The following is a 72,089-nucleotide window of genomic DNA, read 5'->3' as shown; positions in this document are numbered from 1 at the left end:
AATAAAGGGAACACCTGATAGACATTCTATCCAAACATTCATCCATAAGACTCTCAGAGTCCATCATACGTTCATAAAAAGACATAATTGTTCTAGTTAGGAAGAGACTCCGTCCCAACATAAAAACATCTATACATATAACCCATCATCCATGCAAGGTCAAACCAACAGGGAAGACACTAAACATCTACCTCTCTCTCTCTACAGTAATGCCTTGCTCCCCAGCCTTTTTGTCATTACCTAGACATTTAAAACATAAATACAAAATGAGTCGGATACTTAGTAAGCAATACACCATTATTAACCACATAATATTTTCTTTTGAAAACATACATATATAAACATTTGCTAATCATGACAATACTTTCATGCATAAACAGTTTAAGGAATAAGTCATACTTTCATGCATAAACATTATAGGAAATAACTATGCTTTCATGTATAACATTTAAGAAATAACCATGATTTTCATGTCTCACTTTCTTTGGCCTATAGACACTATTATGCCCTGTGTGTTAGGGTTAGCGGTCTTCCTTTGGACCTGGATTCTGCCCATGGCCACAAGTTGGGAATCCCTTACGTAGGGGGCAACACTGGGTGCACTACCAGTACTACTTACCCGACATTACAATTTGCCCATTCCTTTGGTACCATTTTCATTCATATGGCCATTACGTATTTTCATACAATAAGAAGTTCATTCATTCAATCATTTCTTTCATTTATTCATTTTAGTCCTTTCTTTTCAGTCCTTTTCATTTAACAGTGCATTCATGGAAAAAAATCATTTAAAAGCATGAGCTTAAACATCATTTTCCATGTCATCCATAACGCATCAGTTCATATAGATAATTTAACATCAGTTCATATGGACATTTTAAAATATTTTCTTCACAGCATTTAAAGCGTCACTTAAAGCATAAGGCATGAGACGTTCCTTTCTTTTCATTTGCAATCAAAACATTTTCATCATCTTTCTTAATCCGATGCATATGCATTTTTATGAACAAGATAAATTTTCATGCTATACTACATATAGGAATAATCAATAAGTTTCTTGAGAGAGTATGTTAATTTAAAAGCTTACATGAAAAATAGTTAAGAAAGTCTTAGGCTTCAAGCAAGGTCTCTTTGGTTCAAACTCACTTTGGGTTGTGGACATTAGGAGATAAAATCTGGAACTTCTCAACAATTGGCTTTAAAATAGATTTAGTCATCTCATGTAGGCTAAACAAGCTTAAGAAACATGCCCTTTAAATCAACTTGTAGTCCCTCATTATAAAAATGTTAGCTTATCAATATTTTGGACTCTTGGGTTAGGTAGAATTTAACGAAACAAGTGACAATATAAATTGGCTATTTTTACATCAAGACATGGCATGACATGAGCTTAGGGGGACTTGGACAGCTTTACATATCATAATATACCATGCACAATTAATCTCTTATACCTAAACCAACTATGTTATAATCTAACCACACAAACAATATTTTAAATAGTTTAGATAGCATATCTCATTAAACTTAAAATAGCATAAGGTATACCAAAGTTACTCATTAAGCAAACTTTTAAACTTTTAAACACTCAAGCTTATGCTTTACTCACTTAATACCTTTTAAAAGCAAGATATAAAATTACAAAAGCCAAGCAAAACCTCTAAACCGAACCTCTAGCATCCTAAAAATAGATTACTGACCAAACCTCAACACAAAGCACATAATACCAACATATATAATTTAAAATCACTTTAATCATCACCTATGATTAAACCAAGTGTAATAACAACATAGCATTTTCAAAATATAGGAAAATACATAGCAAAACAGCTATAATACTATTCGGTTTAGGCCAAAAATAGGGCATGCATATTTATTTTCAACATAGGAAATTAAACACATCAAAACACAAGCTAAAACAACTTAGTGAGCTTAGAAAATCACATTAAAACAAATTAGTCAAATTAGGATTTTTACTTTAAGCTCTTTGCTACTTTGAAAACACAAGTGGAAGACCAAATAGTGAAATAGTCGTGTGGATGAAGAGCAAAATGATAGCACTGTGTCACCCGCAAAACTGAAACAGCAATGGGTAAGGTAAATGATGAAAATCGAAACCCATATGGAAATCATGCTAGGAAGTGAAAAAAAAGTTTATTACCTTCAACATTTCACCCTTTTGAAGATAAAAACAAACTTTGGTTCCAAGTTTTGAGGCAAAACCGAAAATGGGCATGGAGATGAGGTACACACGGCTTGGAGATGGAGGAAGGTGTTTTCTTCCCTTGCTATGGAGTGGCACGGCTTGAAGGAGAGGAGATGAACTTGCATTCTTAAAGATGAAACGAAAAGAGGAAGGAAATGGATGAAGATGGCTTCGGCCATGGCTTGCTTGGAGAGGAAGATGAAGTTTCTTTCTTTCTTGGGTGAGAGGCCGACAGGTAGGAGAAGAAATGCCTTAGGATAGTTTTTCTTTTTCTTTTCTCTTTGGTTGCCTTAACCAATGGTTGCAAAGAAAAGAAAAGGAATTTGATTGCTTGCTTTGGAAGCCTACAGGTGCAAGGAAAAGAACTCAATGGCTTGCCTTAGAAGCCTACGGGTGCAAGGGAGAAAAGGGCTCAATTGCTTTAGTCAAACCTTATCACATAAGCTAGAGAGGTGGATGGTGGAGATTGAATGTGGGAAAATATTTCTCTTACCTACCCATCCAATGGTGGAGAGAGCTTGGCCCATTTCTTGAATAGATAAAAATTAGAGGGCTTGAGAGAAAATATTTGAAAGTCTTAAAAATCATACCCTTGATTTATTTTAATAAATCATATTTTAAAATAAAGCATACTCATTTTAAAATAAAATAATAAAAAATAATAAAAATATTTATATTAAAATATTTAACTTAAAGAATTAATAAAATAATGGAAGGACCCATGTATTAGGACTCGGGTATTACAACTCTCTCCTCCTTAAAAATAATCTTGTCCTCAAGATTGAACGTACCTCAAAGAAAAAGCGTGGGATACTTTTCCCTCATACCGTCCTCATGCTCCCATGTCGCCTCTTGTTCGGTGTGGTGGTTCCACTGCACTTTGACCATCGGAATTGTTTTGCTGCTAAGCATTTGTACCTTCTGATCCAGGATCCTAACGTGTGGTTCTTCATAGGAGAAATCCTCGTGTACCTGAAGGGGTGCGTACTCGATCACATGGGAGGGATCATGCACATACTTTTGAAGCATTGAGATGTGAAATACATTGTGCATGGCTGAGAATTGTGGAGGGAGTGCAAGTTTGTAAGCCGTTGCTCCTACTCTTTCCAGATCTCAAACGGGCCAATAAATCAGGGAGTTATCTTGCCCTTCTTTCCAAACCTCATCACCCCTTTCATGGAAGCTACCCTTAGAAATATTCTATCCCCAGATTCTTTTGCACACTCCTCCAGAACGTTGACATGAACTGTGAATCCCGATCTGGCACGATCTTGGATGGAATCCCATGTAGTCTAACTATCTTCCGGACATACAATGTAACACCCCGTATTTTAGTGTATTTTTATTGAAGAATTATTTTTATTAATTCAAAAATTTATTCTCTTGTTTTAAAATTGTTGGATATTTTTAAATGGTTTATTTTATGATCTTTAAATTGTGAAAATTAATTTGAGATGTTTCCTTAATATTTGTTATTGTTATGCATTTAAATTGTTTTTTTTAAATTAATTGATTGTTGGATTTAATTATTTTATTTTCATTGTATCATTACGTTTAAATTATTTTAATTGACTTGTGGTTTTAAAATATTTTCCGTTGGATCATTTTGTAACCCAAGATATGAGGATTGTACCTCATTTCTTTTCCTCACTTTTCTTTTTCTTTTTCTTTTTCTCCTCTTTTTCTTTCCCTTCTTTCTTTTTCTCCTTATTTCTCCCCTGTTTCTCTTCCCGAGCGCGACAGTCTTATCTCTCTTCTCGTGCATTTTTCTCCTCCACCCAGCCCGCCACCGTGAGCCGCCCGTGACCAACACCTCCCACCGGCACAAGTTTCCCTCCCGCTGGCCATCATCCCCCACCAAGCTCTGCCCCTATCTCGCCGGCGTTCTCCTCCACGCACGGCTTGAAGCCGCGGCATTCCTTGAGCCCGCGCGCCGCCGTCGCGCCACCACCGGCCACCATTTCTTCACCACTTCATCCTCAACCTCCTAACAACCCAATGGACCCAACCCCAGCTCCAATCCGTCACCAGTGAAGCACATCCAACCCCATTTCCGATTTGGATATTTTTGGTCTTCAACCACCCTTTGCACCGCCACCCACGGCAAACCACCACCACCACTAGCTTCACCGACGTCCCTAAGCTCTACCCTATCAATTTCGGGTCTTGGTTTGTCCCCGGTCAAAAGTGGGTTTTCGAGACCCACGACCACATTGTATTTTACACTGTTTTGTTGCTGAGCCGCCACTTCTTGCAGCTTCGTGATCCTTCAGAAATTATAATATAGCATTGTAAGTATTTTTCCAATGAACTATCGTGATTTAAATATATTTTTGCACTAACTCATATTATTGTGATCTGGTTGGACATGCCGAACTGAGTCTGAGGAGTTCAGGGGTCGGATTGATTGTGGATGGAGTTGTGTGTTTGGTTGGTATTGTGAAATGTTGGTTGTTGGTATGGTGTTGTTCATGTACATGGCATATTGCAAGCATGATCATGTTTGTAAAGGAAACTGGGTTTTCGTGTACATGCATTCATGTTCATGTGTTTCATGAAAACTGGATTTTCATGTGTTAAAAGATTTTGGGTGCGTGTGTATCACGACACCAAGCCGAGATGGGGTATTATCTTGGTGGAGCTCCTCTAGTCACTTGGGAGCAGAATATACTGAGTGACATCCCCTGGGTTATCGCTGGGCGACAACGGGATTGGACGAGATTGTCTCGTGCCGACTCCATGGCCCCTCTGCTGGTGGAGCCTAGAGGATGCTTGGCCACGAATTCGCTGGGCGCGGAACTGGGCATTGCTCGTTGGGTAGTGGGTGCTTAGCCATGAACGCGCTGGGCGGGGAACTGAGCATCGCTACGAAGCCAGGACGTGCGGATGATCCCTAGGGGAGATCATGGTGCATTGGTTAATGGATTAATAGGTTGTTTTCTAGGAAAATAGTGTGTGTTGAATAAAAGGATTTTATGTGATTCATTTTCTGGGAAAATGATGTTTTATTGACTTTGGTCATTTTCTGGAAAAATGACGGATTATTGTTTTTGGGCCAAAATGGGATTTTTGGCGTGTGTTGGAAATAAATCATTTTCAGGAAAAATGAGTTTTTGGAATATGCTTGTTGGTTGCATTAATGCATTTTTATCCCGATAGTTGTTTGGTTTATACTTACCTGTGGTACCATTTTATGGTATCGCAACTTTTGATGCAGATGAGGATGACGAGCCTTAGCTTGGCTTCGTTGGCGGAGTGATCTGGGATTGCTCCTGTTTATCGAGATTCATTTTATCAATTATTTATGTATTGCCTTTGTAATATATATTTGGGATAACTGTATAACTTTTTAAGGATAATTTGTTTTGAATATTTGTATTTAAAATTCTAGTACTTAGTTGACTATTATAATATCTACTGCGACTTTTATTGTGCACCTTTGCATGTTGCACACACACTTAAGCACATTTCGTAAGCTAGGTAGCTCATTCGGAAGGACGGTGGGGAACTCTCTCACTACCTTGATGTCTAGAAGTTGAGGCTCATTTGGTTGAGACAACCAAATTAGCCAAGAATCCCATAGAACCCTTCTTCAGCATCTTGGTGACCCGCAGAAACCATCTTGGGCTTAGGGCGCTTACCCATTGCACAGAAGTGGAATTGTCTCACCCGATGGTCTAAAGACCACTCTCTTCTCGAAGTACTCCATGTAGGCATGGTGCTTAGACAGCCAGTCCATGCCCAAAATGGCATCGAACTCTTCCATATTGAGTAAGATTAGATCGGCAAGGAGGTGCCGAGCTTACATCTCTATCACGCATTCCTTCGCTATAGAACTACAATTTACGAAGTCTCCAAGTGGAGTAAAAATAGACATCACACAATCTAAGGACTCGGGGGTCCTCTCACTTAAACATGCAAAATTATGAGATATAAAAGAGTGTGTAGCAATAGAATTGCCTAATAGTAATGCACGATGGGGAAATATGGGGAAGAACCGATCAGTGAAAGCTTCTTTAAATATTGCCTACGAAATTGGAGTTGCCACGCTTAACTCTTGCAGAATAAGCCCATGAGTAGACTTCCAACACCCGTTTGTCGCGTCAGATAAGTTGTAAGTAGCGAATTCCATCTTCTCTTGTTTCGGGCAAAAGACTACGCTGAAGATCTTCTCTAGGCGCTCGATCCAGTTGTCAGCATCTACTTCGCTACACTTGCTATCAAACACTGGAGGGTGCTGTCTACTGAATAGTTCGAAGGTTGTTGAATGTTCGGTTTGCCTTTGCGTCTCAGTTTGTCCATCAATGACGATCTCTATCAAGCATGCAACTACATTCGTGAGGTCCCTCGTATCTCTAGGAACCTCATGCTGATTCTCTACACTATGGGAATGGGGTTGCCCCCCCCCCCCCCCCCAAACACCTGTCTTTCTTAGTATTGCCTATCGATGCCATACTAAAACACGTATAACAGTAGCAATAGCAATGGCCACATATGAAATAAGTATGCATGACTTGCAATCATTCTAACGTAATTCATGATACTCAATAAGAAAATACCTTTTAAACTTGCTGCGGAGCTTGGCAAACTTTAGAGAAAGGACTTCAGCTTAGTTCATCCATAAAGTCTACAGGACCTTATAACCTTTTGCTATGATACCAAGATTTGTCATAGCGAAAGGGCGGAGTCGCAACGTACATACTTGTCCTTTTCCTTTTCTTCTCTTTTTTTTTTTCTTTCTTTTCTAATAACATGCGATTAACATGAACATGACACACGTGTACTCTAATTTTTTATTTAATAAAGGGAACACCTAATAGACATTTTATTCGAACATTCATCCATAAGAATCTCAAAGTCCATCATACGTTCATAAAAAAAACATAACTGTTCTAGTTAAGAAGAGCCTCCGTCCCAACATAAAAACATCTATACAGATAACACATCATCCATGCAAGTTCGAACTTGTGTGATTAAACCAACAAACCTCAACACAAGGCACATAATACTAACATATATAATTTAAAATCACTTTAATTATCACCTATGATTAAACCAAGTTTAATAACAACATAGTATTTTCGAAATATAGGAAAATACATAGCAAAACAACTATAATACCATTTGGTTTGGGCGAAAAACAGGGCATGCATATTTATTTTCAACATAGGAAATTAAAAACATCAAAACACAAGCTAAAACAACTTAGTGAGCTTCCAAAATCACATTAAAACAAATGAGTCAAATTAGGATTTTTACTTTAAGCTATTGGCTCCTTTCAAAACACAAGTGGAAGACCAAATAGTGAAATAGCCCTGTGGATGAAGAGCAAAATAGCATTGTGTTACCCCTAAAATCGAAACATCATTGGGTAAGATAAACAATGAAAATCGAAACCCATATAGAAATCATGCTACAAAGTGTGAACTAAAAGTTTATCACCTTCAAGATTTCACCCTTTTGTAGATGAAAATAAGCTTTGGTTCCAAGCTATGAGGTAAAACCGAAAATGGGCATGGAGATGAGGTACACACAGCTGGAGATGGAGGAAGATAATTTCTTCCCTTGCTATGGAGTGGCACGGCTCGAAGGAGATAAGAGGAACTTGCTTTCTTGAAGATGAGAAGAAAAGAGGAAGGAAAGGGATGAAGGTGGTGTCAGTCATGGCTTGCTTGGAGAGAAAGATAAAGTTTCTTTCTTTCTTGGGTGAGAGGCCTACAGGTAGGAGAAGAAATGCCTTAGGATAGTTTTTCTTTTTCTTTTCTCTTTTGTTGCCGTAACTGACGGGTGCAAAGAAAAGAAAAGGAATTTGATTGCTTACTTTGGAAGCCTACGGGTGCAAGGAAAAGAACTCAATGGCTTGCCTTAGGAGCCTACGAGTGCAAGGGAGAAGAGGGCTCAATTGCTTTAGTCAAAGCATATCCCATAAGCTAGGGAGATGGATAGTGGAGACTGAATGTGGGGAGATATTTCCCTTACCTACCCATCCAATGGTGGAGAGAGCTTGGGCCATTTCTTAAATAGAAAAAAATTAGAGGACTTGAGTGAAAATATTTGAAAGTCTTAAAAATCATACCCTTGATTTATTTTAATAAATCATATTTTAAAATAAAGCATACTCATCTTAAAATAAAATATTTAAAAATAATAAAAATCTTTATCTCAAAATATTTAACTTAAAGAATTAATAAAATGATGTAAAGACCCACATAGTAGGACTAGGGTATTACATGAACAGCTTCAGGTCATTTCACATGTTCGAAATAAACATAATCAAAACATCTTCATTTATTCACAGCAAAAACTTTTAGATTCTCGTATTCTCTCTTTTTACATAGTTCAGAAATTGAATGCAAAAAATTAGCTCATGTCTACACCGGTCATAACAGAAAATACTTTCTCTTATATAGAATTTATGCATATGTAGAACAAACATCAGAGGTCGTTTTCAGATTTCTTTTCAAAAATAAACATTCATATTTTCAAAGTCAACCTACTTTCATTTGTTTTGTGTAAAACTAGTATATGAACCCCGCTTACCTGGACTTTTTAATCTTTCAGAATTTTTCCACAACAATGTTGAACGAAAATCAATCGTCACCTATAATATTGCCACAAAATTTCCATAAATATCTAAAATCAATACCTTGTTCAATACTTAAACCGGAAACACTTGGTAACTTATTTTCCTAAAAATCTAAATTTCTCAAAACCCAAAATATCATAAATTCTCAAATACCTCGATATTCACTTAATAAATCTTTGAGTAATTAAGCTCTAATTTATTTATTACTAGAATCTAACTATAAAAACTAATACTAAATAATATTATTATAAACCGTTAGTATTTTTTATTAATCCACTTTTAAGGCTAATTTAAAAATGAGCCGGAGTACATTTAAAAAAATACAGAGTTTTTCTACAATGAGATGATCAATAGTAAAATCAAAACTACTGAAATATATTCATAAAAGCACTAGGTAGTTTTATAACTTGAAGGGCAAAGAAAATGTAAAAACACTTAAAGGGTATGAGCTGCTTTACGTATAAATAATAACCAAAGGCTTGATGGCATTTTCGTAATTACAAAGGAAATCATGACTAGAGTGGAATGCATACACGTTGTTTCTGGAGAAACAAGAAAACAAAACAAAAATGAAGAGCAGCAACCGAAAGAGATCCTTGTGCGATGGAGGCTCACCGTGAGGGAAGGAGGTCGCGGCGGAGTTGGGTTGTTGTGGAAGGTGGTTTTCCCGACGTCGGCGCACTAAGAGAGAGAGAAAGAGAGAGAGAGAGAGATGGGGAAAGAGAGAGAGTAACCGAGAGAAGGAGAAACAGAGAGGGTGCTAGTGGCTTAGTATGAGGAAAATGGTGGACCTGGGGTGGCAAGACCTGCATTTTCTGGGCCGATACTGATTGACGCTGTTGTATTTCCTTGTCGTGACTACTGGCTCCAAAAAAAGATTGAGGACTAGGCTTGTTGTTGCTTTGTTTCAAGTGGCTAAAACAAGGGGTGGTTTTGGTGTGGGTTGGGCACGGTGGTGATCTCAGGAGGAAGTAGCGACGTGTTTTGCTTGACTTCAGGGTGGCGAGGCTGCTGGACATATCGGAGGCTATGGGCTGTGGGAGGTCGTGAGGGGTGATCTCGGCACATCTGTTTCCATTCGGAGTTGTTGTACTGAAAGATAGGGGCGGCGTTGATGTTTATGGCAGGGAACAAGGTGGTAGCAATTTCTCAAGGGACTGGGCAGTGGGGTACTTGTTTCTCACCATGGTGCATGGCTGTGACGTGAAGGGGTTGGAAGGGTGGTTGTGTGCATGGTTTGGTTTACGGTGCTTTGTGGACTGGAAAGGCTACGTTACACGGTTTGCATGGGACGAAAAATAATTATGTGTTTCATGGCAATGAGACCAACAGAGAAGGGCTTGAGCAGTTACTGGATGGTGGAGTGGCGAGAACTTAAGGAGAAAAAGAAGAGCAAGAGAGAAAGTATGGAGGATGGCTTGATCATCTGGTAGTGAAACGAACGAGTGGCACCGTGGGTGAGTGCGAGTCTGAGTGTGTGATGGAAAAGAAAAGGAAAAAATAAAAAGAAAACCATAGAGATGTGGGGAAAAAAATGGATTTGAGGTGGAGAGATTTTCGAAAGTGAAGAAACTGAAGGCAAACCAAAGGAAAAAAAAAGGGTCTGGCAAGAAACTGCAGTAGAAAACAACTACCAAAACGACATCGTCGTGGGCCTAGCTAGCTTCGTCGTTCGCTTGGCCTCCCTTCTAGTTTGGGCTTAGACTCTGGGTATTACACATACGATTGATGATGTGAAACACGTCCTTTACAAATAACCTCCAAACTATTCACAACTATAATACAATTATCCTAAAAAATTCAAACAAGTTAGGCTAGAACTATTGAATTCTAAATAATTACAATATAGATACTTCAACAAAAACTATAAAATAACTAAAATATGACCATAAAAAAAACTCTCTGTACAACCAAAACCATCTTCAAGCAACAAAACCATCAGGCCACAGAACTTCCAACCTCAAGTGACTAAACCAAATCCACTATTAAATCTTTGGCTAAAAAGTTATCACTTCAAAAGATGAAACTTTCTACAACTCTGACAAATATGTAAAATGAAGTGGTGAGATGCCACGTGTTCAATAAGTAGAAATTTAATGGGGTGTGAGAGTTGGCAATTTTCTTGACTATAAGAGAATAAATTCTCAATAAAATAATGTGAGCAATACAATTTTATCTCAACCAACATATTCAACCAAATATCATATTCAAGGTCACATAATAATAGGAAAATCACCAATATACTACAAAGATATCATGCCACGAAGACATCACACCGCGAGGGACGTCAAACATGTCATAAAGACATTCATATCATGGGCTTAATAATAAATAGCATGCTCGCATTTAACTTTCAAATTTAATAAAGCACAGAGCATTTTTCAAACATTCCAACCATTACAAAATTTGCACAAATCACAAGCAAATCCAAAATAGCATAAGAATGTGCACCAATCCAAAGTTTATACAAGTTTGAAATATAATGTCCAAATGCACCATTCCAAATAAAACCAATGGTTTTTTTTTATTATTAAAATCTCATTAAAGAGCCACTTACCTTGATTTCTAGTCAAAATAGTCATGATATTCATTCTCCAATGGTCACTCGGAACATATTTCAACGTCATTATAATTAGTCAACTTTTACTCTAAAAATGATCTTGCTTAACTAAAGTCTCATGCAATCCTTAATAACATGGATTTAGACTTGTTCTCAAAGATTATCCTCCAAAATTGATAAACTTCAAATCGGTTTCGTACACCGGCCTCTATTCCCTTATTGTTTCAAGGTAAATAAGGTCTCTTAAACATAAAATAGTGACATAAACCTTAATCAATTCTAGTTAATGTCCACCACTAACATTTGAATTTCAAATTCATCTTCAACACAACCTAATAGCATAATCAACTAAGGGGATGCTTGGGGAATGAGACGAGATGAGAATTTTGTGAATAGTAGTAAGACGATTTGTGAATAGTAGTGACAGCCGGAGAGTTACTACCTATCGCCTAAGTCATTTTTCACAATACAAATAAATATTCCAAAGGCTCCATAAACATATCCGCATTCATTTTCAAAAACTCTATAACCATAAATACAACAACTTAATACAATTATCAACATCCCAATAAATCTAGTCAATACAATCGATCAATCTACAAAATAACAACCTTTCAATAATATCAGTACTTATTCCCTACACTTAGCAATCTTATATCCGCTTTCTATTCTTGATCCTCAGTTTAAGCATTCACTTCATCTTAAAAATATTGTGAAAATAAGGGGTGAGTTATCAACAACTCAGTAAGCAAAGAATATATCCTAATATGTAAACATGAGAATTTTCACAGAGTTCACAATGCATAAACAAAACATTTCAGTTTCAATATGCAAATCTCAAAAAAGTACATATTATCATAAAATCAGAGCAACACTTCAAATTGTTCATATTCAAAAACCAACTTTTCATATTCAAAGACCCATTTGTCACAACATGACTGAACATCTTCATCTTATCATATCAAATCATCATATTAGAACAGAGACCATATTTAACCCCCGTGGTAGGGTTGTGCATTCTGTAAAAAACCAAGCAGAACATAAATCACCATGTTACCAAAGTGATTGCACTCAGAGCATAGACCACTATTATATCTCGTAGTAGGGCCAGAGGTCACAATTATATCTCGTGACAAGGCCAAAAACCACTATTGTATCCCATGACAAGGCCAGAGGTCACTATTGTATCCCGTGACAGGGTCAGAGTCACTATTATATCTTGTGACAGGGCCAGAGGTTACTATTATATCCCGTGACAGGGCCAGAGGTCACTTTTACATCCCATGACAGGTCTAGATATCAAAATTAGGATAGAATCAAAATCACCATATTAGAACCAGAATCAGAGTTAGAGCAGAACCAGAAAGTCATGCCAAAGATTTTTCAGATGCCACATCATATTAAAACGGAGTACTAAAATTCAGATCATTTCACATTATCCAAAACAGATTCAGAACATCTTCACATCACATGCAAAAATTATCAAATTTTCATATTCGTTCATTTTTCTTAGTTCAATAGCAGAATACCAAAAATAAGCTCATGTCTATACCAGTCATGCCAGATGATATTTTATTCTTATACAGAATTTCATGAGTAATGCAGAACAAATAATTGAGGTTGTTTCATATTTCTTTTCATAACAAAATATGCATATTTTCCAAAAATCAACCACATCCCATTTTATTTTTATGCAAAGTCTAGTGTAAGAACCCCGCTTACCTAGACTCTTAGCTTTTCAGAAATTTTCCTCAAAAATTCTTCATCACCTGTAAAATAATCACATAACTTCCATAAATTTCCAAGTAACACGTATTTTGATATTTAAGCCTAAAAAGACCAAAATAACCTATTTTTTCTAAAACTTCTAAGATTCTCACAACCCTATATTTCATCACTCCCCACGTGAATCAATATCCACTTAAACTCTCCGACTAATACTTTGAACCCTGAATTATTTAATACTGAAATCTAATGATAAAAATTTAATACTAGTCAATATAATTATACCAAAAATCTATTACAGTAAACAATAAAATTTCATTTAATAAAAATGGACTAGATTAGGTTTAAAGTGCTCAAAATAGAATTACACAGTTACTATTTACTTCTAAAATTAAATTAATAAATGCTTAACAACATAATTTAAATCCCTTAAGTATTTGCTGTAAAAATAAAGTTTCTGGACTATTTTGAAATAAAATTGAGCGCACTTAAAATATAAAAGCCAGTACGTAAACAAAATAGCCCAAACCCAATTGTAATAATAAGGGCATCAACGTAATATCAGTTTAAATCTCCCCCTTTACCAATGACAGAAAATATTTCCATTTTGTACACCAAACTTAACTGTGAAGAGAGTAGCTATGCATGGAGCCTTACCATGAGACTACGTGTAGTGGCGGTCTGAGTGGATCTCAACGGCGGCGCGACCGGGTTCCACGGTGGTGGGACTTATGTGATGACCCAAGTTTTGTCTAGACTTGGCCCTTAAAATTTCTTCTAGGTTGCCATGGCATTTTAGGAGCCTTAGTTACTTTGGAAGACCTTAGAACCTTTGATGTGTTAACTTGAGCCCAAGAAGAGAGTGGCCCTAGTTTACTTTGGAATTTCGGCCCTATTTAAAAACTTAGGTCCAATGGTTTAGGCCCATGATCCAATTCTAAGTTACTAATGCCATGTGTCATGAGAATGTTACACCTTGAACCTAGTCTTGATAGTGGATTAAGGGGGAAAGAAAAGTGAAGGAAGGCACCAAGATGGGCTTGCACGCCTAGCCCATTGTTTTTGTCAAGAATTCTAGTTCCAAGATAGGTTTCTTGGAAATGGAAGCCTAGGGAAGTGAAATGGAGTTTTTCTAGAAGTTTTGCATAGGAAACTAAAGGGAGGCTTCTGAGATTTTGAATTTAGCTAACTTTTTGCCATGTGTCAAGCATGCACCAAGTTTTTAGAAGATTTTGTGATGAAACTTTTGTATTATCAAGGACAAGTTTGCCCTTACGGTTTCGGCTAGCACACTTCCAAGCAATCCATTCACTTGCCACTTGCCACTTGTCACTTAGTGCATTTTAGACCAATGGTATATGAAAGGTCACCTAGGGAAGGAGTACTTGGAAGATGAAGCAACATCTTGGGAAAGGAAATGGAGAGGACAGCTAGGGCTATGGCACACGCCCAATGCCACTTGTCTTCCATGCCAAGAGTTACTTGTTAGGAATAGGAAGAGGCATGTATGGTTTTACCAAGTTACCCTTGAAGAGATATTTGCTTGTTTAAGGAAATGAATGGCATAAAAGGGAGAGAAGGAATTTCAGCCAAGGAAGAGGAGTCCTACATGCCACCTCCCAAAGTGTCCCTTCCCAATGCAATCCAAATGGGAAACTCCTAGAGGCATTTCGGCAATAGGGAAAAGGGAAAGAAGAAACTTTGCCACTTGTCATCCATGCAAGGACTTTGGATACAACCAAGGAGGGAAGTGAAGGGTCTCATATAAAAAGAAAAGGGTTCACACTAAGGGGGCCCTTCCCTTACCATTTTTTGGATTTGCATGAGTTCTCATTCTCTCCACACAATTCTCCCTAGTTCTTTTGAAAGTTCTCTCATTTTCTTGTATTTTCTTTCTAACCCAACAAGGAGGATCCTTGCAAGAGAAGGGATTTCGGCACTACCAAGGATTAGCAAGGTAAGAATCAGTTTCCACTAAGCCTTGCACACACATAAGTCATTTCCAATCTAAAAATGAGATTCAAATCTCATTAAACTTTGTGAGAGATAAAGCACACACACCTTTTACCATTTTCTTGGAAATAACTTGGTGTTTTCAAGGAAAAAGCCTTGGGGCCGAATAGTGAAGTGGGGATTTAACCTCCATGTTTCAATCACCACATGTATCTTGTTTACTTTAGGTTTTGTTTTACTTTATGAGTGAAATGAAGGGGTTTTAACCTAAAAACCCTAGAGGTTGAATGGTTTAAGACCAAGTGATGCCCTAGAAATCCACACACGCACTCATAGATGCTCTTTCTAATATAGTATGTTCGGATTTACAAATTGCTAGTATTCCTTACGGGGATTTTGTAAGTATACACTCAACTTACTCTTGGTTAATATTCGTATATGATTGTGTAAATCCTTCCATGGTTTTTTATTGCTTTGTTTGTTCTCACTTGGTTGTTTGTTTGGAATATGTCAATATGATCTTGAGTAATTCTAAGGAAGGAATTTTATGTTTCGGATTTGTAATGAAATTGCCATGAAATATGTCCATGAGTTTCGGTTTTCACTTGATTGAGGTTGATGGTATATGCAACATGATGTTTCGGTTTGAACATGCTTTGGAAGTTTCGGACTTGGCCAAAAATCTATGATTTCATGTCTTAGTTTACTATGTTTTGATTTCTATGATATATGTTTGAGGATTGAAACATGTTTATGAGATGAATCTTCATGTTTTTGTGCCTATGAGTTTCAGCCTAAGCAAGTTCTCATGGTTCCATGTATATGTCATGATATCTCATATGGTTTATGTTATTATGCTATGAAATGAACATGTTATGCTTGGTTATTTCATGCTAGACCATATACTTCTCCATATAAAAGTCAGGGCACCTTTCAGCTTTGCCTCCAATAGGTTGCAATTTTGGAAGTATTTTTGTTTGAAAACCTTAGAGACCAGTGAGTTTGGTTCCTTTATCATCCTCTAGCATTGCTTGGCTAGAAGAGCCTTCTTGAAATTGATGAGGTCCCTAAACCCCAAACCTCCTTGGTTCTTGACCATCCCCATTGCCCTCCACGATTTCCAGTGAAGTCCAGGCAGTTTGAATACACTCATGGTGTAGGCTGGGATTGCCTGCAGCACACTATAGATGAGGATCTCTTTTCCTGCTGAGGATAAAAACTTGGTCTTCCAGCTATTGATTCTTTTCCATATCCTCTCCTTTAAAGACTTGAAAGTATTATACTTTGAACTCTCAACCACAGTTGGGAGGCCTAGATATCGATTATAATCATTACACCTTAACCTATTCACCTGCTGCAAAATGAATTCCATTGCTTCCATCCTGGTATTGGAGCTGAAAAGAACACTGGTTTTTTCTTTGCTTAAAGTTTGGCTAGATGCACTCTCATATAAAACCAGAAGATCTCAGATTTCGTACGACTCAACAAGTTTGGCTCTACAGAAGATTACACAGTCATCACAAAAAAGAGGTGGGTTATCCTCAAACCACCCCTTATGATTGCAACACCCTTGATCAAACCCTTAGATTCAGCACTATGTAAAAGAGAATTGAGGCCTTCAGCACAGATTGAAAACAGGAATGAAGACAATGGGTCACCTTGGCGCAATCCTCTGGATGGAAAAAAGACCTCACTAGGTTCACCATTAGTAAGGATAGCATAAAAGACTGACCTTACACACTCCATCACATGGTTAGTCCATTTCTTACCAAAACCCATCTTAAGCATAAGATTTTCTAGAAAGCTCCACTCCACTCTATCGTATGCTTTTGATATGTCTAACTTAATAGCCATAGTGCCTTCCTTACACTTTTGTTTTGATTTCATTGAATGGAGTAGCTCGTAAGCCACTATAATGTTATCCGAGATTAGCCTCTTTGGAATGAAGGCACTTTGGTTCCAAGATATCAGCTTGTCCAAAACCCCTTTCATTCTATTGGCCAAAACTTTGAAGATTAGTTTGTAAGCTACATTGCACAGGGAGATAGGCCTAAAATCATGCACTGAAATTGGGGTATTTACCTTGGGGATTAGTACTAGACAGATGTGGTTGAGGTCCTTTGGCAGCTTCCCTCTTTAGGAAATTCTAAGACAACCTGGGTTATTTCTGTCCCCACTGACTTCCAATGGTCTTGGTAGAAACCTACACTTAATCTATCAGGGCCTGGGGACTTATATGGGGACATTTGCATGAAGGCCTCCTCCACCTTTTTTTCTGTAAAATCCTTGTCCAAATGATGTTGCAATTCGATTGAGAGTCTAGGTTCTATCCCCTGAATACACTGATCTATTCATTATGGTTTTAGCAGGGAAGACTGGAAAACTGATGAGAAATATCTCTTGAAGCCCTCTGCTATGTCAGGTTTCTCGATTAGTTATGTCCCATTCATATCTATGACTTTATTGATGGAGTTTTTTTCCTTCCCTGGTTCACACATGCATGATAGAACTTGGTATTTCTGTCCCCTCCTATCAACCAATGTTTCTTAGCTCTTTGCCTCCACCAAGTATCTTCTTGATCTAGCATGAAGTCCAGCTCTTGTTGAAGTCTTTTTTGTTTAGCCATGTTTTTAGGTCTTTCATCCTTCTATAATAAGCTTAAGAGTTTAGTCTTTTCTCTAATAGCTTTAGTTTTGTCCCTTACAAGGTTTCTGCTCCACTGTTTTAGTCCCTTTTTTGTTTGTTCCAATTTGCTCATCATTCAATTCATACACCTATCCCTTCCAGTCTTGTCTCCCCAAACTTCTGAGATTACCTCATTGGATCCCTCCTCCTTGTACCAACTTGCTTCATACTTGAAAGGGATATATGGCCTACGAGTTGGTGGCCTACGGGTTGATGGCCTACCAAGACCATATTGCAACAGTATTGGGCTATGGTCAGAGCAGACTGCAGTTAGGGTTGTCACTGAGAACTCAGAATATGTATCCCTCCAATCACTATTTGCTTTGGCTCGGTCATGTCTTTCTTTTGTAAAAGTCTCATTTTCATGGAGGTTGCACCATGTAAATTTGTTTCCCCTCCATCCCAAGTCACTGAGATTTCCTTCCTCCATCACCTTCCTAAACTTACACATGAGACTCTCATTTCGGGGCCTCCTTCCCACCTTTTCATCCTTATACAACACCTCATTGAAGTCACCAATAACTCCCCATCCCCCATTTCTAAGGCTTGAAGGATGAAAGCAATTCCCAAGTCTGACTCCTTAGATTAGATGTTGGGTGTCCATAGAAGCAAGTTAGGAGCCACTTAAAATTGCACCATGCATCTTTAATCTCAACACTGATATGATGTTGAGAATAATTAATCAGTTCTAATAAGTCCTCCTATTTCCATAGGAGCATGAGTCCCCCACTCTTTCCTCTAGCCTCAACTACAATACATCCAATATACTTTAATCGCTTTGCTACTCTGAGACTTTTTTCATAAGATATTTAGTCTCCATCAAGAAGACCGTATCGGGCAACTTTTCCTTCACCAATGTGTGAAGGGTTTGAACTGTTCGGGGGTTCCCAAGCCTCTGACAGTTCCACCTTAAAATCTTCATTGGTACCGGCAAGGCTAACTTACAGCCACTGTCGATACCATTGGACATACACTGTCCACCAGTTTATCATCCACCCAGGTTTTTCTAAGTTTTTTAAAGGGAATAGGGCTAACGTTGCTAACAGCTACTTCCCTCTTTTTCCTAGGAGACAAATTGGAGTCAACCAATGCTATGGGATTCCCCAGTACCCTAGCACACCTCTTCCACTTACGACCATCCCCTTTCCTTCAATGAGCTGAAACCATCTGATCCTCTTGTTTTTTTACTTCATCTTCTGTATAACTAGCCGTTGGAGTTATGGTGATAGGGGCTTTGGAGTTCTTCTGAAAAAAGGCTAGCCCTGATGTGTGTTGGGCCCATTCCCTGGCCTAGGCCCATTTAGAAACTGTGTCTCCCAAACGATTTCCCGCCCATCAGTCTCAGTTCCCTTTGAATTTGTCATCGCAAGGACATTAGCTTTTCGGCAAATCTGCAATTGTGTCTCCCCCATTCTAGGCAATGTAGCAATTCCCAACACTGCATCTAGTCCCTCTAATTCTACTGACAATTGATCCTTTCCCCCTACGGCTAAGGTGCCATTACTTTGTACAAACCTAGGGTTCTGAAACTTGCCAGGGGTGGTGCCATGTTGGCCTATGCCTCCTTCTCTGGTAGCCCTTCGGCTAAGTTACTAGCAGAGGTTTCCACCTCCATCAAGCCGCTCTCCTTTCCCACTTCCTTCCCACCCTCACCTCTACCATATCTAGATGGAGATGACCATCTTCTCTCGGTCCCTTCGGCACACAACCAAGGCTCGAATTGTAACCCCGAAGTTGCTTCATCACCTTTACCCTCACGGGTTGACTGGCACCCCTGATCACGTTGAAGGATCCATCCACACTGGAAACAGATCTTTGGCAGCTTCTCGTAACGGAAGTGAACCCAATGCTTTTTTCCCTGGTAGCTTATGAAACGACCTCAAGCAATGGCTTTACAGAGTACCATCTCTACCTTAACTCGAAGGCAACTCCCCCATCCTATGACACGCCCCACCGAACCTCCTATTTGAGACCCCTAATCCTCTATCACACACCTTGACAGTATGTCATGTATTTGCATCTAGAAAACTTCCCTGTCGAAAGTGATATTTCCTGGACACTTGGTCCCATCGTAAGGCAATAGCAGAAACAAAGCATTATCGAACGTCCATGGCTTGCCCTCCAGGATTCTATGCATGTCCGCATTAGTTTCGAATGTAACAATAAATATGTTTTGATTAACTTCTTTGAAGATAGGCCGTTCACTAATCCGCCATATTTTTTACATTGTGTTGCTAATGAGTACCGGGCCCACTTCTCTCTCCGAGCAAACCTTACCAATAAGACTTCTCTCCCCCTTACGGAGAATTTCTTCCCCCCCGTTTCTATACATTTCTAAAACCGCCTCTTCTTCCTCTGTCAAACTGAGTATCCTCCATTGTGCCTCTAAACCTTCCAATCTGGTACTCCCCTCTCATGCCATATTGGATCCTGAGCAGAGATGCTTGAAAAAACTGATTCACCACCTCTGGTTCAAAGTGAGCTTAGACTAGAGAGGAGACACTTAGACTTACATATCTTGTTAAAAGTGAAGTAGCATTGTCATTGTCAAACGCCCTCTTTCACCCTTCCTTCCTATTATAGCGGGCTTTCATCTTACATAGACTTTCGGTGGGCTTTACACTTTTTTATCCCCTGCCCAACACGTATGAATGCATATAATACGTAACTCATACTATACGCTATGTTATACAAATCTACGCATAACATCTTACATTTAATATTAAATGTTGTATATATGTGACGAACATCTAACTTCTATAGAAATTGTCTCTTATATAAATATCCATATTAAATATTAAATACAGTAGTGAATACATGTTACATAAATATTTAGTTTTAACGATATTCACACGTCACATATATATAATATTATATAAAAAAATTTGTTGGGAGTTAAGACCATGTGTTTTTAGCAAGACTAATTTTATTTGAAAGCTTTTTACACTACACACCATCCATGTGATATAATTTGATTTGGATTATAAATTTAAAAATTTGAAAATTAAAAATCAAATTATCACGTGAATTGTGTGTAATGTAAACACTTTCAAATAGCACTAGTTAGCAATAGTCCCCTCTGCTGCATGATTGGAATTTGGGAATTTTGTTACGACGCATCGTTTTATGCACTATTTGGATTAAGGACCCTATGTTTTTCAACAATAGCCGAGTCCTCTAGCAACAACCCTCTCTTACAATTTGTCCATTACAGTTAACGGAAGAACATGCGGCCCAATTAAAGACCACACCATATGTGAATTTAAATTTTTTTTTTTTTTTCTCAAAAGTACTTAATTAAATGTTTCTTTTATTTTTCATGAGTTTTTTTTTTAATCACAATTTCTTCATCATTTCTCAAAAATAAGTTTATATATATATATATATATATATATTAATTTTGCATGTTTTAAATTCAATTTCTTTTCAATTTTTCAAAAGATGTCTATATATATATATATATATATATATATGTTTATAAGTATCTATGCTGTCCAAAATGATCGCGGTCGTAGACCACACCTTTGAGTAGTTGCCGATTACTACCCATAGTAATGTGGTCTTGTTGCCACCTTGATTTCGCTTTTTCTTTTTTCGTATTATTGAATTTTTTGTTAATGAATGGTACTTGAGTTAATTAAATATTTTGGTAGGTTTGGAGGTAATTGTCGAAATTGATAGTTTTTACCATTTGCAAATCGGGAAATTGAGATATTCATGAGATTAATAGTTTCTATTTATTGAACAAGTATCGGATTTGCTTAGAACTTTTTCAAGAACTCGACCTCAAATGTCCTTAAGCTCCATTAGCAAGTTTTTATTTTCTAAATTTTTGTATATACTAGATCCTAGGTTCAAATTTGAATATAAGTTTGTCTCAAACGGACTCGTTTAGATCGTGAGATGAAATGAGATAGGAATTTTAGACCCCGTTTAGGTTCAGTAAGTATTTCGTCTCATTATTATAATTTTTTCAAATTTTCACATAAAATATAATAAACAATTCAACTTTTTCAAATCTCAAAACAATAATAATATTAAAAAATAATATTCTAATAATATTTTTTTTAACTTTCATCTAAAACCATCTCATCTCATCTCTAAATCCACACCAGCAATTGACTAAAATTCAATTGAATTGCTAAAGTTTAGGTTATGACTCAAATTCGACTTAAGGGAGCATCTACGTCTTCCCATGTCACAATGATCAACACCAGGTAGGAAGGCCACCTCCAATTCTCACCTCGTCAGACAGGCACAGGAACCTTACAAATTGATTACCATACCAAACCACATTGCTTGTTCTGCAGATCCGTCCTCATTTCAAGTTTCTCCACAAATGAAAGCTTCAAACCTCAGCTCTTTTCGGCAGTCAACCAGCAAAAATATAAGATAGATTTTGCATATAACTTCAACAAATTTCTCCGTTAAGGAATAAATAATTGAAACCTGTGTAACCACAACAATTGCAAATCGTTATATAACAAGCAAAAAAGTAGCATTTAGATAGGTAACATATGGAACTTCCTAGTTTGTAATCACAAATTCAAATATCCTGATGCTTCCATATGAAAATGAAACCCAAAGAATACAAATCGCATTTGCTGATAAATTGATGGCATTCTTCATTCCCAAGTGCTTTCTCACAAAACTCTTGGATCAAGTACCCAGAACCAAAAACCACGCAAAGGCAAAAACTTCTTTCAAAAAAAAGAACAGCAAGGTCGAGGCAGAAGGACAAATATACATTTCAAATCTCACCCAAATTGGATGTTCGAATTCGAAGAAACAGAGCATATTGGATGCATGTGAAGTCCACACTATTTGAGGCATCATATGAGTAACATTAAATCTCGTAAACTCCACATATTGTATATAAATGAATTGCTTGTTGTAGAATATTATTCTCGTCAGACACCACACAACAGTTTTCTTCAAAGAAAAAATGCTTATAACCTGTCTCGTCTTGTGAAACTTGGATTAATGGGTCTCTATTTGACCAAAATAACAAAAAGAATAATATTACAAATCAAATAATATAGTCGCAGTATGCATATAATCAGCCTATTGTGTAACTCAGTGACATGGATCCGTTTTACATTAATGCAAAAATGGGGCACTGAAACAGTAAAAAAATGTACAAATATAAATCTTTTACTTGTTCATGTGTTCGGCTCTATGTATTTCCCCTGCAAGATTAGGATGTCCGGTTTTTTCTCTGTGCACCTAGACTCTGCGAAGCAGGCTTTGCTCCTCTGCCTCTGCCAGCAGCCAAAGGCTGGGCCCTGGTAGCAGGTGCAGGAGCAGCAATAGCATTCCAGAGGTCATCATCATTTACTGTCCCAGCTCTTTTTACAATCAAAGGTTTTGATACTGTTTTTGGAGCAGGGGCAGCTATGGAATCCCACAAATCACCATCATCCTCGTGTTTGGTCACCTTTGCTCTAATTTTCGTCCGTGAACTTTCAACTAAAAGAAAAAAAAAATCCATTAAGAGCCTTCTTGAATGAAAAATCCAATAATAAAAGTAATCCTAAAGAGAAAATTGTATATATGAGGACGGATTGATGCTTGAATATGTGCACACATGTGGTAAGCTGAGTTTTCAAGTAGATATAAGAAACTATAAATAATAATTATAATAAAAAATAGTAGTAATAATAATAATGATAATAATAATAACAACGGCAGCAACTATAAAGATCCTACACAGGACACAATGGTTGTTAATGTGCATATTATGACACCGCTGGGAAAATCCACTACACAACAAACTTTTTTTTTTTTTTTGATAGGTACTACACAACAGACTTATTACCCTAAAGGCAAATTTTGGTCAATTCGTTTCAATGCCATGTTTCAGAAACAAGGTCCTGTGAAATTAAAAGAACATCCAAGTTATGTCGATCTACCTGAGATTTCAATTGGCTTTAGTCCATATGAGACATGCCAAATGACAGGAGCTTAATGGAGAAGGGTAATTCAAATAGTCATCAGATTCCCCATCCACTAACCTTTGTAATCAAAGGTGGACTAGGCTACAACAAACAACCCAAGACCAAAGTCATCAATTGATCAGGCTGTGCAGATGTTTTGGCAACACACGTGGCAACTACACTTGTCATATTTCCATACATAGATTTTCTGGTCACAGACCAATTGGCTGGGCAAAACTTGGGCTGATGTCTCAACTCTTAAATCCACTTCCACCAAATGGTAAATTGTGCCCACAACTACCAGTTGAATGGATAATTTACCTTGTTTTGGCTGCAAAGCAGGTTGTGCGACTGGTCGCTTTTGAGCTGCTTGAATGTTTTCAAGAGCTGGAGATGGCTTTGGCTCTTCAAGGGGTTCCAGATCATCCCACCCATCCTTGTCAGTTTCATGCTCTTCGTGAACTCCATTTTCAAGTTCTCCCCAACCATCTGTTGATGTAGGGGATGCAGGTACAGGTTGATCAGCAAAATCAGAGGTGGAATTCCCATGGACAGCAAGTTCTGTACTTGGAGGATCCATCACAAGGACTGTGGCAGAAAATTCATATTTTGAGATTGACTAGTCGAATAAATGCATCCAGATCAAAATATATATCCAGTGGAAGTACTAACAATTGAACTGCATCATCAAATATTAGTGTAGAATGCACGTAGATAACTTCAAAATAAGAAAAACTGAGTATGATTAATATATTCTGCTCTCCCATATTCCTAATTTAGAGATAGTATGCATAAATTGTTTGGATTCAAAAACACTCTCAATTCATCTCATTTCATCTAATCATTACAACTTTCCCAAACTTTCAAACAAAATATAATAAACAATTCAACTTTTTCAAATCTCAAAACAAAAATAATATTAAAAAATTATACTCTAACAATATTTTATTCAACTTTCATTTGATCTCATCTCATCTCAACTCAACTCACTATCCAAACATCCCCTTGCCTTTCTTTACATGCCCACCTCACTGTTTTCTTCCAAAAACACAATAAAAATTATAAAATCACCATGTAGTTAAGTAAATTATATTCTAGCAACACCCCCCCCCCCCCTCCCTTTCCTTTCACATTTGAGTCAGATTCCCTCTTACTAACTGAGCCCAACAAGTGGAATATTTAATATTGAAGTGTAAAGTTACAGTTTAAACTCAAAACTCTGCTTTGATGAAATGTTAGAACCACTAATTTGTATTCTAACAAAACAGATAATTTCAAGTCTCAACAGAAGCACCCATTGATATTAATTTGTCTTATAAAAAAGGGGTCTATATACATTATGCATGTCCAAAATAATTAATCAATACACTTCGCTTTCAAACTCATCCTTAATAATAAGAAAACAATGGGCACACTAGGCCTTATTTTGTAAATATAGATATCTTTATTATTTGACAATGAGAAAGAGACCGAAACCATATCAGCTACCCAATTAACAAAGCTGGATAAAACAACCTTTATGGATCCCTTATTATCTACAATATGCATCTTTACCATGAAATATTAAATAACTATCAAAACTGATCCAGTCATTCAAGGTGAGTATATTCAAAAGCCAGAGGTGTGCTTGAGTTAAAAAGAGAGATCACAAAGCCCAGATATACAATAATCTGATGAAGTAAAATGAAAGAGTCATTAATCTGCCTACCAGAGCTGGCATTGGAAGAAGTTGAAGTTACAGGGGTACTTGAAGTTGCAGAAGCAAGTGGAGCTTGTTCAGAAGGTTTGCCTTTGAGAGTCAAGGAGCTCATGGCCCATCTGCATAGGAAACACAAGTTTCAAGGCAACAGTAAGGTAAAAATGCATTTTCTAATATAGTTGAGGACCAAATATTAAGAATAGAGTCGGGTACGAAGATATTAATAGAACTTTCCAACCAGGCACATGGGAAGACTAGTACATTAACGGCATGTTTTGACATCTGGATGTCCCATGGCCTCTTTGAGAAAAAAAACAAAAAAACAAAAAAACAAATTACAGAGGATGGCTTCACCCATGCAATCTTACTTCTGAATCTCAAATGAAATAAACGGCACCAGCTAAGAATCATTCCAATTAAGCTAATCACCTCAAATGAACCTAACCTCGGGTATTCCTCTGAATGTAAGGAACACACAAGTACAGACAACGATACATAAATTCATATGTGCATGTGCACGTACATGCATCCATACCCACACAAATACGCTAGAAGGTATAAATAACTCACCCAAGTAAACTAGCATTTGCTGGAAGGGATGACATCCCAAGGCCTGCAGCTCCAGTGGTATCTCCTGAATTTGCCTAGAAAGCACCAATGGGGTAAAAGATCAACATTCAACATTATGGAAGAATGGTGCAAAACAAAATGAGTATCATTGACATTTATCAGAATTTTCTTTCCCTGAAAATTCAACCATCTCAAATTAGAAATAAAGATTAATAAAAACACAGAAAGAAGATTGAGAGGAGAGAAACAGAAAGGAATGGAGAAAAGGAAAGCAATAGAGAAAAACTTTCTTGCAATAGCAAAAGCACCACTATAAATGTGCCTGCCATAAACTATTTGCTGAGTCCGAACTATAATGTGTAACTTTCTATAATTTGCCAAGAACATCATTTCTATTAAGCAAAAGAAAAAAAAGGTCATACTGTTGAAAACATCCCAAAACAAAGCAAAATGGTTAAGGCAAGAAACCCTTTCTTAAAATATAGATGTCCACACATTAAAGCATTATAAACCGTCTGTGCTTTGCCATGTTGTTAAGTCAGAGTATTTGTGCACAAGCAATGTTGTCAAATGTTCCTTTCTTATTGAAGTAAACCTATCTCTGCTTAAGAATAAGAAACATAAGCTGTGTAATGCCCAGGAGTTAGTACAAGAGAGTGGTGAATAAGATCTCACATTGCTTGAAAAGTGAAGTTCTTGCAATTTATTATGATTCCAAGGGGGCTCCAATTGTACCAGCCCTTTTAGAGTACAACCCAATATATGACTTGGGCTGGTTTGGATTCAAAAATGAGATGAGATGGTTTTAGATAAAAGATGAAAGTTAAAAAAAATATTGTTAGAATATTATTTTTTAATATTATTATTGTTTTGGGATTTGAAAAGGTTGAATTGGGATTTGAAAAAGTTGAATTGTTTATTACATTTTGTGTGGAAATTTGGAAAAGTTGTAATGATGAAATGAAATGAAACACTTTCCGAATCCAAACGGGGCCTTAACGCTTTTCTTCATCATTACAAATGGTCCCACCTAGAAATGTGGGACTTAAACCATGCCACCTACAACATATTCACCTAAAAATAATGACATGGATTTGGGGGGGGGGGGGGGGGGGGGGGGGGGGGGGGGGGGGGGGGGGGGGGGCGGGGAGTGGGTTTTTTTATATATAAGAGGAGATTGCAACCGGGATTTAGTACGAAAGGGTACTAAATGAGATCCCCCATTACTTGGGAGGGAGAAATTCTTGTGGTTTATTTTTATAAGTAGAAGTTCTTGCAGATTATAATCATAACAAGTGAGCTCCAATTGTAATATTGACAGGTCATTTTGGAATATAGGCCTAAATGTGGTTTGGGTCTTCCTTGGGTCATTACAAGATGCATATGAACTCGAGCAATACTTTTCTTATCATATATCTATATGCAGATATAGAAGCAGCAGATGCGCTTCACATCAAAAGAAAGAAGGATTTAAATTTACAAACCTTCTCTTGGTATTGCTTCAATATCTGCAAAAACTGATCAACTGCTTGAAATGCTTTGGATCGCACATCACTGTTCATAATTGAAAAAGGCAACAGTAGCATAAATAATGAAGATATCTAAGGTAGAAAGAAAAATACACATTCTTAGGAAACAACACCATAGATACTTAAATCTGCTTTTTGCATTGATTAATGAAGTTCTATACTTATATATATAAAAATAAAATAAAAAGGAAACTACAGGCAAGATTCTTCGACAAAGGATTGGGGGGGGGGGGGGGGGGGGGGGGGGGGGGGACTCAACTCATACATCAACAATGAGAAAAAAGAAAAAAAAACTATAACACTAATAGACAAATCATCTGTACAGTAATTAACCTGTCAGGATCAATTGTAAGTACAACAACACTTGGAAGAATCCGAGTTGCAATCTCATTGATGTCGTAGTAAGAACTGGTGGCACAGAGAGCCATGATACCTGGCACAGTACAATTTTTTATTGGTCAATAAACAAATGGTAAAACAATATTGAACTTAATGAACATCAAACATATAAAAGTATGGAAGATGAATTGAACTTAATGAACATCCAACGTATAAAAGTATGGAAGATGAATTTAAAACACAATCTTTTTCTTTCAGCCAAGAACTTTATGAAAAAACTAGGTAAAAGAGATGAACATAATATAGAGTTCTAATATACCAGCTCCTCGGGCAGGCGAAAAAGTATCACGCAATGCACGAACAGTAAATGCATTAATCAGAACTCTTTTCCTTGTCTGCATTGTAGATCCGAATCCATCAGTTGAGACTCTCACAAGGGGGAAATCTAAGCAAATTCTTCTCAGGAATGATCAGAAAATGGCCAATAGTACCATCTTAGAAAAGGAAAACAACCCATCAAGAATGAGCATATCTAACAAGAATTTCAAATTATTCAGGAAATAAATGAATCAATTATAGCAACAAATTGCTGATACTAACCCCTTCATTTAGGTAGCTTGCAATATTCCCAAGCAAAATGGTGGTGTTTGTTCTTATTGCTGGCTCTTCATCCACCTGCAAGACTTACAAAACTGAAAACCTATAGAACATAAACAGAAAAATAATAAGAGCCCTAAATTTCATCAACCGAGTCTTTTGTAACCAATAATTTCTTTTTCTTTTTTTTTTATAGGCACTTGTAACCAATAAACTAATAACCTACCCTTTGTAGGATTCACTTCTCTACACAAATAGTTAAAGTTATTACCTGTAACTTTGAGAGATACTTCAATAGTGACCCCGAAATTGTACGTTGAGAAAGCTGCAATGTCAAGTGAAATAGAAACAACATTTAGAATGAATTCAAAAAACACAAATAACCATCCACTACCCAATTTGTTAAATCACCAATTGTCCCACAAGCTTAAATTGATGCAAAGAGGTGAATTTAGCATTTTCATTAATACATGAAATAATCATGACTCCATTAAACGTAGATTGAGAATGAAAATAAAAGGTAGAAAAGGAGGTTACATTTTTTTGCTAGCAATATTACAGTGCAATGTCAACCATACCATCAAGTTCTCTCAAAACAACCCAATCATCCTACTCCAGCATTTTAGCTTATACCTAGGAAGCAAAAGCCAGAATGTTTTTCTAGTTTTGAGGCCTTGCTTTCGCTTTATTTTTCACAATGTCTTGAAGTGCATTCAACTTAATTCTAATCACTGTAATCTATACCTGAACCAAGCACCACCTTAAAGGAAATTCCCTCATCTTGTCAAGAAGTAATGCCATGATGGACGAGAGCTCGTAAGAGCAATCAAATTTTCCAACTAAGTCTGGGGATAAAAAGATAACTCAATTTCCCAACAAATTGGCAATACCTACTTGGATCTTCAAATAACTCTCTTTAATTTTTCAAGAGTTTACGATTTGGATCCAAAGGAGTATCAATTGGTGATGCATCCAAGAAACCAGATACTTTCAACAGGTCAAGTACATATTTTCTCTGATTTAGGCTTAGAGCCTTTTTAAACCTGTCAAATTGCAGCTAGTTGACCTACTAGCTAGTTGGAGAGGGATCACGGGGATACCACAAATTGCAGCTATGTAGAAGATGGCTCCCATTTTTCTACTTTGGTGCATTTGGAGTGAAAGGAATGACCGAAATTTTGAGGATTGAGAACGCTACTTGGAAGAGTTTAAGAGTTTTTTCTAGAAGACTTTATGTGGGCCATTGTTATAGACTTTAATGTTCTCAACTTTCATGATTTCCTTGCAACCGTTTCTAGGTCCTAACTAGGTATAATCACATGTATACTTCCTGTGTACTTGGGCTATATGCCTATTTCTAGATCAATAAAATATCTTCTTATAAAAAAAAATTTCTATCCCATGAAGGAATTATGAGCTTGCCTAAACCTTCAGTGTGAAACCGATTTTCCAACAACTGTTTCAACCTACCAATCCTGACCAAGTAACTTCTAATTACAATGTCATCTACATATACTACCAACAGAATGTAACCTACATCATTATGTGAGTGAAACACTGAATGGTCTGTCTAACATCTAAGACCAAACTCTAATACAACTTCACATAACTTCCCAAGGGAACTGTGGAAGTTGCTGGGGGAAAGTAAGATGGAGTAGCTTCAGGTGGTGAGGAAGGAATGGTGTGGGTAGGTTATGGAATAGGTGGCTTTATTTTATTTTATCTTTTTTATAGATAAGCATGAACTTCTATTCATTAGCAATAAGCATATCCCATGTACACGGATCGTATACAAGAGAAACACCTAAGCATTGATTAACAGCTGATACAAGAAAGTTATGAATACTCGTAGAGATATGCTATTGAAGCTTCTTGTGCCCGCTCAATTCCATACATTTTTGGACAAGCTTCCTTAAGGACCCTATCACCACACCATAAATCATGCCAGAATTTGATATTGGACCCATCACCCACCTCAATGCACATGAATTTAGACAAAATCCCCCAACCTCTTCCTATATGCCTCCAAAGCCCCACCCCATGCAATCCATGCACCTCACTACACCATCCGCCCCAAGCCCTGTCAGATTTTGCATCTATGACCGCCTTCCACAAAGCCCCACTTTCTTGTTGATATTGCCACAACCAATTCCCCATTAAAGCCCGGTTAAAAACCAGCAATTTTCAGATTCCTAACCTTCCTTCTAAGATCAGAGTTCATACCGTAGCCCAATTCACCAGGTAAAATTTGAATTTGTCATCCATCCCACCTCATAAGAATCATGATGAAGCTTCTCTATACGGTTGCTCCTTTTCACTTACATCATAACTTCTTCTCCCCACCTTTTTTTTCCATTGGCATGGTGTCTTGGAACAAAGTCTTGACTAATCTCAAAAGTGCACGGGCCTCAACAAGGTGTTTCCCACGAGTGCACCTCGGGTAACTCATGCGGAAATTCCCCTAGTCCAATGGCCCCAAGAACTTGTTTGCACCCTAGGGTTTGAACCTTAAACCTGGAGGAAGCATACCACCAAGATCAAGGCTACTACACTTGAGCCAACCCACTCCCACCTTATAATAGAGAGAAAGCGGCTGAAAGTTTTGTAACCAATTCATTTCTAGTGGACTACTCTCTCAAAATCCTTTGGACATAGGCCTTAATGTCAAACCACATAAATCTTTATGTTATTTATCTACTTTCAACGTCTTCTATTTTTAGTCATCTACATTAATCCATCTCCACCTATTCCCTATTGCCACCAAGTCAGCCACCCTAATCAAGCGTCAACTAAGGTCGTTTCCCAGACAAGTGGCACGACAAGTAGAGAAAACACAATGAAATTATCAAAGTTGTGAAGGAGCCAAAAGTTTGGAGCAAACAGACTCATTTTGGCTTCAAACCAACTAGGAAGTGAACAACGCTAAGGTCTCCACATTGTTGCTGCATATGTGAAACATTAGAAGTAATAGGCCAATATATATTTAGCTCTTCACATATACCCATCACTTGAGAGTGGTACTCCTTAAGAGCCAAAGTATCTTGTTCTTGCCCAAAAAACTCCTTAGATAACTCATAGATTCGAATTTTAGGTATTGACTTCTAGCTAGCATAAGCTGTCAAATATCAATCCATCCAAAGCCAACTTGGACTATTATATCGGGTCCAAAGCATATGCATCACATATGATAATATTTGGTGCCTTGGAATGAAAACGAACTTCAATATCAACTCAAATGCTTAAGAATATTTGTTGACATCATTTTCTGGGTCTTGGACTGATATTTTATGTATTTTCCAAAAACAAATATAAAAGTGTGCTTTCCTACACATTAAACTCGCACAAAAAGCACCAAAAAGGAGCTTTGGTAAGCAAAGGTCTTCAACCTCTGCATTTTGCACTTTTGCGCATAACTGAACTTTCAGTAATCATTCACTATTTCAGTAATCATTCACTAATATTAGGCTCAATGCTAGACAACATAAGAGACAAGATGTAAGCATCTTCCTATTCCCATGAGGCATAAGTAGGAATAGTTGAGCTGAGCATCTTATCACTCAAACGACTATGGAGTCCCTTGCCCTTTGAAACACATCAACAGATTTGGCCCAAAACAACTAATTCTTCCCATACAAATTTCCAAGGACATGGGTGCATTAAAGGTAGATGTAGAAGATAATAGCTCAAATTTAGTAGTCATGAGTGTGAAAATACTACACAATGTAATCCAACCAGCAGCAAACCAAAACACAAGTATTCAATATGGATGAACAGCGAAGAAATTAGCTTGAATCCCATCAGAAAAGTAGAGAATCAAATTTAATCAGGTGAAGAAAAGCCAATGTACAGGTTACACAACCCTGAATTACCCAGTTTCGGCTATTCAGGATGAAAATCAGTATTTATCAGCTTGTATTGGTTGCATATTGGGAAATTTCAGCCAGAATCACATGATATCAGAAAAAAATCGTGTCTGAACTGGTTAGTATCGACTCTAAGCCCTGTATGTATGAACTCAACCATGGCATCCTCTAGTCAGGAAAACAGACGTTTGACAAATGCATTCAGCAAACGATGAGACTGTGAAAACAAGCTCCACCCTCACCAGCAGTGTCACTACACCACCAGCCACCAGAGAAGGGACAATGACCACAACCTGCCCCTACCAGCCCTGATTGGTAAAATAAAAATCTTAACCACTCACATTATTGCAATATATATAGTTAAGCTTAGATCTAACAGTTACACCCTCATGAAGCATACTTAATGCAATTATCCCCTCAAACAATGATAAACAAAGAACATTGTAGAGTCATTAGTCGTGTAAGAGGGCCAACCTAAACCCAACCCTTATAGTTACTTCAATGATAAACTGAACAGGGCACTAGGCTGGTTTGGCAGGTCTGCAGGTCAAAAGTTGAGCATTTGGTGTGATCAAGTGCAAGTGAATTTCTAATCCTCGTACATTTCCATCAAGGATTGGCCCACTCCATGTTGTTATGATTAATTTACAATGACAATTGTGAGTCATGAAGAACAAATAATATTCTTACTGTTGCCTGATTTCAAATAGCAACAGTGGTAAAATTAAACAATGCAAATACTGCATTGTTTACTACCAATAAAAGACTATCACAATCAGCATTACTGTCATGATAAACTTCAGATATTAAAGGGTTGCCATTGCATGAATAGTAGATTTCATAAATAAATCTATTGCACAGAAAACAGCAGGAAATAGAAGTCTAAAACCAAAAAAAAATACTATATGCATACCTTTGGAGCTAGAACAAGCATAGATTTAAGAGTCAGTTCCCGAAGGAAAGCAGATGTGTCAGAGAACCCCGTAGCAACATGAGGGTAAACCTAGTAGCAAATACCAAATGAAATGTTAAGACTTCCATATTGACGAGAAAGTTAAGTATCATAATTAGGACTTGCATCCAAAAGAAAAGTAACTACAATTAGCATGATGCTAAAGTACTTAAAATCTTTGTCATTGACTGCATACTTGCTCATCAACAATTTGTGCTGATAATGATTCTCCATATTGATCGACATGCTGCAGGAGACCAACTCGAATAGCTCGGTCATTGGAGGCAAAGAGTTTCACTATTGTTGGCAGTAGCTACAATCAATAAATTAACTTGTCAGATGAGAAAAAGATCTGACGTCCAATAAAAGAATAGAATAATAATAATACTATAGACAAAAACTAACATCTGAAAATAAGGACAATGTAAAGGTCAAGAAGAGTATGACCTTTTCACTGAATTCATCAGTCGAAAGCGAGGAACCCATTTTCAATAATGCAGTTAAAGCAAGGGAAGCAGCCGAACCAAATTCCAGGGCAGAAGCTAATAAAGGAAGCAACTGACGAAACAAGAAAAAAAAAAACAAGTATAAATGAAACTTAAAGACATAGATCATATGTTTCAAGTTGCCACAAACATTAGAATTTCCAAATCACCTTCTTCACTACAATTTGGCGAGGAAGTTGCTCTGCTAAATTTGGAAGCTTACGGAAGAAAGTATCCTTTTCAACACTATCTTTTAAATTTAGAATTTCCATGAAATGTATTGTGTCCACCAGTTTATTTTGGAAATATTCTGTCGATCCATTGATTCAAAAGAACTCATTAAAAGGAAAAGAATGGCAGGAAAAAAATGCTATGGCAACAGATAAACCAAATAAACACAAAAGGAGACATGTCATTAGAACTCATAGACTAAATTTCACCAGGCAGATATACATGATACCCAAATGCTTGACTATACAAATACTTGAACATACAAAGAGGTACGTTGTTAACTACCACAAAGTCTAACATGTAAAGCATAGGTCACATGTGGAATAGCACAGGCCCATATGAGGCTTCAGTTTGAAGACTGACTTATCTCTCTTACCACAAATCATTATATAGTGCTCACTAATAAAGTGTTAGGTTCTCAACACCTTGTATCATTGGACAAAGGCCCATTATGATGTTTTTGGATGAAGAAGCTACTAAGGTCTCCCCATAGGGAAAAGTCTCCCCATAGGGAAAAGTCTCTTTGATCCCCCAATCTTTGGATGCAGAAGCTGCTCATTTATATCATTCCTGAGGACAACTAAGAGGTCGCCACAAAACAGAACCCCAAACATTAGCCACTAAACCTAAAACAGCCAATTACTTCAGCTTATTGTCAATGAACCTTTTAGAAAATTACTTCAGCTTTTATTAACAATCCATATGTTTTCAAATAAACTCCACCTGAGCTTTACAAGACCTCCCAAACCTGGAAACTAAATAGTTTATATAAAAATAGAGGCCAATGCAATTCTACTCAATACCCCTTAAATAAAGTAAACATACAATTTGAACCCAAAAAAAACTACCAGAAATATAGAAGTCTGTTCTACTCTATACTCTTATATAAAGAAATACAGAATAATGTAGAATAAGATCCAGAAAATAAAAGAGTTTAGGATAAAGTATTATAGCAGATTAATAAACAAAGAGAATGCCCCATTTATGAGGCAAACCATACCCTATTTACTAAGACAAGACTTTCTGCGACAGTATTACAGACAATTAAATTTAAGAACTCACCACTATTTTCTATAAGCTTTGATGTATTCAACCTACGAGAAGGCATGGCACTCAAAAGCCGCTGGTAATCTGGAAGCAGAGACTGTGAGGGAAAATAGATAAGATGGAAATGAAAATTGAATCAGAGCAACCAAATGTGCACACTAGAGCAGACACTGTTAAATATGTTACTCCAAAAGTGAGGTAGGGAAGGGAAAAGTTGGGTAGAGGGACGGTGGGGAAGAAGTAGGGATATTGAACTACAAAAGCAGACAATAAGCAATCAGTGACGTGTACCAAATAATAAAAGACTGACCTTTGGAATGGAAGCAGTGTTTTTCAGTTCTTCTGTTCTGCCCAGCTTCATGCCAGAGAAAAGTTCGTATATAAGACAGCCTATCAATCGGAATAAATAGTTCAGATAGCTTAAAGAAGCCTATCAAGAAAGAATGACAATTAAGCTACAAAAAAAGCTAATGAATCTTTTGAACTAGGATAATTTAAGAGCCAGATTGGTTATTCTCCATATAATGACTCGCCATCTGCAATTAGAGTGCCACAAGAATAACAGGACTTAAACGAGACCTTGAAATCATAAATCTTCTCATAATTTTTTTATGCGTTATCTCATAATTTATTACTAACTTCTTTTCATGGTTTCTTTGAATGATTAGATTTCAGATGCAATTATTAGGGACTCTCATCTACAGATCCGTGTACTTGTATGTCTCTCTTTTTTAATAAGTGATTTACTAATCAAAATAACTTTTTTAGTTTTTTTTTCATAAGAATAAGATTTTATTAATAGAAAGCAATAGGCATAGCCCAGAACACAGAAAGTTTACACGGAATACACCTAGCAACCATAGGCATGAGAAATGGCCTTATAAAAATAACTAAACAATATGATTTTTTTTTTTTATATAAGATAATGAAAGGATTAATTTATGAAGATGATCAAATAATACAAAATTAGAGAACTAGAAGCATATAAACAGAGACCCCAGAGCAATCAGTCCTTGGAGGCTATCAGCACAAATGATAGAGATTAATCATCCTAACAGCTTTATTTCACATGAACCAGCATCCTATAAAGGCTATCATGCGAGAAAATATGTAACCAATTAAAGGCTCATTGATATAAATCAGCCATAAATATCAGGGGCCACAACAAGAAGGATTAAAAAATATGCATACTAGCAATCATGCCACGGCAACATTAAAAGAGAATTATGATCCACCTCATACCAAACAAATCACATTTATATACTGCAAAAAGAACTATGAGCAGCTTACCCAAGCCCCAAGAATCAATGGCCCATGGTGGAGATTTTCTGATTGCAGCCCAGTCGGAATTCAACAACTCCGTCGGTTTGTATTGTGCTCCAACAAGCCATGCATATGGCTGAAAGGAAAATAATAAAATAACAAGAAAAAAATCTCAAATCCAATGATCACTGAACCACGTTTTGCAGGAAATTCACAAGCAGCAACATGCCCTATTTTATGATTCAGTAATACCAAAATGAACTAAGAAATTTGAGCTGTAAATCAAAAAACATATTGTTAAGTAAGGTAATTTATGAATGGAAAAAAAAGAAGAAGGTCCATCTGAGTACACAAGGCATACACAATAGATACACCTAGATAGAGAGAGAAAAAAGATTAATGAAGTCCTGGAAGTACATGTGTACTGACATCCAATGATAAAGTGTTCTAAAATAACAATTCTTTAGCTCCTCCGTAGTCTTCTCACAATCCTTGAAGCTTCAGTCATTCCTTTCCCTCCATATGCACCCTATAAGCAAGCCAAAATCGGTCATCCCACTGTTGACAATCAAATTGGTCTTTCCAACATAAGAAAAGGTCTAGCACCCATTGTGGTATTACCAAGTTCAAACTAAAGAGGCTAAAGACAGCTTGCCATAAAGCACTAGCACCATCACAATGGAGAAATAAACGAACTGTTTACCCATGATTGCATATACAGCACAATTTATCCATAACATGGTGCCTCCTCAGATTATCCAATGTAAGAATTTCTCTAGTGCTGCCGCCCAAATGAAATGTGCTTTCAAGGGAGACCTAATCCAAATATTTTTCCCTGACAAATTAGTACTTTCATGGGGACACAACACACTCACTAGAGAGATTTTATTTCAAAGACCCCTTTCTTGGAAGGGTCCAACGCAACCGGTCTTCTCTTCCCGTTCTTAACCTAAATGAGAACAATTGGGCATAATTGAAATAAATTATCCATCTCCCAATCATGTGATGCTCTAATAAATTCCACCAACCATATTTCATCCCTATCACCTTCCTCCGAAAGCTTTCCCTCTCATTGGCATAGACTGAAATACTTCCAATAGGCAATGTGGTTGATGTGGATAGCCTAGCCATATAGGCTGTAACAAGGCTTCCTTGCCTATCACATTTATGGGCCTTCCATTGGAGGCTCACTTTAAGGTCAAGTCCTTAAAAGGTATTGTTGAAGATATGGAATGAAGAACGGTGCGGTGGAAATGGTTATACCTCTTAAAGCAGACAGAATCACTTTGATAAAAAGCACTTTATCAAATTCCTCCACTTTATATCTCAGTTATCCCTTCCAGCTGGTATAGTCAACAGCATCGAAAGATTATAGACAAACTTTTTAAGGGGAGGTCGTGGGGAAGGAGCAGAAATTTCACCTAATGAGTTTGGCTAAATTTACTCCCAGTAACATATGAAGGTGCAGGTATGGCAAGAAGCCCATCTACATGCCCCAATCCAACAGAAAAGCTTGACAAAAGACCTCTCACTAATAGTGACATCATCCTGCTAAGCACCTCCATAACAATTACAATACAAAAGGTGATAATGAGTTACCTTGTCCTATACCACGGGAGTAATCAAAGTAACTCATTGGAGTTGAATTCACCAAGACAAATAGACGCACCGTGGATACAAAAAGCTATACACACCACCCCAACCCCCCCCCCCCCCCCCAAAACTTCTCCTCAAAGCCACAACTCCTCAACATGCACAGCACAAAATCATTTCAAATGTATTTTCTAGATACAACTTGCATAACAATCCAAACTCTCCAGCTCTAACACTATTATTGAGACTATTATTTTGGTAATAAAGATAGAATCCAACATGTGCCTATCTCTGACAAAGACATTTTGAGAATTAGAGATAACCTTCTTCATCCCTGTTTTCAGCATTGCCCAATACTTCATGTAACAACCCGATCCAATAGTATAAGGGATTTAATAACGATGATTTGATTGTGCTTAATTATGTCTAATGGATCATTTTGGAATAGCCCATGAGCTATAAGTTTACTGAGGCTTATTGGATTATGTTGAATAGGCCACGGGCCCAAAATTTATTATGGCGGATTAATGGCTTTTATGGACAAATAATTGAGTTAAAGCCCATTTAATTTTTTATTTTTTTTATTTTTTTGATAACTAATAATATTATATATATATATATATCAATAGGAGTAACCAAATACACTGGACGTATACAAGAAAACACCTAGCCCATACAAGAGAGCCCCTAATGAGTAATGGAGAACAATGGAGCAACTAGATTTTTTTTTTTAATGTAAAATGAAAAGCCCATTTAATATTTATCAACCAAGTGGGCCTATATTTAATTAGTATGAGGCCCAAGAATTTATTTAAAAGCCCAAAAGTATTATTGGACAAGTTGGACTCATTTTGAAATTAACGATGGACCAGTTAGGGTTATTAAGTGACTTAGCGCATGAAATTCAAGGCAAGCCCTGGAATTTAGTTAAGACCCTTAAAATGACCCAAACCCATTTGTTAGAACAAACCCTAGTGACACATGGACTAACCAAGACCCAAAACCCATGAAAAGGCCCAATTCCCATTTACTCAACATCCAGACCCATGTATTAAAACGTGCATGTACATTCCTCATCGGCTCCGGGTCCTCCATCACAAATCTGGGGCTTTTATTTTTCATAGCAGTGCCCCTCTTGCTCCCGAAATTTTCCCCCTCCCGAACCTTGAAACACGTAGGACACACAAGCACAGCAGCCCGGCCCCAAACACACCATTGAAAGCTATCGATGAGCTAGCAAACCGTATCGCAACCCCATTCAGCCACTGCACCTCCTCCACGCCTCCACTTTCAAGCACCATAGCACATTGCAACCTCCACCGCAAAGCAACCATGAAGACCTAGAGCCAGCCAAACCTTGCACCACACGATATTCACGTCGATCCAATGAGCCACCCACTGCTCGAAGCAACCACCCTAGCACCGCCCTAGCAAGCCAGTCCAAACCGAGAAACAAGCTGCACCTCCACGCCACAGCAATCACGAAGAGCCACAGCCAAGCCATAGAAGCAGATCATCCATTAGCCAAACACCCACGGTAGCCATTATTTTCCCAAGCCACACCGTGAACAATCGCTACTACCACTGCACGATACCAAACACACCCCCTGCATTTATACACCCAAAACAGAGCATCCCTCCATGTAAACCAACCGCCATTGCACCTCGAAAAACCACCCCACGTAGCCAGCCCCCTCCATGTCATCTCCCTCCCCATGCCAGGCCAAGCAATGCCCATAGCACCATGAAGCTCTCTCCCCACCTATGCAATGCCCATGTTTCTACAGCACTAGACAACCACCGTCACTCCTCACCTGTTACACAACTGCACCCCACGTCACATGACTTCCCTGCCTGTAAGGCCTCTCATCTATTCCTCTCCAATGGTTAAAACTTATATGATCGGACTTAGGCCTGGTTTGGTTACATAAACCAAATCATCTCATCTCATCTCATATAATCATTACAATCTTCCTAAACTTTCACACAAAATATAATAAACAATTCAATTTTTTCAAATCTCAAAACAAAAAAAGTGGCCCTACAGCCACCACTGGGGGCTCCCGCTAGTCCATTTCATCTAGATTTTTTTTTTTTGCTTTTTTTTCACATGCATTTTTTTTAACACTTCTAAATATTTTTAAAAAAAATTCACAACATTATTAAAAAAATACTTTCTTAATCATTAAGTAAAAAAAAAATTCCCAACGGGAGGACTGGCATTTTCCAAACAAAAATAATATTAAAAAATAATACTTAAATAATATTTTATTCAACTTTCAACTTTTATCTCATCTCATCTGTGTAACCAAACAAGGGCTTAACCTCTAGGAATCAAGTTATGTAAATGCCCCTACCCAGTTAGTGTTGACCATAGGATTTATTATTTATGATGATTTCCTACAATAAAATCAAGAGAAATAGATATTTGGATGCCAAGATATCATGTTTAGGATTTATTATTTTATGGTGACATGAATGATGATGAAAATTGAGAGAAATCAAATGTTTGGGCTTGGTAATATTTTTGGAGTATAATCGCGTGATTATTTGGAGAAATTATGTGAAAATCAAGGCATTTTGGGGAGCTACAATATTTTAAGGTTAGGAAATGTAGGTTTTCTAAGTATTTCAAGTTTTAATTACAATGTACGTGTTTAATTATAAATTTACGAACGTTACATGCCTATTTTATGGGTGATCAATCACGCGATGGAAATATTGGATTAGCACTACGAGGTATGTATATATGCCCTTCATTGGAAGCCATTTTTTACGTATCAAGCTTCTTCCTTTTTTTTTATAAGTAATAATATTATATATATTAATATCAATAGAAGTAAACAAGCACACTGGGTGTACACAAGAAACACCAAGCCCATTCTAGAGAGCCCCTAATGAACAATAAGCCCGTGAAAATTAGAAATCTATCCAAAATACACCAAGCCCGAATGGGAAGAAAACACACCTCCCGAACCCCAACCTCAACCCGAAACTCCCTCTATGAGGACGGCTTCATAATGCCCTCCCTTTAGTTTTCGCTCGACTCGAACTACCTCCTAAGCATCGTAGTTGATTGTCCAAGAAAAACGGTTTAACTCCTAACTTTTCTTAAATCTTGATTTGGTTTCAAGCAAGTGGCCCGCCTCAATCGCAGTGAGTAATGCTGCAAATTGGTCATCGCATCCCTCATATGAAAGCCCCACACACTGCTGAATCTCTCTCATTAACCTTATGCAAAACCCAATTTGATGATGAACCCGCTATATTGTTTATCAGAGGAAGAGATACAAGGGGTACAATATTTTCCCCAGACACAACTCCCAACTGCACTCTCGACCCTAAACATTCCTCCTCACAAGGCACCAACGACAAACACATAATTTCCTTGCCACCATCTCCTACATTCAAATCTCTCCTCAACAACTATATTGTTGATGTCCATTGTTGTTGTCACCATTGAAGGTTCCTTCACCTTAGCATAGGTGTCGTCATTCCATTGACAAGGACATTGCTTGTAGGTGCGCCACCACCCGACGACCCTATCTGTGCCACTTGGTCAGACCCTACTGCTCCCTCAAGAGACATAGAACAGATAGGGCTAGGATCATCCCCGCCTACCGAAACAAGTGGTGAAGGACTACCTTCTGTTACACCCTTTTCATCTTCTGAGAGAAACTCATCCGCTTCTTTCAAAGTACTCAAAACCCTAGAAGGACCCCCCATGGTACCAACCCCATTTGCCTGGTGTCTGAAGGCAGTCAAACGGCAATGTGCCGATGACCTGAGTGACATTGGCGTAAACAGTGATACCGACAAACTTGAGGCCTCCAAATGCCCCTCATCCGTTTTCGGCCCACCACCCAAACCCATGACCAACTCTAGCCCCTTGTCCACTTTCATCATCAAATCTCTCACATACTCCATAACTCCTGTCAATTGAGCTCTGACAGCCCACAAGACCCCCTCCACTTCTCTCACCCTCAAACATCCAATAGAGGCATCCATTTCACCATGCAACACATGAGGAGAGTGCTTACCCTCCACTTCTCCCTATCACATGACAACCTTTGTCTCCTACAAGTGCTTTACCCTTTTCTTCCGCCACGAGGCTACTCTCGACCAGAATATATGCCGGTGACCTCAACACCGAGGTGTACAAGACATCTTTGACCGAGAAAGGTCTTCCCACTATCTTTCCATCAACGACCACCCCTCTATTTGCATCAAGGTCTTTGGACCTAGTGACACTTCGAATGGAATGTGCAAAACCTTTCCATCCAATGCCATTTGCGCCTTCAGGGATCACCAACAAACATTTCCTCCTTCCATTCCGGAATTCTAAAAGTTGTAGAAACATGCCCCTTCCGTTGTTAATATGGTGTTGAATAATGAGAACTACATTGCCCTTCCTTAGCTCCCTAAAGAATCCATCATGACAGAGGAGTTCCGAGCAATCCTCTATCCCTTTAGCAACCCGTGAAGCCAACGACCCACATAGATATATGAACTTAGCCATCCTTTTGCTACATTCAGAGATGTGAAAGCTATTTCCTCCCTCTTTTGTAAAAACTAAAGTTTTTATTCCACCTTCAACCACCTTGCACCTTCCATCTGAGACGCTTTTGTGTCTGGCTTCGTTATCTTCTGATCCCAAATCACAAGATCATCTCCCAGGATCATCTCACGTCGTCATCTAGCATCATTATACGGGAATAAATTGCAGAGCTGCTATTTTATAGGCTTACACTAGAACTGCACCGACAAACCAAAACAAAGGTTTCCTAAGAAAATCCCGGTTGCCGGAGGGAGGAGCGACGCTGGAGTGCCTTCAAAGGAGTCGCCAGAGCGCGTTGGTCTTGTCTGTGGTGGTGGCAAGGGTCCCAATGTAAGAAAAATACCAAATCTGCACCGACAAAACCAAATGAAGGTTTCCTAAGAAAATCCCGGTCGCCGGATGGAGGAATGACGCCGGAGTGCCCTCAAAGGAGTATCCGGAACCCGTCGGTCTTGTATGTGGCAATGGTAGGGGTCCCAATGTAAGGAAAGTACCAAATCTACACCGACGAAACCAAAAGAAGGTTTCCTAAGAGAATCTAGGTTTGCCTACGGGAGGATCAATGCCGGAGTGCCCTCAGAGGAGTCGCCAAAGCCCATTGGCCTTGTTTGTGGTGTTGGTGGGAGGTCTCCTCAAAACACTAAAGTTTCCTCCTGGCGTCGACTTATCATGTTATGATGGAAGTTATTTTTGAATGTCATGTTATTATGTGTTTTACATGTATCATGATGTGTTTTCAATTATAAATATGATGAGCTATGTCATTATGTGGTCTACATACATCATGATAAGAAAGATATAAGACATGTTATGAAAGAAGCTTTAAGAATGGCTATAAGAGATGCATGGCACCAACACAATTATAGGTGGATGTGCAAATCACAAACCTAAGCGTGGTCCACCATAGTATGTTATGATAAGTTAAGTGGTTCCCCTTATGGCCACAAGCAGTGGATCTGGTGCACAAACCTGCACACAGGAGTTAAGGTGTGCTGGCCATTAAACAAAGAAATATACAAGTTTAATAATGAGTTATGCAGTGGGTTTGTCGTTGGTGCCTTGTGAGGAGGAATGTTTTGAGTTGGGAGTGCAGTTACGAACTGTCTAGGGATAATGTTGTTCCCCTGGTTTCTCTTCCTTCGATAAACAATATAGCTTGTCCACCATTGGATTGGGTTCTATATAAGGTTAATGAGATTCAATATTGTGTGGGGATTTCATATGAAGGATGTGAAGACAAACTTAAAGCACTACTCACTGCAATTGAGACGGGCCACTCGCTTAACCAAATCAAGATTTAAGAAAAGCAGAGAGTTAAAGCGTCTTGTGTGAGCAATCAACTACAACACTAAAGGAGGTAGTTCAAGTAGAGGGAAGACTAAAGGGAGGGCATTAGACTAAAGGGAGTTTCGGGTGGAGTATTAGTCTTACGGGAAACAAGGGGTTGGGGTTGGGGTTGGGGGGAGGTGTGTTCTATTCCCATTCGGGCTTGGTGTATTTTGGATAGATTTTTAATTTTCACGGGCTTATTGGTCATTAGAGGCTCTCTAGTATGGGCTAAGTGTTTTCTTGTATACGGTCAGTGTACTTAGTTACTCCTATTGTTATTAATATATATAACATTTTTACTTATAACAAAAAGTATAAGTATTAAGTATGCACGCCTTTCAAGAAAACTCTATGCTTATTATGTTTACTGTATTATTTACTACTTATTGAGTATATAACTCATTTTGTTTTTGTATGTTTTAAATGTTTTAACCGCCCCAGGTGAGGTTCTTTGTGAGGATGGAGCTACAGGATGAGACTTGGCCAAGGGAGGTGAGGCGAGACAGAGGCCTAGATCAGGTACAAGTTTTTAAGTTATGATTTTCAAGGTACAAAGTTCGAGAAATTTTAGTAAGTGCTTCTTCTTACTCTCTTTTATATTTTTAATATTTTGATAAAGAATGACTTTATTTATTATATGGAATAGTTTATACCTGCCATTTTCATTAAGAAGAAAATTTTTTTATAGGCAAGGTTAGTAGCACTCCAGTTCCCCAAATTTCTAAATATGACTTTATTCTTAAACCCAGGAGAATGGGATGTTACACTTTAGCTGTGATTTTTGGCCTGTTTGGGGTTGCATTAGGAGTCTTAAAAAATGCTTAAATAGCATTAAAAACTCTTTACGAAAAAAATTAGGTTGTTTGGATGTTACATATTAAATTACTTTTTAATATCAAATAAGCTAAAAAGTACGTTTGAGGGAAAATTTTATTTTGATACTTTTCCTCAAACATGTTTTTCCAGATAATCCAGAATGTAGTTCAAATTTTTAAAGACTGTCAATGGACCAAAATACCCATACAACTTTCAAATAATCACAACTTTCAAACTTTCAAGGATATCAACATAATATTTAAAAAATCAAATGATCGTCATTTCTACGTCATAAAGAAATTTTTTAATTTTTTTCCAAACAAATGTAACATTTTTATAAGTATATATTTACCAAACAGTAAATAATTTTTTAATAGTAGAACTTATTATTTAAGCTATAAGTTATAAGCCCTAAAGCTATAAAATATATTTCCCACTACGATCCCAAACATGCACTTTGTAAACTCCCTACAAAGCTAATAGCATGGGACCACTATCTCTCTTGCTTTTTGTCATAGTCATAAAAGGGCTTAGTAGAATGTTCTAGGAGTTGGCTCAAGTGGTAAAGGGCTTGGGGATATGCTCCCCCTAGGTCTAGGGTTCAAATCCCCTTAGGTGCAAACAATCTCTAGGGGTCATCAGCCTAGGGGATTTTCCTCTTGAATTACCCGAGATGTACTTGAGGGAAACTCCTTGTCGAGGGTCTGTACACCCCCGGGATTAGTCAGGACGTTGTTCCTGCATACACGATGCCAATCAAAAAAAAATAAAAAGAATGTGGAGGGCTTCTCTCAGCTTTTTCTATGGAAGATAGGAATCCTAGTAACATTAACCTCACATCTTTTTATGATGACTACCTCCCTTGTTGTGTGCATACTCTACTTTGATACTTGGCATTCTCAAGGTTAAAGGTTCATTTGAATAAATTTGAGCTTGCTGCAGAGGGTCAAGTCAGCAATAAGGATACTTTGGCGGGCATTTTGGGTGTAAAGTGTTGTCTTTACTTATGAAATATCTGGGTCTTCCTTTGGGGGCTACTCTCAAGGCTAAGGCAATTTGGGATGGGATTAATGAGACGAACAAACGAAGACTGGTTAATTGGTAGAGAATACATCGATCAAAAGGTAGTAAGATTACCTTGATCATGTGTACTCTCTCCAACCTGCCTACATATTTGATGTCTTTATTTCAGCATCTAGCTAGTGTACCTATTCACATAGAAAAGCTACAGAGGATTCCTTCGGTGTTGGTCAGGGGAAAGTTCAAATTTCACCTGATAAGCTGGGCTAAAGTATGTTCTTCGATCCCCAAGGGTGAGTTAGGAGTTTGGAACTTGATTTGCATTAATCATGCACTCTTGGAGAAGTGGTTTTAGCACTATGAAAATGAGAGAGAGAGAGAGAGAGAGGCCCTATGAATCGTTGTAGATGTTAAGTATGAAGTTCATGGGTGGGTGTTCTAATGAGATCTTAGAACATATGGGGTGGGATTATGGAAGAATATAATAAAATGGTTCGGGAAGTTTTCTAAGCATACTAGTTAAGTGGTAGATGGTACTAGGATCAAATCCTAGCATGATCAACGGTGTGTTAGTCAGGCTCCCCAAGAAGCTTGCATGGAGATATATAGGGTGTGGCTCAGGCAAAGGATACTTTGGTAACAAATCTTCTAGAGTCAACTAGTGAACCCCCTCGGTGAAATGTTTGTTTCATCAGAGTAACTCATGAATGGGAGCTCTAGGCCTTCATTGCATTTCTAGTCAATTGTACCCCACCAATTTGAGAACAAAAGGTGAAGATAAGCTACTTTGGGCTCCATCCAAAAAAGTTCAATGTCCATTCTTTCTTCAGTGTCCTCATTCCTCATAATACTAACCCCTTTCAGTGGCCTCGTTTGTTTTCGCAGATGAGATGAGAAGAGATTAAATGAGTTGAGATGAAAGTTGGAAATTCAATAAAATATTATTATAATATATTTTTTTAATATTATTTTTGTTTTGAAATTTGAAAAAGTTGAATTGTTTATTTTATTTTGTGTGAGAATTTGGAAAAGTTATAATAATTAGATAAGATGAAATGAGATGAGCTGCGAAAAGTTGTGAAAACAAACGAGACCTAAGGTCGGGTAAAAATCTTACTGAGCATCTTTTGGGAACATTCTTACCATGGACAATTTGAGGAAAAGACACTAGTGTGATTGAAGGGTGCCATATGTGCCAAAGGAATGGGGAGTCTGTGGACCATCTTTTAACTACATTGTCAGGTGGCTAGTGCTCTATGGAATGATTTTTTCAGCCAGGTTGGTTTGGCTTGCGTTATGCCCGTATGGTGTATCTGGAGGGGAAGGAATTACCAAAAGTTTGAGGATCAAGTAAGACTTTCTTGTATCTCTTTCTATCTTGCTAAATGAGTTTCTAGCACACAACCATTGTACGTGGAATGTGCATTTTAGCAATTTAAATATGACTAAGTGAAATGATTATTACTTATCAGAAAAAGAAGGCTAATGGGATGAAAATATTTTATATCAATTGCTCCTACTTTCTTCAAGATAAATAAATTATGCTATGACTAAAAACTGGCCATTATCACGAAAGTCATGAAAAACCCTCATCAGGTCATCTTTTATCACATCCTAGCATGTTAGGAAACATGACATTGTATAACCATCTGAACCTGGGGCCTAATCTGAATTCGATGTCTTCACTATCTCATGCACCTCATTCTCCTCGAGTAGTCTTTCCAGGCAATTTGCTCCTATATTCCCAGAGAATCAAAATGCAATCTTTTCAACTTGGGTCTCCATTGGGATTTTTTTGTGTACAACCTCTTATTGAATCGTATAATATAACCACTTATTGTATAATATAATCACTAACTTATAGAGCGTTAGTGGATATTGAAAAATAAACTATTAAGGATGCAATAGAGTTGTTCCTCCTGTGCAAGTTAGTCACCTAATAGAATGATCTCGTGCACTTGTCACCTTCCCTCAACCACAAAGCCCATGATTTTTGTCTCCAGCTAACCTCCTTTAACAGTATAATATTTCCAACTTTTTAATAGTTCTACCCTCTTCAAAGAACAAGGATTCTTTTTCAGTGGCACCCAAGGCAATCAACTCATTAAACAACACCATTTCTTCTCTCTTGCATCGCCAAACACTTCATTGTTCTAGATCTTTAAGACAGCTTTTAGAGTTAGTTTTTCGAGCCTTTCGCTTACACTTCAAATCATAGCTTGGGGACACTCGAACTTAAACTATACTTTACACCTGAACATAGTCACACTCTAGAAAAATGTAGAAATGGTCAATGTCAATGGAGTCTTCGTTCACAGACTTCAGGAAATAACATACCCCCCTCTGGGAAATCAAAAATCTATCTATCCATGACCAAATGGGTTTATACCAATTATTAGATTGTATGAAATTCCCCTTCCATAGGGAGATAAATAACATTTTGCTCAAGGATGAAGTCGAAGAACCCCCTGAAGCAAATCAATAACATGTTGTACCCAACCTCTCACTAGGGAGCTGAGTAACATTTTATCCGAGGAAAGAGATGTTCATAGACAAAGATAGGCGTAGGAATCATACTTTCATAATTGTAGGTTGGTGGGATTGGTGATGCTATGCTAAAGTTAGGGGATCAAATAAGGTGGCTAAAGAGAAGTTCATTATGGTTGGTTAGGCTGAGTTTAACTCCATTAGAATTGATGTAAATTATCTAGAAACTCAGATTTCAAGGTTAAAACCAATTATCAAATCTATAATAGGGGAATGCGCTAAATATTTCCTTAAAGAATTATTTTGCAGTCTATATTTCCAATATTTTCACCAAAAGTGGCTTTCTTCACTTGGTTGATGATATTTAGCTAGCCTAACTGACTTAATTAGGGGCATAACAGACGGTATATTTAGTCTTACTTATAAATCTTGCCTCAATTTTGAGTACACATAAATAATATGATATATATCATTTATGTCAAGAAGAAATTGCAACTAATAGATCTGTCATCCAAACAATAACAATAAAAAAAATAGATCTCATTCAAACAAAAAAATTACCAGCATTGGTCCAGCTGAAGCTTCATTATTCATATCAAACTCAGATAGAACATCAAAGGCATGCAATTTCCAATCCAAAGTTTGTGTGACAACAACACTTGCCAAACAAACATTGCCATGAACCTGTAGTAAAAGTAAGTTAAAATGTAGAATTGAAGTTTACAGTGAGGATGTGTAAATGGGGGAGAGAGGGAAAGAGGAGAAGAAGAACTTAAGAGTAAGAAAAGATTAAGGCAGTCACCTAGACTCCCCTAATTTGAAACATAAGTTGCAACTTACTCAAATGTTTTTTTTATAAGTAAATTCATCCCTTCATTATGAGACAGCCACTAACATGAACGAAAAATAAATGGCCTCATGTTCTCAATGGCTAGATCATGAAGGAGAGAGCAAATTGCAAAATGGGTGCAAGTTTGGAGGGTAAAGTGATGACTTTGACATTTTAGTGACTATATCATAAAAGGAGAAATAATTTGAGTGATAAAGTATAATTTTCTAAAACAAGAAACACATGTCTATGAATATACGAGATAATTTATACAAATTCAAGGATCCTTACAAGTTTACAATCATTATTTAAGAAGCTCACAGCTTTGGCTATCTGGTGCAGGCCCCATGCATAATACTCATCCCTGTAACCAACTCAAATTATACCAAGTCAAGATAAATGAAATCCACAAACCCGTTAATAATTGATGCTTCAACCAGCTGTCCTAGTTCTATTATTTTGCTTTTGCATTTGACATGACTTATAGAGGCCAAGAGATATTGAGCATCTACTGCTGAGCTATAAATAAAAGACAGATGACACATACAGACTAATTACATTAAAATGAGAAAATAAACGGAGAATCTATGGAAAACAACAATATAAATAAGCCATTAGTATGGATTTAAAGAAAACCATTAAGCAAAAGTATGTGCATGTGAGTGGAAAAATATAGTACAAATGTACCTAGTCAAAGAACTTTTGGAAATTCCTGAAACTATCCATATGCAATCATGTAATGCAAGTGACTCAAGCCTTACTGTATGCATAGAAGAAATAACACTAATGATTGTGTTAGGAGAGATAGCCATGACAATAACTCATAAATCCATCTGAGAGGTACGTACCTTTGTGTACCTTCTAAACCTAGTTCCTTGATCTTTTCAGACAGTGGCATAACAGGCTCCGTGACAATATAGATAGTAACCTTTGTACTTGAACCATCAAATGTTTCAGCCTCGGTACTGTGAAGAAATGATAAAATATTGGGGTGTCTGACCTGGACAAGAGCAAAAGTAGATTTATATGCTTGAAGATGCGGAATCAAAAGCAATTGCAAGCTAACATATCTGTTATTGTTTCAACGAAGATCTGAGACACAAACATGCAATTGAATATCACATACAATCTCTAGCTGAACTTATTTGATGAAAATAAAAAATTCTTGTATATATGGCAGGATAATTGCCTGAAGACAAATGAAAACCAATTGAAAGCGAGCATATCTCAGATTGAAAAGCAATGTAAGGAAAATATCAATCAAAGAGATAATAATTTTTTTTTTTTAAGTAAGAAGAAGATTTACATTCTAGGAAACAGAAAGCAACATCAGAAAATCATGAACAGAAGGTCCATTAGTCACTAAAGCAGAAAACCAAAACAGCAAAGAGTGCAAAAGGAAAGGGATAATAATTATAAGCATCCACTTAAATCTAACACTATAGCTAGTAAAAGCTTACAGTGCGGAGACGCTTTACGCCATTAAAACCAGCAGCTAAATGTCCATCTTGGGAATTACTTCCAGAAAGAGAAAATATTGATACTGGAGACCCGTCATCCTGAAAAATAAGCCATCATTTACTTCAATGATGAAAACAATGAAAAAAGGCCAAAAGAGAAATTTTCCTTCCTAGGTTAATAATAAATAATCCTGTAAATACTGTAGATATACAATGATTGCAATCATATCGAGCGAATAACTTATTTACATGACTATTCTGAATCTTTTACAGGCATACTGGCACCATAATAATTGAAATCAAATTCTCGAATTCAGATCCTAAGTTTGTTATGAAACTACTTTAGCTTAATAATATTACATAGCATGCTCCAAAGCAATTTAGGACTTCAGCCATGTTGAGTTCAAACAGTGGAAGAAACAGTAAAAATATACAAAAATATATGCATAATTAGGTTACCATCTTCCATCTTAGAAAAGGTGTTCTCATAAAAACAAACCGAAGACCAATAAGCTATACAATGTCCAGAACCGTCTCTGTCTAGTTTAGTTAAATCCTAGAATAAGTACAATGCTTCAAATCTCTGCTTAAACATCCCACATACTACAGCCCTCTCATAGTAGAAGCTGCACTCACTAGCTAGCTTATAAGCTCGAAAGGAAGCAAAAGAACATTTCGAGACACAGAAACAACAGCAAGCTAAGTCACTATTCCAGCCGTTATGTCTAGGAGAAAACCTTATAGGTGGAAGTCTATTTACGATTCACCAAGTCAAAAACGTTTTCAGCTTCTAGGATAAAACCATACGCAATCAATTTACCATCGTCCAACCATGATTATATGCAAAATGTTGGTTTGAAACCTGCAACATTAGCAAAAAGTAGGGCTGATACCGGCATAGTGCGGGGCGGGGGGTACCCTTCCCCGCACCCCACCCCTCACCATTCGGGGGTGGGATTTTTCCCCCACCCCGGTGCCAGGAGGTGGGGGAAAGAACCCCATCCGCCCCGCCCTCCCGCCTAGGCTAACACATTGGGTCTAAAAAAAAATTTTTTGGTCCAAAAATATTTTCTTAAATCCAAATTATAATATAATTTAAATTATAAATTAAAATTCATAAATACAAAAAGAATTTAAACTCATCAAAGTTAGATTTTCTACTAAGTCTCACATTACTTAAAAATGACTATTGTATTGCCTTAGCCTCCTATATAAAGGTTGGCCTAGGAAGCCAAGGCAATCCAATGACTTAAATACAATTTCAAGTCTTTAAAAAATTGTATATATCTATATACAATATATTTATATATATATATATATAAATATAAAAAAAAATTATATATGTGGAGCGGAGCGGGGGACAGGGTGGGGCCTCGTTGGGGTCATCCCGCCCCCCGCCCCTGCTAGGCCTTCTCCATGTGGGGAGGACGGAGGCGGGGTAGCGGGGTACGGGGCCCCACTGCCCACCCCTAGCACGAAGACTATGGGCTCATTTGGATAGTGTAATAAGATAAGATAAGATGGCTTTAGATAAATTGAATAAAATATTATTTTTTAATATTATTATTTTTTTAGATTTAAAAAAATTGAATTATTTATTATATTTTGTGTAAAAATTTAATAAAATTATAATTATGAGATGAAATGATTGCTGTATCCAAACGAGCCCTATAAAACATCAGAATCTAAGCTAGCAAGCAGCACCACCAGAAAGAGTAGTTTTTTCAAGCATTGCAAGTATAAGATCAACTAACCAATATTGAACTCTAACTCCTACTAAATTATAAAATCAACTCTCTGAAACCAAATCGAGTGGGCTGAATTCAGTTCTAGACTCCATAACCGAAACTACATTTCAGGAAGGCAAATCAGCAAATCCTGACCCGAGCAGATCCGTTAAGCCACTGGAACCACGGAATGCGCCCGGATCAACGCCTAAGCACATAGAATTAAAAAAATACACGGGCATTCATATTTCAATTTGTACTCATATGAGAGAGAGTTAAGGTGTAGAACCTTGGAAGTGCCACGGAAGTGGGTCCAGGAGCCCCAAGCAGAGGGAAAAGGGTCAGCAATGTTGTAAGGTAGATCTTTGATTCCCGTGCCAGATCCACCCACTACTCCCTTCAAGAACCTCAACATCTTCTTCCTATTGTTCTTCTCCTTCTACAATTGCGAGGAGAGAGAGAGAGGAGTTCCGACTGTGCGCGTTACAGAGAGCAACAGAGAGACAAGAAGAAGAAGAAGAAGCGGACTATGGAATGGAACCAATCGTTAATGAAAATTGAAATCGCACACTCGTTTCGTCCTTCAAAGCGATTATTATCATTATACGCATATAATATTATAAATTATAACCCCTTGATTCAGAGATGCTCTTCGGTAATTGTTATGAAACTACGTATCTAATAAATTACACATTAAGGTTGGGATTAGACAGTGAATAGTAATTAAATAAAATATTATTAGAATATATTTTTTAATATTATTTTTATTTTTTAGATTTAAAAAAATTAATTATTTATTATATTTTTATATGAAAATTTAAAAAAATTATAATGATGAGATGAAATGAAATGAGAAAGTTTGTCTATCCAAATTAAGCCTAAGTTTTATGTAGTTTACTATATTTCAATATAAAATACTTTTTTCTATTTGGAGGTTGGCTTTGATTTGAAAAGTTATTATCAAGCATTCAAATTTTTTATGATTCTTATTAATATTATTATTATTATTCCATAACCTTTTTTTTTAATTTCTTGGAAGAATCATATAATATTCCTTATTTCAATGGGATCATCAAATTAGTCACTTAATCCCCTGAGAATTAAAGCATATGCTATAATTTATCCTGACTTGAACATTAAGTTGGATGAAAAATAAATGTCATGACATAATGTTAATGGTTAAATTTAAAAGGTAGGTAAACTATAAAGTATGTGGATAAAGAGACAACTTTTGTGAAAGGATTAATACACGACTTGGGAACAAATTATACCCACTGAGGACTTTACATGACATGAGTTTTTCTTCTTAGTCCAAAACAGAGAGTAAGGCTTCGTTTCGTTACTGAATTCAACTGAGTTCAACTGAGTTCAGTCTAATTTTAAGCTGAGTCTAATATCCAAATACTCAACTCTCAAATTACTAAACTCATTCCAACTCAAAACTTTCTTACACATAGGACCCACAACTTTTTTCAACTTAAAACATCTTAATACGTTGGATTCACAACATTTTTCAATTTCTTATAAAAAGTACTAGACTCATCTTAACATCAAAATACACTTTAAACTCAGTTTAGATGGGTCCTATATAATTCTCTTTACTACTCAACTCACTACTATTCATAAATAACTCAACTCAACTCAACTGAGTTCAGTTCAACATTCAAACGCAGTCTAACATAGATTAATAGTAACCTTTTTTTCCATGGATTCACATCCAAACACTATTTATAATTTTGTAGTTCCAATCCGCAACAAAACCCAAAATCCACACATCCAAAGTTCTATCCCGAGGCCTAGACCACATCTAGAGAACAAGTACTCTAAAAGAAAATCATAAGTGATTACTCCTATTTACAGGTGGAAAGTGGTCTCACGGTGTGAACAGTGCTCGACACTAGCGGGTGGTGGTCGATCGGCACAATCCATGTGTACATCAGTCTAGATGTGAGGTAGGGGCAGAAGCGTGCTATGCAACGCCAAGGAGCTTGACCAAGGAGATGTCATCCAGTTCTTGCTGCCCATGAATGTCGTCCATGTGTAGTGAAGTCTCTATGCATGGTTGGTCATGGGGGTGAGGGTAAAGTTTATGAGTCTTTTGATTACACGTACTGTTCACAATATGTCACCACGTTGATGCAAGATGGATTCCATGTGAGTGTTGCTAGAGCATTTGGGTACTCGATTAGATTTCTGATCACTGGCTTGGATCTACATCATGGCATGAGAATGTGTCTTCTACGTGTGGGGATCTAACTTATATTACAAATCAGAAGATGAGATTCAACGTGTTTGATTGAGCTTGGATCGGAAAATGGGAAATGACGGGAATAAAGCACTCGCTTAAGTTTAGAGGTAGGACGAAAGCGCCTTTAGAATACTTGTTATGTATTTGAACAAAGTTCAAAAATAGTTTCCAAGCACAAGCTCGGGCTTTGTACATTGTTCATTTATTGTCAGGTTTATCTTCCACCTTAATTGTCAACCTTTGTTGCTCACGTATTCCTCGCCTAGTCATGTGCTCGCTAAGCTGTTGCTTGTCCAAATGTTTTGCTCACTATAATACTTTGTTCACCCAAATGCTTTGCTCGCCTTGCGTTGTGCTGCCCTTAAGTCATTGCTCACCTTTCACTTAGTTTGTTTGCTCACCTGGTAGAATTTTCTCTTACGTCCAAGACTACAAGTTTTAAAATTAACAATGGAGTCACTATTCTATGAGGTTCATACTAACGTTTGAGCGGAGTTCACCAATGGCTTCTGCCATGGATCTCACATCGTCCCCCCCTTAAAAGAGAAATTTCATCGTCTAAATTTGCTAACAACAAAACCTATGCTATGCAATAAGAAGGGCAGTTGTGTAAACTCTCCTAATCAATTTGACACCATTCATCCAACTAGATCAATCACTTAGAAGTAATATCCTAAATTCAGTTCATTGCACATACTATTACTAAACGATGATATTCAAAAGGTAAAGGTAGCGCTCCTTCATATTGTCTCCCAAGCGATTTATTGTACTCCTTAGTTACCCCATAGTTTCGTCACCAGAAATTTCCTTCTAATCTTCATGCTAGTTTCTCTAATTGCTACCGACATTCTGACATGCTTAGTCACCCATATAAGTGCATGTACAATACCCATATAGTTTGACTCCTTCTGAGACCCTGCACGATCAATGCTCCTGGACAATGAGGCCTTATACATCATCTGCTTCCGTACTCTGAAGCTTGATACCCCTTCTTGTAAGTTCAAAGTTCATAGTTTTAATCTCAATACTTATTTAAAAATATATATTGAGAATTAGTATCATTACTACTACTTTCTATACTATTACAACAACTATCATGCATTTATATGCATTTTTCAAATAAAGTATGAGAAGAGACATAATATGATTTATATTTTACCTTCCAACAATGTACTAAGCTATTTACGAGAGCTAATTGCTCTTATATCCAAATAGATCCCAATGTTTCTTAATAATTTTTGTAGTGAGTCTCACTAGTTGGAGGTGGCTATGCTTAAATTTGGAGTTGGTCACTTTTCATCACTAGTGGTTAATCTTTTTATCATCAGTTAGTTCCTAATATCTCTCCACCCTACCTATCAACCTATTGCTTACATTAACACATATTCTTTTTGAAATGAAATGAATAGTTGGTAAAGAAGTGTTTTCTCTTTTCCTTTCCTTTTTCAATAAAGCTAGAACTTCTTCATTGTGATATATATGGAAGATCATATACAACCCTTGACCTTTATATATATAAATATATATTGCTTTTAATGATTGTTAGTGATCTCAATCACTTCATCTCTTCTACAATGAGTAGTGTCACATGACGTCTTCTATTCCCTGGGCAGTTGAACTTTGATCTTAGAAAACTTACAGTCAATCCCATTCCATTTGCATGTCTCCACTTTTTTATGGTTGGATTTGCACCCTTAACATCAAGAGATAACAATAGTTTCTTGCCCTTGTGCCACAATTGACACAACACATGTGGGATACCAAAAACATGATGTGTGCTACTAGCCCACATCTCGCTCATTACCTAATTGCTTATGCCATTTTCATGGTCAGATGAGCGCCAAGGAAGTTGATGAATAGATTATCATTATCCAGAACAAGAATTCGTCCTACTTTGTTGAATGGATACCTAACAATGTCATTTCTAGTGTGTGTGTGTGTGTGTGTGTGTGTGACGACCCACCCAAAGGTCTAAACATTGCATCCACTTTTGTTGGGAACTCAATTTCAATCTAAGAGATGTTACAGAGGGTTAGTGAGCAACTTACAAACAATATTTAGGCGCAAGGCTTTCATGCATTGGCACACTAGTGAAGGAATGGATGAGATAGAGTTCATAGAGGCTAAGAGTAATATGAACGATCTAGTGGCCGAGTATTAGCAATACTAGGATGCAACCACTGACTATGAGGAAGCGGAAGAGGAAAGGAGGTCATTGCTTGATCTAGATCCATGTTTATTAAGTTTCCAATTAGCCTGAAATTGTCATGTTGGCATACTTTCAATATGTGATTAAGTTTGTATTCTTAATGAGTAGTCAAGCTAGATTAACATGTGTATGTTACATGGTTTTGTGCATCTATGTATGAGAAGTCAATTTTGGTGACAATTATTGTAACTCAAATTTGGGGATGTTTGCAATGAGTAGAAGTTTTATTGTTGCTTATGTATCATTAGTGTGTTTATTATCCTTTGTAAGAACTTGGCTATCTTTACGAATTAAAGAACCCTGCTTACAAGAACTTTGTGGCTTCGGCCTAGTGCTTGTCAAACTATACTTTGGTATATATAGGTTATGCCTGTAACACCCCGCATTTTAGTGTATTTTTACTAAAGGATTATTTTTATTTATTTAAATTTATTCTCTTATTTTAAATTGGTTGGATTTTGAATGAGTTTATTTCCATGATTTTTATTTGGTGAAAATTATTTTTTTATGTGCTTTCTTAATATTTATTTATTGTTATGCATTTAAATTTCTTTTAATATTTATTTAATTACTATGGGATTTAATTATTTCAATTTGACTTTACCATTACGTTTAAATTATTTTATTTAACTTGAGGTTTTGAAATCGTTTCCGTTGGATCATTTTTGTGACCCAAGTTATGAGGATTGGACCTCATTTCTTTTCCCTCTATTTTTCTTTTCCTTTTCTTTTTCTTTTCTTCTTTTCTTTTTTTTTTCTTTCTTTTTCTTTTTCTTCTCCCGGTTTCCTCCCCGGGTGCGCGAGTTCTCTCTCTCTCTCTCTCTCTCTTTCTCTCGCCGTGCGTGGCTTCTTCCCCAGCCCGCCGCCGTGCGCCGGCGGTGGTCGACACCGCCCGGCTCCACCGCTCCCCCTGCCGCCGGCGATCACCTCCCTCCATTTCCAGCTCCTCCATCGCCGCCGTTAACCACCACGAACCCATTGAAGCCGCGGCGTTCCATGCACCACTGCGCCGCCGTCGCGCCACCTCCGGCCACCATCTTTCTACCACTTCATCCCCGGCCTCTTGGCAACCCATTGGACCCATCCCCAGCTCCGATCCGTCACCGGTGAAGCCCCACCAAGTCCATCTCCGATTTGCACATTTTTTACCTAAAACCACCCCTTGCGCCGCCACCCACGGCAAACCACCACCACCACTAGCTTCACTGACCTCCCTAGGCCCTACCCTATCAATCTTGGGTCTTCGTTTGCCTCCGTTTGAAAGTTGGTATTTGTGACCCACGGCCACAGTGTATTTTACACTGTGGTGTTGCTCAAACGTCGCCTTTTTCAACTTCGTGATCCTCGGAAAATTATTATATTGCACTGTAAGTATTTCTCCAAAGAACTTTCGTAATTTAAATGTATTTTTGCACTAACCCATTTCACTGTGTTTTTGGCATGCCGGACTGAGTCCGAGGAGTTTGGGGGTCGGATGGATTTGTGATTGGAGTTGTTTGGTTGAATTGGTTATTTGTTGTTGATGGGTTGGTTGGATTTGTTGGTTTGGATATTGTGTTGGTACATGTGCATTTCATTATTTCATGCATGATCATGTTTGTAAAAGAAAACTGGGTTTTCGTGTATTGCATTCATGTTCATGTGATAATATTTTTGGTGATAATATTATGTGATAATATTTTTATGTGATAATATTTTTATGTGATAATATTTTTGGTGCGTGTGTATCACGACCCCAAGCCGAGATGGGGCATTAACTCGGTGGAGCTCCTCTGGTTACTCGGGAGCGGAATATACTGAGTAACGTCCCCTGGATTGTCGCCGGGCGACAATGGGATCGGACGAGATGGTCTTGTGCCGACTCCGTGGTCCTTCTGCTGGCGGGGACTAGAGGATGTCTGGCCACGTACGCGCTGGGCGCGAAACTGGGCATCGCTCGTTGCGTAGTGTGGGTGCTTGGCCATGTACGCGCTGGGCGCGGAACTGAGCACCGCTGCGAAGCCAGGACGTGCGGATGGTCCATAGGGGAGACCATGGTGCATATGGAAATAATGCATGGTGCATTTGGGATTAATGCACTATTTTCTGGGAAAATAGTGCGAGTTGATTTTTGGGTAAATCATTTTCTGGGAAAATGATTTACGGATAATTTGGACCAAAATGGGATTTTGGTGTGAGTTGGAAATTTATCATTTTCGGGGAAAATGATGTTTTGTGGAAAAATGCATGTTTTCATGTGCATGCATGTTAGTTGCATTTAATGTATTTTATATTACGTTGTTGTTTGGGTTATACTTACCTGCGAGACCATTTTGTGGTAACGCAGATTTTGATGCTGATGAGGAGGAGGAGGGCGAGCCTGAGGAGACGGCTCCGCCTGAGGAGTGATCTGGGATCACTGGTTTGTACATTTAAAACTATTGTAAATTATTTTATGGATGACTGTATAACTGCTATTTAAATCTTTACGGATGTTTGATTGTAATTAAATTCTGGTACTTAGTTGACTATCCGCTGCGTTATTTTATTTGAACACTGTTGCATGTACACACACTGGCACTTCGTTGGGATGTGTGACCGTATTGTCACCATCCTGGCGTCTCGATCCCTGTGTATTTATATAAGGGGGATTGGGGGCGCCACAATGCCCCAACAAAGGTGCAGCCATTGATATTGAAGGTGTTCTTTTCTTATTATCCTAAATATTAATCTTTGCATGTAATAAAAACTTTATGCATTGCATAGTAATAAGACAATTTAACTTGGAAACATAATGAATGGTGATGTGTATAATGGTCAAGGGTAATCAACTAAATATTATGTAGGCATTTCATAGATGAAAAACAGGTGAGTTGGAGGGCCAAGCCAAGTCAACCATGGGCATTTGAGCACCTACCAACCACTTTTACATAAACAAATGATTATGAATATTTATAATGAAAATTCTCTTATGGGTAAATGAGTATTATTATGTGCTAGAGAGAGAGGGGTTTATGGCTTCACAAATTGATGATATTTATCCCATTTTCTCTAAGGGATGTTTGAGAATCCCAAATATCTTATAAAATGAGAGATGAGTCACATATACTATAAATTCATAAAATTAGGCCTGAGAGGGAGATATCAAGAATTCTTCCAAAGATATATGTTATTGGAACTAGCATATGTCACGAACTTGTTTGTGATGTAATTGGACATATAGTGTATATTGACAATAAATCATGATAGAAATTTCTTTAATAGGTAATTGATGTAGGACAAGTCAAGAATTCTCTAAAAGATTTACGAAGATTTCTAAGGCTAGCTGCACAATTTCAAGACATCAAGATTCACCATATTTGACTCAATCTCATTTCACTTTTTACATCTGTTATTAAGCTATTAGTTTTCATTTTCTTTAATATTTCCGTTTTTGTCTCCTAGCTGATTACTTTATAAAAGGGCAAGATTGTAATAAAATGGAGATATTGATTTGACAATAAAAAAATTATTCACTTTTCTCTCGATTCATGTTGGGAAGATGCAGATCTTCTTTAATTCATTTCTTGACACTTTTCACTACATCAATTGGTATCAAGAGTCTGGTCTCGCCTGACTTGATGGCAAGAGAAAATAACGAAAGCAACCACTCTAGCGACAAAGGATGTGGAGTGCAAGCCCTATGGGCAACCGTCCAAACAAAGGTTTGAAAGTATTGAACGTATCGTGCAGGAGATACATCAAACCATCACAGGCCTACGTGTTGAACACCCCAGAAACTATGATGATTGACTTGGCCAAGATCGAGGGTTTTTGCCACAATAGGAACAAGTTGATTCTTCTAGTGATGAGGAACTCGAAGGATATGTGGGGGGAGGCAACTATAACATAAGAGGTCCAAAGAACACCAACAACTGTCACATAAAAATTGACTTGCCTTGCTTCAACGGCTACCTTCACGTCGAAAGCTTCCTTGACTAGCTTCTTGACGTAGAGAATTTTTTCAACTACATGCAGATACTAGAAACATAGCAAGTTAAACTGTTAGCATATAAATTGCGAGGGGTGCTTCAACATGGTGGGCACAAATGCAGAATAATCGGAGACGACAAGGCAAACAACAGGTTCGAGCATGACCAAAGTTGAAGTGCTTGATGAGGGCTAGATTTCTACCACCAGATTATAAATAGATCTTATATCAACAATATCAAAATTGCCGGCAAGGGAATCACACTATCACTGATTACACAGAGGAATTTTATTGCCATAACTCATGGAACAATTTGTTAGAGATAGAGGGGCAGCAAGTTGCAAGATTCATTAGAGGCCTTCAGCTTGCTATCCAATATTAGGTTACGTTGCACACTGTATGGACATTAGCAAAAGCCGTTAATTTGGCTATGAAAATCAAAATGCAATTAGCCGTCCACCAACTAGAGCACAGACTTTCAAAGCCATTAAAACTCAAGTACCACCACATCAACAGCAGCCATCCACTAGCTGAGTACAAAAGTAGAGTGTCAATACTCAAAACCCAAAGCCCACACCCACTCCAACCCAAAATAAAGGGAGCAGCAGCAACCCATACGCCAAACCCATGTCAGGTAAATGTTTTTGGTGCAACTCGGTCGGGCATCATTCAAATGAATGCCCCAACCGTCGATCTATTAATATTGTGGATACAAATGATGAAGGGGTATAGCTAGGTAAAGATATGATGATGACGAGGGTGAGTTCATGGAAGGAGATGAAGGGGAACTTGTCAATTGGGTAATCCAACGATTACTACTTGTACCAAAGCAAGAGGAAAATACATAGAGGCACAATCTTCAAGACTCATTGCACCATTAATCAAAAGGTATGCAACTTAATCATCGATAGTAGGAGTTTTGAAAATATAGTTTCAAAAGCCCTAGTCTCCACCTTGCAATTGAAAATAGATAAGCACTCTCACCCCTACAAGATTAGTTGGATAAAAAAAGGTGCTGAGATATAAGTAACCACACTTTGCTGCATCCTATTCTCCATTGACAAGTTTTACAAGGATGAAGTAGCCTGTGATGTAGTAGATATGGACGCTTGCCACATATTATTGGGTAGGCCATGGTAATATGACATAGACGCCACATATAGAGGGCGTGACAATATCTACATGTTTTGGTGGCATGGGCGAAAGATAGTATTAGTACCTATGAGTGACAAAACACCTTATAACACCGTAGTGGATAAGGAATCCATCCTTGTAGTACCTGAATCCTAATTTTTAAAATACATGAGAGGAGCTGGGGAATTGATGACGTTAGTTGTTAAAGAAGAAGAGACATACCAGAATTTTGAGATCCCAGATCAAGTGCCGAAACTATTAGATGACTTCCCAGATCTTGCACCACAAGAATTACCGGAAGGACTACCACCCATGCGGGATATTCAACACCGCATTGATTTGGTCCCCAGAGCAAGTCTTCCAAACCTGACCCATTATCGCATGAGTCCTGATGAATATCGAATCTTGCAACACCAAGTGGAAGACTTATTTCACAAATGATTGATCCGGGATAGTGTGAGACGTCCTTGCATCGTGCCTGCATTATTAACACCAAATAAAGACGAAAGCTCGAGGATGTGCGTAGTCAACCATACTATCAACAAGATAATGATAAAATATCAATTTCCTATTCCACGACTAGATGACATGCTAGATATGCTTTCAAACTCCAAATTTTTTTTCCAAAATAACTTGGGCAGTGGATACCACCAAATTTGAATTAGGCTGAAAGATGAGTGGAAGACAGCATTCAAAATAAAGGAGGGATTATACGAATGGATAGTGATGTCGTTCAACCTCTCTAACGCGCCGAGTACTTTCATGTGTGTTTTGCACCAGGTTTTAAAGCCTTTTATTGAGAAATTTGTTGTCGTAAATTTTGATGATATTTTAATTTATAGCCAAAATGAATAAGAGCACATGGAACAGTTGCGAGAGGTTCTAACAGTTTTGCAGGTCAACAAGTTGTACATCAACTTAAAGAAGTGTCTTTTTCTCATTGATTGCCTATTATTTCTTGGATTTATTGTGGGTGTTGAAGATGGATGAAGAAAAGGTGTGTGCAATCTGTGAGTGGCTCAAACCTACACCATAAACCAAGTCCGAAGTTTCCATGGTTTGGCTACCTTCTACCGACGGTTCATAAAAAATTTATGCACCATTGTTGCACTGATCACTGAATGCATGAAGAAATGATAATTTCATTGGGAAGAAGATCAAGATATTAGCTTCGCCATGATTAAGGAGAAATTATCCACAACTGCTATACTTGTTCTACCTAGTTTTGAGAAACTCTTTAAAGTGGAATGTGATGCCTCAGTAGTAGGCATTGGTACTGTCGTATCCCAAGAGGGGCGAGTTGTTGAAATTTTTAGTGAGAAATTAAATGAAGCAAGACGGAAGTGGACTACCTACAAGTTGGAGTTTTCTACAATTATATGAGCCTTGAAGTATTGGGAGCACTACTTAATACATCGAGAATTTATGTTGTACATGACCACTAAGCACTAAAGTTCATAAATACCCAAAACAACTCCAATTGAATGCATGCTAGGTGGATTTGCATTCGTGCAGAAGTTCACCATGGTGTTCCAGAATAAATCAGGGCAACAAAATAAGGTGGTTGACGCTCTCAGTCGACATGTAGCTTTACTCGTGACCCTGCAAATTGAGATTGTTGGTTTTGAGCAACTAAAAGTAAAAGGAGCAAAATTATTAAGATACAAAATAATAATACTAGAGGGTCAATTGGTAACACAAAATACACACACACACACACACACACACACACACACACACACACATATATATATATCCTTCTTCTTCTTGTTTTTCTTACTAAGTCTTATCTAAACATGAAAAATATACTTTTTAGAGTTTTTTATTTAAATAACTTTCAATTTGGCATACAATCATTTTATGAATTAAAGAACATATTTTAAAAATCATAATAATGAAGACCCTTAAATTAAAATACATGGAAAAGGAATTTGATTTAAATAAATTAGTGACATAGGATTTTTTCTAATAGGTTAATTTGGGTATTACAAGGCAAGACAAGAACATAAAAAGGTTAGGATGGACCTTAAGGAGACGACAAGCTAGTAAAAATATGCTAGGACGGAAAGTTGGAGGCAAGACTACAATAGTAACTAATTTAGGAGATGCAGAAAGACTTGCAAGAAGAAGTACAGGATTAGCTTCCACGTTTAATGGAGCATTTTGACTCTAGTAGGAAGTAGAATGGGGAAGTAGAATGGACCACCATCCAATGGTTATAATTTAGAAAAAAAGTGATTACTATTGTCGTTAATCAAATTTCTGTTATGTGATCTTGACTACATTTGAGCAATTTCTTTTTACAACTATCACATTTATACGCTACTTGATGAATACTTCAATTTGACAGTCATTATATATAGAGAAATTATATTTGCAGTCTTAAAATATGTAAGTCATGTATACTCTGTTTAAAAAAGGTAGTCAAATCTGGGTTCCATATGAAAAAATTATCTTTTTAATAGTGGATCAAGCTTTTTTATTTTTAAAGGGGATGCATGCGCCTTGCGCATTTAGGGCTGTATCTAGCACTACTCTTATATATATATATTCTAATTTTAACTATGTATTTTATTTGTAAATTATTTGAAATATTTAAATATATAATTACATTCAAAAGCAATTTTGAACGATTTAATAACTTGAAACCATTCACAGCAGTTTGAACAATTATCTTAAATGTACAAGAAGTACTTTTGCAGTAGGCATTTGTGCTAGCTACCAATTAAAGCTCATTTAAATAGTTGAGATATATATATATATATATATATATATATATATATATATATCTGAAGATTTAAGCCAAGGCGAAACCATTATTTGTTCAAGCATGTTATATATATAATTATTGTTGGAGCAAATTAACATTATTTGGCTAGCTAGTCATTGGTATTGTACGTGGACAAGCCCTAACAAGTACCCCTCCCATGTGATCATGACTCACCTGGCCATGACTGGATTGTTGTGCTGCCAATCCAACTAAAACCAACTGGTGTTAGAACTCAACATCATACCCCGTAGGCTTACTTTTAGAGCAAAGTGGTAATGTGGACACACCCAACAATAATGTATTTGTTAAAATGAATCGGGAATGTTGTTAGCACTCAATGTTCATGCAAATCTCAAGCTAGCGTGTCGTGTTGGGGTTTTGCACCCCAAGACGTACCGCTTGGGTGAAAGAATCCAGGTGGTGCATCTGGGCTCTACCCTAGCTAGGCCCCTCCTATGCTGTAGAATCCAAGTGAGATTTAGGTTTTGCACATGATACGAAAGTAGAGATCCCAAGTTTGAGTTTTGATTCTACACTACACTCTATTGATAAAAATATTTTATGTGTTATGTCTACTTATTAAAGGAGAGTACTATGAGTACTATGACCTAGATGTGATGGAGAGTATTAAAAATATAATTTATATAATAAATTCAGTTTTTTTTATTAATTTAAAATTTTGTAACAAGTGATGATTTCACATTGAAAATCCAAATACGTACAAAGATGGCGATATAAATCTTAAGACCAACTACTTAGGTTACGTTTGGATATTGAGATGATCTCAAATCATCTGTGAGTAGTAGTAAAAAAGTAGTGAATAGTTTATAAATTAGTAGTGAGATAGTCTGAGGTGATAGATCAGCTCACTAACCAAATAATAGCCTTAATGTGGGTATAGTTTTAAGATCACATTTGTTGTAATTGCCAAAAGAACTAATTCAATCCACAACAAACCTACTTGGCCCTTATCATGCATGCACATGCACTTTCTTTTTTTTATTGAACTTATTTATTTATTGATTCATTTTTTGTGGGGTTCGGTTTTCGCCAAGCTATCCCTTGACATATTGCCTTAGCTAGGGCTAGAAAACTCATCAATACAATTAAAAAACGAGAAGGATCATGAAAGCTTTCAAAGTGCAGGTGCATGCCACGTTATCTAGTTATTCATGGAACCCAATTTCCACCAACAATAATGGCAGCCAGAGCGCGCATGGCATAGCATTATAACTAATAACTATGTTCCTCTCATTAATGCTCCTTGGTCGTCGGTGCGTAACCCTAAATGGGGGCAGCACAAATATTATTTAACTCCCAAAATATAGAATCGAGTAGCACTGTTTCAGTTTGCGTGATCGACCTCCATTACTACCTGTATCCTCACGCGGTGTTGAAACAACAACATCACAATAAAAAGATGGTAATTTCATTGCTTTGGACCGCATGCACACTTGAGGTTTGTAGCACCCCACATTCTCAATCTCTTGTCTGCACACTTGATATCTAGGTTTCTTAGTTCCCCACATTCCCATCCTCTACCTATGTATATATAAAGCAAGATTTCTGCGCTCACAACTTCCAAACACAGCCGGATAATTATTTAGTTCTGCCTCTTGTTCTTCCTCTGTAAATCTTTGTAGCTAGTTAGGAAATGTCTCCACAAATTATCCTATATGGGCTTCTAGCATTATCTTTGTCCCTCTCCTTTGCAGCTGATCTTAGTCCCCTTCAGGATTTCTGTGTTGCAGACCCACAAAGCCAAGGTATCTACACACATACGTACATAAATATGAAGATAATCTAGTTTCTTTTCTGTTTCTTTTAGCCATGCACGCAGCTCAATACCAAGAAACTTGGTTTTATGTTTTCTGTTTCTTTATTAACATGCTTTATTCTGATCATTTTATGATTGCATTTCATGGCAGTGTTTGTGAATGGTCTGGCCTGCAAGGATCCCAAGCTGGCTGCAGCGAATGATTTCTTCTTCACAGGGCTTCACTTAGCGGGAAACACATCGAATACAGTGGGGTCTGTGGTGACCCCAGTTACCGTATCACAGATGCCGGGGCTTAACACTCTTGGCATCTCAATGATACGCATAGACTACGCACCGTGGGGCATCAATCCTCCCCACACGCACCCTCGCGCCTCCGAAATCTTAACTGTCTTGGAAGGCAGCCTCGAAGTTGGGTTTGTCACATCCAACCCTGACAACCGTCACATCACCAAGGTGCTGCACAAGGGCGATGTCTTTGTCTTCCCCATCGGTCTCGTTCACTACCAGAGAAATGCAGGTTCTGCAAATGCAGTTGCCATTGCAGCTCTTAGCAGCCAAAATCCAGGAGTTGTCACAGTTGCAAATGCTGTGTTCGGGTCTGTGCCGGATATTGCTGGTGACATTCTTGTCAAGGCTTTCCAAATGGACAACAGGGTTATCACTTACCTGCAGTCCAAATTCTAAAACTCAAATGTATTTTTTGTAGTAATTAATTAATGTGCACTTTTGTTTATGTGATCTTTGATTATGGAAAATTTGAGCTTATCCTATAATTTGGGAATATTTATTATTTTTGTTGGGTCATTGATTAGTGATTCTTTCAAGCTTGTGCGTGTAATACATGCAAGATGATATATTAGAGGTTTTCCATTTCCTTTCCGCTGTTATTCTTTTTTTATCTCTCTTTTATCATTAGTACGTACTACTTTCTTGCGCTAAAACACTTGGAGTAGAGAGCTATGAGAGGGCATACACTTTATCCGACATTAAAAAGAGTGAGTGGCGAGATAGGGGTTGACGCAACTTTGTACTGATCTTCAGATTTCCGGTCTTTTTTGTTTTTTGTTTTTTGAAGGGTAGTGCTATGCAGCCGGCCAGCATTCATCGTTGGACGTATTGTCTAATACAAATTTATCTTTTTATTTTTTATTTATATTCTTTTATCATTTTAAAATATTTTTAAAAAATATAAAAAAAAATCAATATACTAATAATTACTTCTTTAACTATTAAGTTAAAAAAATTAAAATATATTAATTGTCAAAATGAGGTATAAAGTAGCATTGTCTTTTTTTAATTCAAACACATTAAAGGCAAAATAAATGTATTTTTTCTTTAATTAATATTTTATAGGTAATTTAATAAAAAGTTATGTAACTGTAATAACTTTATCTTTTGTGTGTATATGCAATATGTGATCGGTTACCTTCATCCCGGTCTATTTTTCCTTTTCATTCTTGGAAGAGGCTCTTCTATCTTTCACCAAACGGGCCTAGCTCTACTGAGTAATGGGATCATCGCACCGCATAATAGGATTAATACGATAACTGCTGCCAGTCTAAGATATATCCCGAAAATTTGATAATCGAATCCTCGAGATTTGGAGAAAGAATTGAATTATCCTTATCAGCAATAATCCACGTCTATGTAAAGTGCCAACATTAGCAGTCCAAGGTTACTTTCTGATCCCTCATTACAAAGCAATTCCTATATATATATATATATATATATATATATATATATATATATATATATATATATATTTCTAACTTAAATATCGGAAGTGCACCATGCACACCAAGCTACCATCTTTTCTTGTCACATACTAGTAGTCGAGATTGGTTGGAGGTGAAAGACATCTGAAACAATTCAAAGAACTCAAACACAAAAGATAAAGTATTTTTTTTAAAAACAAAATTAGTGTTTTATAGGTGATCATTATTTAAAAGTTGTCTATATGTGTGTCTATATACATACATACATATATATATGCAATGTGTGATCAGTAATTACCTTCAATCCATTAATTATATTTAATTATTAACTTAGGTATCGGAAGTGCACTAGGCACACTGGGCCACCATATTTTCTTGTCACAGGTTAGTGTTCAAGATCGGTCGGAGGTGAAACACATCATAGATAGTGGCGTCGTCTGTGAGATCGTAACAAAATTCCTAAAGAAATTTTAACGTGGTTCACATGCTTGCTACGACACACTCCCACACAACCCGTGACCAGGAAACCACTTCCATGAATATGGAAGCATGACTGTTGGAGATGGATGAAAAATTAAGGAAGATGAGTGTAGCGATGGAAACTCTCCAGCGAGAAAACGAGAGCCTGAGATGAAAAGACCAAGACTATAGTGAGGGCACCACACCAAACCACAACGAACATCCAGAAGGATAGGCACACAATGCAGGTGGACTGAATACTGAGGAGGTGGAAAAGAACAAACTACACGACAAATTGCACAATCCTGTTGATAAATATGTGGAGATGGCTAGAAAGATGGGGGGTCATCCTCAATCGATCAACTACTTAGCTGCACAGATTTACCCTATAGCATAAAGGTGATGGCCGTGCCGCTCCTACCAAAGTTCAAGGTTCTGCAAATAGAGCTGTACGACGGGTCACAAGATCCAATAGACCATCTAGAGAATTTTAAAGCACACATGACCCTCTATGGATTCCCTAGAGAGTAAGCATGTCAAGCCTTCCCATTGATGTTGAAAGGCATGGTGAGAGGCTGGTTTGGGGCATTACGACCAGGACTGATAGATAGCTTCGAAGAATTGGCCAAGCAATTCCTGACGCATGACCAGTAGGAGACGAAGACAACCAGCAACATACCTTCTGACCATCAAGTAGAAAGAAGAAGAGAGCCTGAAGGCATACATCACCAATTTTAACAAGGACCGATTAACCATCGATGATCAAGATGAGAAAGTTACGCTGGCGGCCTTTCGGGAGGTGTATGGCCTTGAAGTCCATTCATGGTGGAGTTAGCATGAAGAGCTTCGTCAACATTGAGAGAGTTTATGGATAGGGTCGACGACTTTGTCAACATTGAAGACACATTACAAGCCTTAACTGCACAATGGAAATTAGAGATGAAGGAAGAAGGTAAAGACTCTTAAAGGTCGAGTGAACGAAGAACCTCGGAGAAAATTGGGAGAAGCCAGCATGACAAAAAGGTGAGAAAGGCGAGCACCCCCTCGCGAATGCGGCCCAAGATTCATCCATAACAGTCTAGATGTGCAGTCAGAAGAAAGGATATCGGACCAAGGGGCGACCAGGTGAGGAGAGGGTGACTTTTTTGCACCTACCATAAGTTTGATAGTCATTGGACGGAGGATTGCTACACGATGAAAACAAGAGTCAAGAGTTGCAGGGAAGCGGTGAGTTGGAAAGGCTTGCAGAACATTCAAAGGCCATCAAACAAGCGTTTGGGCAGAGAACAGAGGGAGATCAAAATGCTCAATGAAGTAGGAGCCCAAAAAGGCGGCGACCAACATAGGAAAAGAATCAAGATGCTCCTCACCATAACCCAAACCACGACGAGGCACCCCTGGGCAAAATCCAGACAATAGCAAGAGGGTTTGCCAGAAGAAGGACCTCTGCATCCAGCAGAAAAGCGCACCGTCGCAGGGTGAGATACAAGGAAGTATACACGACAGATAGGCGCCCAAGCAACCAAGGAGAAAGAGTCCGGAGAGCATCCCATTTGGAGAAGAAGATTGCGAATGGGTCTTGTATCTGCATGACGATGCATTGGTGGTAATGTTGTTAGTCACCAAAAACACCACCAGAAGGATTTTGATGGACGATGGGAGCTTAGCAGATATCCTCTTTTGGGATGCCTTCACCACGATGGGCATTGATCCTAGCAGATTTCAACCATCGACCACACCATTGAAAGGATCCTCCAAAGATGCAGTACAACCCTTGGGTGCGATAACCCTACCGGTCACAGTCGAGAAACGGCTGCACACCGCCACCACGATGACCAACTTCCTAGTAATCAAGGCCCCCTCATCCTACAATGCTATATTGGAGCATCCGTTCTTGAACAACCTCAGAGCAATCACCTCTACCTAGCTCGTAAGTGTTATGTGCAAGAACTGAAGTTAGGGGGAGTAGATGTTTGTACTGAAGAAAACTGGAGCAAACGAGCCATTGGAGCTAGTGATGCTGCACCCAGAATGGCCAGAGACTACAATATGGATTGGGACCGGGCTCTAGCTTGAGATCTGAGAGGCATTGAAGTAGCTCCTGGTCGAACATAAGGATGTGTTTGCATGGAGCCATGAAGACATGCCTGGGATAGACAACTCAATCATTGAGCATAGCCTTTGTGTTGATCCTGCTAGTAAGAAGGTCCCCCAAAAGAGGAGATCATTCAGCACAGAGAAGTATAAGGTCATGGTTGAAGAAGTCTGTAACACCCCATATTTTAGTGTATTTTCACTGAAGGATTATTTTTAATAATTCAAAAATTTATTCTCTTATTTTATAATTATCAGATATTTTAAATAGGTTATTTCATGATCTTTAAATTGTGAAAATTAAATTGTTATATTTTCTTAATATTTATTTACTGTTGTACATTTAAATTGTTCTTCTTTTAATTTAATTGATTGTGAGATTTAATTATTTTATTTTCATTGTATCATTACGTTTAATATAATTTAATTGATTTGCTATTTTAAAATCATTTTCGTTGGATTATTTTTTGTGACCCAAGATGTGAGGATTGGACCTCATTTCTTTCCCTTCATTTTTCTTTTTCTCATTTTTCTTTTCTTTCTTTTCTTTTTCCCCAGTTTTTTTTCTCTCCCGCGCGACTCACTCTCTCTCTCTCTCTCTCCGTCCGATTTTGCCTTCCGCCCAGCCCACCGCCGTGAGCCACCGGTGACCGACACCGCCCCCTCCGTCCAACTCCCCACCGGCCGGCGACCCTTCCCCGTAAATTTCAGCTCCTCCATCGCCGGCGTTCTCCTCCACGCACGGCTTGAACCCGCAGCCTTCTCTTCCTTCTCGCGCCGCCGTCGCGCCACCTCCGGTCACCATCTCTTCACCACTTCATCCCCGACCTCTTGGCAACCCAATGGACCCAACCCCGGCTCCGATCCGTCACCGGTGAAGCACAACCAATCTCATCTCCGATTTCGACTTTTTGGCCTTAAAACCACCCTTTGCGCCGCCACCCACGGCAAACCACCACCACCATTGTCTTCACTGACCTCTCTAGGCCATACCCTATCAATTTTGGGTCTTAGTTTGTCTCCGTTGAAAAGTAGGTTTTTGAGACCCACGGCCACAGTGTATTTTACACTGTTACGTTGCCGAGCCGCCACTTCTTACAGTTTTGTGATCCTTCGAAAATTATTATATAGCACTGTAAGTATTTTTCCAAAGAACTTTCGTGATTTAAATATATTTTTGTACTAACACATATTACTGTGAACTGGTTGGTTATGCCGGACTGAGTCCGAGGAGTTCGGGGGTCGGATGGATTACGGATGGAGTTGATTGTATGTTTGGTTTGTGATTGGATTGTGTCGACATTGTTGGTTGTTGGATATTGGTGTCGTGTTTTGTTCACTGCATTTGTACGCATGTTCATGTTTGTAACTGAAAACTAGGTTTTCGCATGATTGCATACATGTTCATGTGTTTATTTGAAAACTGGGTTTTCATGTGAGAAATGATTTTTGGGTGCGTTTGAAACAACTGGATTGACTGGTTTGAGAAAGAGGAAAATGAACTGTAGGGATGAAGGTAAGCAGGGATGGTGGTAGAGTCTCGCCTGCGATTCCCGCCTACGGTGCACGCGGTATGGATGGTGGTAAGCAGGGATAGTGGTTGTGTCCCGCCTGTGATTCCCGCCTACGGTGCACGCGGTAGGGATGGTGGTAAGCAGGGACGGAGGTAGAGTCCCACCTGCGACTCCC

The 72,089-nt window shown here is 37.8% G+C and overlaps 2 protein-coding genes and 1 pseudogene across 2 annotated transcripts; 2 read left to right on the top strand and 1 right to left on the bottom strand.

The window, feature by feature from the left end:
- Positions 1 to 22,565: 22,565 nt before the first annotated feature.
- Positions 22,566 to 52,626, bottom strand: LOC121267880 (probable inactive serine/threonine-protein kinase scy1). Its single transcript, XM_041171978.1, has 21 exons — positions 52,332 to 52,626; positions 50,316 to 50,414; positions 49,704 to 49,855; positions 49,147 to 49,219; positions 48,588 to 48,710; positions 36,251 to 36,359; positions 35,271 to 35,350; positions 34,976 to 35,057; positions 33,853 to 33,992; positions 33,645 to 33,755; positions 33,394 to 33,510; positions 33,159 to 33,248; positions 28,654 to 28,707; positions 28,386 to 28,460; positions 28,105 to 28,180; positions 27,780 to 27,879; positions 27,402 to 27,471; positions 25,918 to 25,991; positions 25,357 to 25,466; positions 23,970 to 24,236; positions 22,566 to 23,181 (listed from the first exon to the last, which is right to left on the bottom strand). Exons 1-21 carry the CDS (start codon positions 52,455 to 52,457, stop codon positions 22,910 to 22,912), a joined length of 2,400 nt encoding a protein of 799 aa, XP_041027912.1. The 5' UTR covers positions 52,458 to 52,626; the 3' UTR covers positions 22,566 to 22,909.
- Positions 52,627 to 55,217: 2,591 nt separating this feature from the next.
- LOC121268681 lies at positions 55,218 to 58,851 on the top strand (annotated as a pseudogene).
- Positions 58,852 to 65,811: 6,960 nt separating this feature from the next.
- LOC121268682 (putative germin-like protein 2-1) lies at positions 65,812 to 67,011 on the top strand. The gene is made up of 2 exons (XM_041173021.1): positions 65,812 to 66,118; positions 66,281 to 67,011. Exons 1-2 carry the CDS (start codon positions 66,007 to 66,009, stop codon positions 66,814 to 66,816), a joined length of 648 nt encoding a protein of 215 aa, XP_041028955.1. The 5' UTR covers positions 65,812 to 66,006; the 3' UTR covers positions 66,817 to 67,011.
- Positions 67,012 to 72,089: the final 5,078 nt, after the last annotated feature.

This window comes from Juglans microcarpa x Juglans regia, chromosome 5S (assembly GCF_004785595.1).
Source record: "Juglans microcarpa x Juglans regia isolate MS1-56 chromosome 5S, Jm3101_v1.0, whole genome shotgun sequence".
In the NCBI taxonomy this organism is placed as follows: Eukaryota; Viridiplantae; Streptophyta; class Magnoliopsida; order Fagales; family Juglandaceae; genus Juglans; species Juglans microcarpa x Juglans regia.
Note: the sequence above shows the minus strand (reverse complement) of the source record. Positions and strands in the feature narration are given on the sequence as shown.

Excerpts from the sequence above, each read along its gene's own strand:
- LOC121267880 (XM_041171978.1), bottom strand. The coding sequence starts at position 52,457 with ATGTTGAGGTTCTTGAAGGGAGTAGTGGGTGGATCTGGCACGGGAATC. Across the intron at positions 28,461-28,653 it reads AGTATCTCTCAAAGTTACAG|GTGGATGAAGAGCCAGCAAT; the intron begins GTAATAACTTTA and ends TAAGTCTTGCAG. Across the intron at positions 23,182-23,969 it reads TGCTTTGCAGCCAAAACAAG|TTGAAAGTTCACGGACGAAA; the intron begins GTAAATTATCCA and ends TTTTTCTTTTAG.
- LOC121268682 (XM_041173021.1), top strand. The coding sequence starts at position 66,007 with ATGTCTCCACAAATTATCCTATATGGGCTTCTAGCATTATCTTTGTCC. Across the intron at positions 66,119-66,280 it reads TGCAGACCCACAAAGCCAAG|TGTTTGTGAATGGTCTGGCC; the intron begins GTATCTACACAC and ends ATTTCATGGCAG.